This window comes from Musca domestica, unplaced genomic scaffold (assembly GCF_030504385.1).
Source record: "Musca domestica strain aabys unplaced genomic scaffold, Musca_domestica.polishedcontigs.V.1.1 37, whole genome shotgun sequence".
Classification (NCBI taxonomy): Eukaryota; Metazoa; Arthropoda; class Insecta; order Diptera; family Muscidae; genus Musca; species Musca domestica.
The window spans coordinates 5,913,004-5,985,092 of NW_026712321.1; the positions used below are offsets into that span (position 1 = coordinate 5,913,004).

Sequence of the window (72,089 nt, forward strand, 5' to 3'; positions counted from 1 at the left end):
CGGCAGCTGTGTCAATGCGTCTACCTATATTCTTCTACCATGGTCTCATCTTTATGCCCCAGCTTCTAGTTCCTGACATTATTTCTTCAAATAATCTATAAAAACGTCAAGGATCACTTAGTAAAATAATAATAATAATTTCAGATATACATTCTGGATCGCCTTTATTTAAGTTTGCAACTCTTTTTGGTCCCTTAAATAACTTTTCTGGACAGAACATTTTTTATATACGCAACAAGATTGCTAATTTTCCTACATTAGATTGAAGACTTTGTGGATTTGGTAAAATTATATTTCAAGGAGAGCATAATTTTTTATCTTTTTTTAAATTTTTGGGTTTCTATTCCTGTTACACCTGCCCTCATATTAGTGGCACTATCTCGTAATATTAGTTCTCAATAAAAGACTCCAAGGATCACTTTGTTCTACACAAAATAATAATTTCGATTATCTCTGGAACGTCTTTCTTTTTGGGTTGCAAATATCTTTTATGGATAGTCTCAAGGAAGAAGAAGAATAGTTGCAGGTTGCATCGACACAGCTGCTGGGACAATGAACTGTCAAATAAATTTTGGAATTCAAAATTTTGAATGAAAAATTATTGAGATTTGTAAAAATTGTTGAAAAATGCACATCATAACAACCCACGATTTGTGTCGTATAAGAAAACATATAAAAATCTACTCATTTTTGTCGAAATATTTTAAAATGTTTGTCATATCATATGTTTCCAAACGTTGATGCATCTACCTATATTCTTCTACCATAGATAGTCTTAAAAAATCGGGACCGATTTCGATAAAATTTAGGTGAGGTATTTTCGAGTTGTATCTGATGTCCGATATCAAATATCAATGTTGTGGAGTGCATATTACGCATGTGAGGATCTTAAACACCAAATCGGATGAAGCATATATGCATGGGAGCTATAGCATTTTAAAATGTTTGACATATCAATGTTCAATTTCGAGCGTTTTTCCACCTCAGGGGCTGGATTCTTGTTCTATGAAAATATGAAATGGAAAATATTTCCTTAATGAAATTTTTCATTTGACATTACTTCTCTCTGTATAAAAAGTTTTCATTTCACATTTTCATAGAACAAGAATTGAGGGCCAGATCTATGATTTTGATGCCGTCAGCATCAAAGAAATAAAAATTTTGTACTTGTTTTCCATTTTAAATTTTCCATCCCTGCAACCCTTGCATCTGTTGCACTTTTTTGCTTTTTCTTGTTAAAACAACACAATACCACCTCCATTGAAACCACACGAAGAGTAAGAGAGAGGAAGAGTCTCTGAGGTGTGATAAAATCTAATTAGACTCTTCATTAAATTGGCAGCTGGGTATTTATTAAATTAATTAAAATTGTTTTTTCGGTAAAATGGGTAATTTTTATATCTTTTAAAGCGGAGTTGATTCATCTTGCCAAAGCCAAAACATGCATTCAAGCATCACTTACACATTCACCATAACAGCACAACAACAATAACAACACACACACACAAAATACTTCCAAAATAAAAACAACAGCAATAAATTGAAAGCAAGAAGAAAAACTTCAAAACAAACTAAAGAGTTCATTAAACAGTAATTAAAAAAAAAAATTTAGAAAATAGTTTCAAAATTACTTTCATACTTTATTTTGGAATAGTTTTTCTTTTATTTTCATTTAAATATATTTTCAAACATCACTTATTTTTGGGATATTTTTCTTATTCATCAATATTCTTTTTCTTGTTTTGTTTTTATTTTCATGGGATCTCCCACTCACTCATTTCACTCACTTTTTTGCTGCTTGTAATTTTTCATCACACAAAACTTTTATTTATTCCATTTGTATTCAATTTTTTTTCTAAATTTTTAATTTAGTTTTCTCAATTTTCTTTTCAATTTTTTTATAATTTATTTCATATTTTTTTTTTATTTTTTAATCTACAACTATTATTTATGAATACCGCAACGACCGTCAACAAACAAACAAACAAAAAACTGAATAAATTCACCGCGCATCGAACATCGAAACATTCATCCGTATCACCGAACTTCACGAAATGAATCAACATCAGCAACTCGAAACTTGAGCGTATGCTGCTGTCTAGCAGGCTGGTTGGCAGTCGTTGTTCTCTGATGTTTCTCCTTCTGTTTCTGAAACACAACAGTGTTGGGAAACATTGTTTGGTTGGGTACAATTTGTACGAAAATGTACCACTGACAACATTTATGGCTATTGGGATATTGAATGCGAGGAACAATGAGTTTTTGTCTCTAAACTCCGCAGAAGCAGTGAAAAGCATTAGATATCTTTGGGAAATTCACAATTTCGCTCCGGTCTTCAGTGGTATAGAGCATGATTCAAGTATAAAGTCCCCTATCAGGGGCAGCTGATTATCAGGTGATCTGATTAATTTGATATTATGACTCAAATATCAATTTTGATTAAATTATATTTTTTTTTGAATAGGTTTGTAATTTGTTTCGATGTCATAAAGAAAAGATCGGTTATCGTAGTAAAAACTTTAGCATTCCTGGAGTAATGGAAGAGAGCATATATATTTACGATGTATATAGGGCACGCGTGATCGAAAAATAGCAAATGTACACACACATATGATGGGACAATGAACTGTCAAACCAATTTTGGAATTGAAAATTATGAATGAAAAATTATTTAAATTTGTAAAAATTGTTCAAAAACGCATATAATAATAACCTCCGATTAACGTTGTATAAGAAAACATGTAAAAATCTATTTATATGAAAAAAAAACATTTACAAAATTTTGACATATCAATGTTCTCCAGCATTGATGCATCTACCTATATTCTTCTACCATGATATGTACCGTGGTAGAAAAATACAGATAGATGCATCGACACAGTTGCTGCTGACAATGAACTGTCAAACCAATTTTGAATGAGAAATTATTCAAAAATTATGCAGATGTATTTTCGAGCTATATCTGATATCCGGTATCAAATATCATTAATCTGGACTGCATATTACGCATGTGAGGGACTTTAGCACCAAAAGCGGATGAAATAATATGGGAGCTATAGCTACAGGGTGAGATAAAAAACTGCAACAAAGTCAAACCCCATAATTTTTACATTTTTTTTTAATTTTATTGAATGAAAGCCTAAAATGTCGGAAATAGCAACAAATTTTAGAATAAGTTTAGATTTTTTCCAATTGGTTACCTTTGGCACGAATTATGGCCTTTAAACGGCCAATGAAATAGTCACACACTGCCCGAATTATGCTCTGTGGTATTTTGGCCCATTCCCGGCGAAGCGCTTGCTGAGGCGATTGACACTTTGGTATTTTTTTAGTGCCAACCTTGCTTTTCAAAATACTCCAGACACAATAGTCCAAGGCATTGGTATCCGGAGATTTTGGTGGCCATTTTGCGCTAGAAATGAAGCGAGGAACCTCATTTTGTAACCATTCTTGGGAGGCGCATGCTGAGTGCGATGGTCCTGTTGGAATGTTCAAGCTGTGCGGGCAAAATGTTTGCATGCCCAAGGCTTTAATACACACTCCAGAATATTTTCGCGATAATATTCGGCATTTATTCTCACGCCACGGTCGATTAATACGAGCGGAGAGCGACCATCGGCTCTTATGGCGGTCCACACCATTACCATGACCGGCGCTTGAGTTCTGGTAACCAAGCGAAGGTGCACATTTTCAGCTGATCTCTTTGGCAAGTAAACACGATAATTTTGTTTGTTTACAAACTGATGGAAAACGAATATTTTCTCATCGGAGAAAATCAATTTCGGCAGTTCACCACTTTCGGCCAAGCAAAGCAACTCCTTAGCTCATTTAAGTCCATTTTCTTTCTTTTGCGGTGTAAGTTCTTGCACTTTTTGGAATTTTAATGGCTCTACCCCCAGAAAAACCAAGTCAAGTATGACATTAAAAAGGTCCAGTCCTTTGGCAGGACGAGGACGACTACAGTTATGAACACATAGAAGCCTTTTTTGACTGCGTTGTTCGAAATCTAACTAAAGCGATAATAGGAGCTTTACTTTCTGTTTATATTTAGCAGACCCACCGTGCATCCAATTCAAGCGGTAGTGGCGCCCAATTCCACAAAAACACAAACAAATTTACATTGACCCGGGCACAGAAAATTCAACGGAGAGTAAAAAGCTCGTTCCCCTACCACTTTGCCCATAAAATTATATTTTTTTCTTTTGTGCAATGACTTTGTAATTTGGAGAATACTCATGTTGACAAAAATTGCCAAGTGGCAAAGCAGTGATGGTATCATCATTTTAAACTGTACCATATTTCGAGTACCCATCACTTGTAGCAGCACTCACACATTTGGTCGCCACTCAACCAACCTTATGTTTACTAGCAACAACAAAACGAACCCAACATAAGAGCCGCAACAAAAGGTTTGTATACGAAGATGAAGTAAAAAAGAACAACAACACGAATATTTTCAAACTACTGACGTTCGTGCAAAAGAACACCAATAAAGTTGGCTGTGGTGGAGTAAGGGGGTTAGGAGTTAGTTTTTATACATTAACTACAGGATGACCTAGGTTAAGCGATTTGGAATTTTGGAAACCGGTAAAATTATTAATTTCAATATAGAAGTAGCTTGATAAATTTTTATAGCAAATTTAAGATTTTTACAATTTTTTTTTTTTTTTTTTTGGAAAACTTCTGTTTTTTATACAATAATGATTTAAAAAAATATGTCTCGATTCATATTTCAGTATTTACCCAAAGGATTTAATTTTTACACGATGATTTTATAAATTTGTTTGAAACTTCCTGTCAATGTTATCATTTAATTTTGAACAGCGATTAGAACTTTTTTCACTTGACCTTCCTGAAAAAAAGGTCTCTGTTATAAACGTTACTTTTTGTTTATAACCTAAATTTAAATCAAAACTTAACCCATTTTCATTTGGATCCAGAAGCCAGTCTTTGCATACGATGCTTGATTTTTGTCAGTCACTAATACCGAGTTATTGCTAAATATATACTAATACACCAAACATTCTGTGCCAATAACAAATAGATTTATTTCTCAACTGCAAGGTAATTATATTCATTGTGTTACTTCATCCACTAACTAAGCCCTTAATGATAAAACATAATGGTTACCCATTTCTGCATTAGACAAGCAGCTGTTTATTCTAGAAGCCTTTCGAACTACTAGATCCCTAAAGACGTAGTTTTTCGATTTTCTAGAAACCTAATAATCGTTGTTTTGATTTTAATTCGCCGCCGTCGGCCATAAAATCATTCCACTTCGTTCTCTGCTACGCACGTGTTTACCTTTTCACAGTGTAAAGAAGAAAACTACTTTTAATTAAAGAAAACTCAAATTTTCCACGAAACCATGGAAGAAGAGGGACCAGCAGAGGCAACCATCGACTTTGTGCCAGCCCTGTGCTTTGTGCCACGCGGCATTGCCAAAGATAAACCTGACAAAATTGTCTTGACCCAAGAGGAGTTGGCTCGTGTCATTAAGGAGACCAAAGATCGTTTGGACAGCGATGGGGAACATGAAGATGATGACGAAGACGACAATGAAAATGGTATGGATGTAGACGATGAAAATGAAGACGAAGAGGATGATGACCAAAATGAAGCGGACGAAGATGTACGCTCCGATACACGTAGCATTAATGACGAATTCGGTTTCGAACAATACGATGCGGAGGGCAATATTCGCGTGGCTGATATTGGTAACATTGTTGATCCGGATCATCAATTGCCCGATGAAGATGACGATTCCGAGGCGGAAGATGAAATTATTAAGCCCACAGATAACCTGTTGCTGGTGGGTCATGTGCAAGACGATGCTGCCAATATGGAGGTGTGGGTCTTCAATGAGGAGGAAGAAAGTCTGTACACCCATCATGACTTTTTGTTACCCAGCTTCCCCTTGTGCATTGAATGGATGAACCATGATCCGGGCAGTGATAAGCCAGGCAATATGTGTGCCATTGGTTGTATGGATCCAGTGATTACTGTTTGGGATTTGGATATACAAGATTCCATTGAGCCCACGTTTAAATTGGGTTCCAAGGGCAGCCGCAAGAAACAAAAGGAGGCCTATGGCCATAAAGATGCTGTTTTAGACTTGTCCTGGAATCGCCACTATGAACACATTCTGGCCTCGGGCTCGGTTGATCAAACTCTAATACTTTGGGATATGGATGAGGGTCAACCCCATACCACAATAACAGCTTTTGAGGAAAAAGTCCATTCCATTGAATTCCATCCCACTGAGGCCCAAACCATACTGACAGGCAGTGCTGATGGTGTGGTACGTCTCTTCGATTGCCGTGATCCAGAATTTGTTAATGCTTCATATGTTAAATGGACCACACCGGGAGAAGTTGAAAAGGTACTGTGGAATTGTACAGATCCTAATTACTTCATTGTTGGGTCCAATGATGGTTCGCTGCACTATGCTGATAAACGTCAGGCCAACAAACTGTTATGGTCCCACAAGGCCCACGATGAGGAAATCTCAGGCATATGCTTTAACTCGGAAGTTAACAATCTCCTAACTACCACCTCCACAGAGGGTTATTTGAAGATTTGGAATTTCAATGGAACAGAAATCAAACCAGTTTACTCACATGACTTTAAAATGGGCCGTCTGCAGTGCATGAAACAATGTCCCGAAGATCCCTTCACCCTGGCGTTTGGTGGAGAGAAGCCTCCTCGCTGCCGGGTATACAATATTAAGAATTTCGAAGCTGTGCGCCAAGTGTTTGGTGTCGGTGGTGAAGCTCAAGAATAGTAAAAACGCAGGCGTTTCTCTTCCATTATCCTTTCTCCTTTTTTACAAAGCTTTTATATTTGTATACAACACGTATTAAAAATGTTTTTATTTCGATATAGAAAATAAATGTAAACTTAACTAAATGACAAGTTGTTAGCTTTTTTCTTTTACGGAATGGACTAAAACTACTTGTTCTCCCCTGAGTAAAAGTTGTGGCAGGAATCTCCTTATTTCCACAGTTTTGCGATTCAGACTCTTAACTATTTGCTTGGGTAATTTTATTCCCAATTCTCGTAGTCTTTGGGAACAATCTTCACGGTTATCCTCTGAGGTAGGTAAAACAATATTGTCTTCGCAAAATTTATGTTTACGATGGGTATAACATTCCTCAACTTCGGTCAGCAAAAGGTTCCAATGACGATCGTATAACTTGAGAACACCTTCAACATAACCCTTAATTCCCTTTTCCTTTCTCACAACCACATGTATTCGTTCGCCGGAAGCTATGTAACCATTCAAGGCCTTAAGTGGTCCCACCGCATTTAGCATTTGCGTTATGATATTCCTTGTATGTTTGTTTTTAATTTTAGCCTTTGTCTTTATGGCCATTTGATGTTCCTGGAAACGTCGTTGACTCTTCTCCTCTTCCACCACGGTTTTTGTTGCCTCCTTAGAGCCACTGTCTTGTAGTTTATGACTCTTGGGTCTTTTGCCAACATCCCAGATGCCAACCTTTTTCAGGGCCGTTTCAAACGCTGCCATATTTTGATAGATCACCTTTGGTTGTTTTTCAGTTACCCGGAAGTCGGTGGCATAGAGGCAGCGTAGAGGATTGAATCGTTCGCTGGTTATGTCCAATTCATCCAACTGGCTTTCTAATGATGTTGATGGTGGGTTTTCTTCGCTTTTCGTTTTTTGTAGTTCTTTCTCAGGGGGAATAGGTTCAGGTGGTTCAATTGATTCGACATTATCTTTCTTTTCCGATTCAATTTTGTAAAGTTAGATGCAATTTAAAAGTGAGAAATCGCAAATTTTTAGATTTAATCTGCAGTAACCCGCTCTCAATGTTTTCCGTATTACCTCTTCTTCTTCTTGTAATAAGGTACATTCACATGCTATTCACATTTAAATGATGGCATAGTCCTTGATTTTTCTTAACACTGCTGTTTTAGAGAAACAAGACCCTCAATTCCAGATCTAGACTTTAAAAATAAATTTAATCAATGAAAATATTCTATTTATTTTATTTAAAACACAATTAGCTGACGAATTTAATTAATGTTTCTTCATAAAAATTGATATTCCCCCCGGAATGATAACAATGACAGCTATTCGAAAGGCCGGCAATGTTTTCAAGATTGCAAGGTAAAAATGCGTTATAATTGAATTAAATGGCTTAAATCGAACAAAATCTGATTGATTATATTTTTATTTAAAATAAAGTGCTTCCAATTGCAAAATAATTCAAGCTAGCCATTTTCGAGAAATTCCCTTCTTATTGTTATAGAAAATGTTATTCACATTGCAATGATAACACAGTATAAATACCAAACGGTGTAAGATCGGCTTTAATATAATGCTAGCTCTGTTCCCTTACGTGCATGAGTCTGCAATTTACTACATAATATGTGTTGCATAACACAAAATAACAGCACAATTCAATAGAGAGTCGCGTTTTTTATTTCCAAAAATAAAAAAGCAATTGTCCGCACAGAAACGGAATAGCATATGTTAATCGAAAGGGAGTAATTGCATTTCAAGGCGCAAATTAACAAAAGGCAGGTGTAATGTCGGCTTTCACTTAAAGCGTCATGGCGATAGATCAATTTTTGAAACCCATTTGTATACACATGCGGTAAAACAACCAGGAAATCCGTAATGTTTATAAACATAAGCTATTTAACCAATTTACAACAAGTAAAATAAAGGTGCTTGTAAAAATTATTTAATTTTAAAAGCAAAAGCAGAAAAGATTCCATAATTTGTAGATCAGAATAAGAACAAAATTTTCTTTTTTGTAACTTATACAAATGTATTTATTGAATTAAAACACACACAAAATTACAATAAGTAGTATATCAACAAGATAACATCCCCCAAACAACCTTTATAAACAGGGATATATAGATATTTTTTTTTTAAATTTCACCGACCGCAATTTAGCAATCAGTCATGGTGCAACGACGCTTTTTAACGGTACGTTTAGGACATGGCTGGCCTCCATTTTTAGGCTCCGAAATTACATAACGATAACGTTCCGAATAGCCAAGACCACAGCGAACACTACATTCGGACCAATTAGACCATTCCGACATGATGCAACCCTCCGGAATTGAGTCGTCGTTATTGGCAGTGATAATACCAGTATTGTAAGGGCGATATGAGGGAATATTTAAAAGAGGTGCTGGCCGGGAAGTGGTAATTTGTGTTGGCTGATTGTTTGCCAAACGACCGCAGGTATTCATACAATCATTTTCAGTCAAGAAGTTGTTGCGATTGCCACGACAGCCACCATAGGTGAAGGTTTCACAGCGACCAGTATCCTTGTTATAGCCATAGCGCATATAGCTGCCACGACAGGGACCGCTATCAAAACGGCTGGCACAGATTTCTAAAAAATATATATATATATTTTATTTTCTAAAATCATATATTGGCCTCTTTTACATACCCTTGGCCATTTCAAAGTTAATGTTACAATCTTGAGCCAACGTACATTCCTTCTGTTGATTCAGGTCCATGCGTTTGGTGCACTCTTCCTTCACGCTGCCTTCCTCCAGCAACAACACACGTGTACGAATTGTAACACCCTTACCACAGGTGGCAGAGCAAGGACTCCAATCACTCCACTGAGTTGTGGGGCACATGGGATCGGGTAATTCAACTTCCTCGAAGGTACATTCAGGACGCATGCACTTTTGTTTCTCCACCACAGTTATGTGCGGGCAACGTTTACGACCCAAATGATTTAGGAAAGTGCGGGTTCTCATTGTTATACCAATACCACATGAAGCTGAACAATCCGACCAACCACTCCAGGGTGTTGTTTGACAAATACCGGTTCCCTCACCATTTTCATTGACCAAAGAAGAGGAATTTGCCAAATTTTCTCCCTCATCATCATCGTCTTGTTGGGCGCTATAATTGAATCAGTGTTAGAAAGCCATGGAGGTGAGATTTATTTTTAACTACATCTTACCCGCATTCTGGTATGGCGGCAGCACACATTTCCTTGGACACCAATTGTCTGGCACATTTGGCCATTTCAGCCTTTTCGGGATTTACATATTGTCTGGTGCGCATGCGTATACCCTTACCACAGGTAACCGAACAAGGAGCCCAGGGTGAATAATCTGTAACTTGGCACTCGGCTGCAAAGAAAAAATTGAGCCATTAAACATAAAGTTCTAAAGAGTTCCATACTCCAAATCTCACCTCTAGTATCCTGATCCTCGGTATCATCAGACACTTCCAATTGCAAGGCCTGCAAAAAGTCATCATCACAGTTTCTGGAAATAATCTTCTCTCTTCTGAGATACAATTTGGCCAAGGGAACCATTGTCTTTGTCTGGGGATTGTAGAATGGGGCACGTGGATCTTCAGGATACATGGGTGTAATGCGATACATACGCTCACGTGGTTGTGTCTCTAAATTCGGCGACATATATGTTATGCCACTATCGGTACCAGCATCCCAGGGATACAAATCGAAATCCATTGATTCTTTCCACGAACAATCAGCAGTACACAAATCCACGCCGCTAATACCCACAACCCAATCGGGGGAAGGACCAAACATTGAAACCATTGAGACTTTATTGTGTTTGCGATCGACACGGAATGTTGAGGAGGTGTTGGCATTTACATTGGGATACCAAAGACCGGCAGCCTTAATGAGGGTACGCAATCTGGGGCCTTTGGAGCGTAATTCGGCCTCCAAGGCGCTGGGCGAGCCAAATTCAGCCAAAGACTTAAAACCATCGGTGGCAATGTGATTCTCACCCCAGAACGAGAAGTTTGTTTCGTGGGAAGCTCCAATAATATCAGAGAAATGGGTTAGCCATACGGCAAATGGATAGTCTTTGGGATGGGTTTCATTAGACCAAATGCCCTCAAAAACAAACTGGAAAATTTAAGGTAAAATAATTCACAATTGTTATTCCAAAAAATCCATTATTTTTACTTACACTATATTTGGCCTCATCACAGGCACAACACTCCTTTTGTACGGTGGTATGATCCACTTTTCTTTCACAAATAACCTGTGTCAACTGACCATCATCGGAGAACCATGATCGTGGTCCTTCATATACCATTGCGGATAGTGATACACATCCCGAACCAGCTTCGGGCGCCACCCACATTACTTGAATTTCGGTTTTGGGTAAATCATCAGCCTCGGCCACTGTATTGACGCAACGATCACTGAATTTGGTCAACGAATCACTGAACAATTGGAAACGACCGACACGTTGTGGATTAGCGGGAATGGGACGTCTGCCACCGATATGCGCCTCAGCCGTAATGGAAAAATGTGTGAAATGTTGTACTTTCATATGGGTGCGGGAGCCAAGCAGAAGTACTGGAAAAGAAGAAAATAGAAAAATTTTCAGTGTGCAAGGTAAAAGTTGAGACATTTTAAATTAGGAATAAGCTAAGTAAAATAAAATAATAACCATAGAAATTGTTTTTTTTTTCGTTAACCACGTTACCACGTTACCACGCCACATAATATTGTACATAAAAATACATTTTTCCTTCTCTTTTCCATAAACTCAACGTTTTATTTTATCTCAAACATCAAAGTACCGCTAAAATAACTTTTTGGTGAAAAATTGATGTGTTGCCTGGCCACATACAAGAATATGGCAACTCCTTAAACAAATGAGCCATCAAAGCCGTTTTTACACAATTTTTCTTGTTTTTGCATTACTGTAAGCAAACATCTGGCAACACCTAAACAAATAGACGCCTTTTGTTTTTCTTCCTCATTCCTCTACATCTAAAAGCCGCCAAATTTGTCAGAGAAAATATTTAATCAAAAACAATTTTATTGTTAAAACAAAAAAAAATAATTAAGTAATTGTTGTTCTAAAGCGATAACGAGTGGATATTTATATTATCAGACAAAAATTCTGAAGAAGTTACCCACGCGTCAAGGAACAAACAGCAGGTAGGCGCCAAAATTTATTATACTTTCATTTATTTCGAATATTAACATTTCAATCCTTTAACTAAGGATTTTCCTCGATTTTCAGCCAAAAAATGCCTTCGCTGAATCAAACTATTGTCGATGAATCCGAATTCCGGAGTTGTGGAGAAATTATGGTGGCAACAAATGGAAAATTTGCAATGAAATGCCAGTACTGCAATTGCAAGGTCTTCACCAGACTCCAGTCTTTTATGAGGCATATATATCAATCCCATAATGATAGAATTAACTTCCAAGCGAATGCTGATTTTATGGTATATGCAGTAGAAGAGTTAGTCAATCGCACAATGCGTGAAGCGGACGAAAGTGAAGAATCTGGAGTGGCAGAAGACGATTTTAAGTGGTCAGATGATGATGCCGATGATGAGGAAGAAATTGTGGAAAGAAAATCTTCGGCCCTTAAAGCTTTGCTTCAAAAGAACAATAGAGGTGGAAAAAGGGAAGGAGATAAAACTAAGAAAAGTGGACCTTCCTTGGCCAACACTTCAATTTTAAATGCATTGAAAGAATGTGATGTCACATTAAATTTTGAAGACAATCTCGATGAGACATTGAATACAAATAACGGGGAAAGTGCAAAGGGTGCAGCATTGGCAAACATGTCAATATTAAATGCCCTGGAGGATTGCGATGTATCTTTGAATTTCGTTGACAATTTGGATGAGACAATCGTTGAAAAGGACAAAGAGTTGGAGGAGGTAAATAAAAACCATACAAGTGGAAATTCTTCCGATATGACCTCGAACTCTAATACGGATAATGAAGATGACTGCGATATGATGGATAGTACATTGTTGAAATGTATACAAATGGATTTGGAATTGGAAGCAGACAGTCTCGGTGGATCGAAATCGAAGAAAAATAATAAAAAATCTAAAATGGAAACAGTTTCAGAAAAGGAAGAAGACGACAATGAAAAAATGTCCTTTGGAGAAGATGAACTAAATACAACGCTTACAGAAGATAATACCAACGATGAGACGACAAAGAAAAAAGATGGCCTCAAGAACCTTTTGAGTGGTTTAGAAGGCCTGGAAGATGTTGATGATCTATTGGACAATATTGAGGATAGTATATGCCATAGACCAGATAGTGAAACAGATCATGCTGTAACAGAATCGAGAGAAGAGGATGATGGAAACGTGGAAAAAGATGTGGATGTGAAATCTCAAAAACCAAGAAAGTCCATATTGGAGTTAAAATTAATGGCCGATTTGGATATGGATGAAGAAGATTTAGAAGATTGTTTAAACAGCAGCTGTTTGCCTAAGGAGAAAGAAGAAGATGGAACCAATGAGGATATGGCAAAAGAGGAAGCGACTCCCAAAACCGAAAATAAATCCAATGACCAAGAATTGGCATCTGCTAATAATGAGCAGAAACTAACAAAGAAAGTAAAAACCACTCCCACATCTACAAAGAACAAGAGAACCCCATCCACTAGGGAGGGTAATCTCAATAAGGTGGTACATATCACGCCAAAATCTGAAAAGTTGTCAACAACAATTCGACACTCACCACAGCGTAAAAAGTCTCCAGAAACTATTAGAGATGCGCAAGTAACACCAAAATCGAAAAAGGTTAATCTTAAATCACGAAAAATTTCCGTAAGTGACAGGCAATCCCCGTCAAAATTAGACAACTTGGAGACCAAGGATTTATTGGAAACCAAAAAATTTGAAGAAGGTCTAAGTGAAGAGAATTCCTCAACATTGGTTTATACTGAGCGTGACTTACAAACCGTAGGAGAAGGAGGAGAAGATAAAGATTCTGGCGAAGAAGGGCCAACCATAGTAAATGATCTGAAATCTTTGCTTTGCAAAAATTTGGATAATGAAGAAGACTTGGATATGCTCATAAATCAACTGGAGACTTCAGGGACATCAAAAGACTTAGAAACGAGCCCCGACGAGGTGGAGAAAAGCGGGGAAAATGAAGGAGAAAACCCCGTTGAAAAAGCATCTGATAATGTTTATTCCGAAGATATAGAAAAAGAAACTCATGTTGAAGACGATAATGATAAGGAAGAGGAAATGCATGACTATACCATGTCTGACTTAGAAGAAATGGAAGAGAATCAAGAGGCAGAGCAAGATGGGAAACATATTGACAAGGATCCACAGGATAATTCAAAACGAGATTCAGAATCAAAAATTGAAAACAATGTAGATAATGGCAAGGAAAGTCTTGATAAAGAAGTGGTAGAGGAAAGTAAAGATGAAGAACAGAATGATTCAATGTCTGATATGGAGAATGATGAAGAAAAGGACGACTTAGAAGATGATATGGCAATTTATAATAAATTTCTGGGACTTACAAAGGAGAATATTGAAACGGAAGAAACAAAGAATGACACCTCCTCGGAAACAAATGGTGTAGATATGGAGAAGCTTGAAATGGAAAATAAAATGGAGAAGGAAGAGGATAAGAAAATGGAAGAAGACACAGAGGAAAAGTCTGATGACAACAAGGAAAAACCAGAAAAGACGAACGAAGAAATGGAGTTGGAGGATGGAATTGAAAAGAACGACGAAAAGAATGAAAGTCAGGAAAATGTAGGGTCCAACAATGACCCAGAAGATAAAAAAGAACATTCAGAGTCTGCCGGCCAATCTATGGAAAATGATGACTTACGTTTGCATGTAGATGAAACGTTACGAAGCAATAAATCGGAAACTAATGGCATGGAGGATCAGGAACAAAATCAAGAAAATGATAAGGAGGTTGAAAATTGCAAAAAAGTCGAAAACAATGAGCTGAACCCAATGTTAGCTGGTGATAAAGAAGATGGCAAAATACAGGAAAGTGAGGAAAAAGATAAAGATATTGAAAATGATGCAGATTTGGACGATTTTGAAAATCTTTTAAATGAAGATTTATCCAAGGCCTTAGAAAAAGCTTTGGGAGATGAAAATGATATTTTAAAAATGGACGATGAAGAAACAGAAACCCCTTCTAAAACAGATGAAATGCTAAAGGATGACAAACAAATAAACAATAGGGAAAATGAACCTCCAAAAGAAATGCCCAAAGAAACAGTAACACCCACAAAATACTTGGCAAGTCCAAAGATAACAAAACAAATTACACCTCAGACGAACAAATCCAATTCTACAACAAAAAACAAGAAAATAGTTATAGAAAAGAAGGAAAATCAGGAAAACTATCAGGGAAAATTCAGTAAAACAAATCTAAAAGCCCGTCACAAACAAGGCAAACCAGTCATTAACCAAGAAAATATTAAAACTACAATTAATCAAGTCTTAATAAAAGAATCTACTAATATCGAAACTTTAGCTTCAGCATTAACTAAAAGTCCCCTCAAATCCTTACAAAATCTTCCATCTAAAGTTCACTTCTCCCCCACTGTAAACAGAATGGAACAGCGAACGCCTTTAGTCAGTATTGCACAGATTAAAAAGGAAAAAATTACACCAGCTCGTTGCTTTATCAACATGAATAGAGGTGAAAGAACTCCAATGAAGGCTGAAGATATATTCCTAAAACAAAGTCCTAAATCTAAAGAGAAAACCAATGAAAAGTTGAACAAATCCGTTACACCCAAGACTCCTGATTTTAAAACCTCCAGGAAATCACCATCACAGTGCAAAGTAAATTTGGTTGAGAAAGATCTTATCAAAACTCCAACAGCTACAAATCGGGTTACGAGAGCAATGTCCAAATCTCCAACTAACACAAAAACCCATTCCACATTTACTACCCCACAAAAAACACGAAATTTGTCGGTGAAAATCTTACGTTGTACCTCGGCACAAAAGAAAGATGGAAATGAAAACCATTTTAAGACACCTTCCGGCCAGAAAATACTCCAGAAAAGCCCCTCAATCAGCCCGAAAAACATAAAACCCTCTCCAATTGAGGAAAAAAGTTTATTGGAAAATCAAATAAATACAGAACAAATATCCAATACATTTAAGCTACCCAAGGGTATAACTATTACAAAACTTGCAGGTCATAATAGCAACGCAACTCCCACTGGTATAGAAATAACACCCAGTCGTTCAAATTATTGCAAACAAAATTTTACCGAACAGAGTCTACAACAATTGGAAAATCCTATAACACAATATAAGGATTCGGCCACAGAATCTCTAATTAGAAGTATACCTTCGTCTATAACAATAACAAAATCCGACATTGAGCCTTCAACTTCGTTGGCTTCAAGGTTAAGAGCACGTCAGGCCTCTATTGATATTGTTAGCGGTAGCCATCGTACCTCTCCCTCGAATTCCAAACATAGTCTTGATTATAAGAGTTATGCTGTCCAGCGATCAGCTCGCAAAAAAGAGGTCTTGCAAAGAATGCGTAACATTAAGAAGCAAATTTTCAAATCAATTGGTAACGAAATTGTGGGACAACATTTGAGAGCAAAATCGCCACTGGTTAAAAAGGCCAAACGTTCCAAGATACAAATAGAAAATGTGGAAATATTACCCAACATCAAAGATGAGGTTCTAACACCACTGTTAAATCAACAAAATATATCACCGCAAATATTGAAAGAAATTGACACACAGCCATCTCCAAAAACATCTATGGTTGATAATGCGAAATCCACATTAACACCATCGGCAACGGACAAGACACCAAAAGCATCCCCCAGCGAAAAGGAGACAAAAACAAGAAGCTCATTGTCGCCCAAAAATGAAAAAGCTGACGCCACAAAAACTAATTGTCCAGTATCGCCCTCCTCTCCAACCAATACAAAAGATGCGGCGACCAACATTACCAATCGTGGCGCAAAAACACCCTCTTTAAGAAAGGCTCCCAAAACACCAAAGGCACCCAAGACTCCATCCACCAGGAAACGACGTGCAGCATCGCCACTTTCGGATGCTGATATGCAAATAAAACGAGCTCAAAAATCACCCCATTTGGAAGAGAAAATGGCTATGGAATCAACACAATTGGGCCTATCCGATAGTGTAGTTGATTTTCTACAGGTATTTTGGTAGTTTTGATATTTCAAATCGAATACTAATTCCTCTTTTTGTTTTGTATTTATTTCAGCGTGATTTGAAAGCAAATCGCATTAATGTGGAAAGCATATTAGAAGAGATGCCAATTGATGATGTTACTCCAGATGAAACCCCTGAGAGTACAATGGCATCGACTACTGATGCCAAGGTATTAGAAGCCAAGGTGGAAGAAAAGGAATGTCTTGAGAAGGAAAAGGGAGTCTTGAATCAAGAGACCAAAAATAAACAAAGTCAGGAAGCTAAAAAGGCAGACACGTCGGAAAATGTTAAGGAAAATGATTCCGAGAAAAGCGATGGATCTGAAATACTTGATGATCTAATGGAGCAAGTGGTAAGATAAAAATACAAAATAGTAAATTGGAAAATTTCATAAAGTATTTGTTTAATTTCTTTTAGGAGGAAGAAATAAAACCCGTTCAAAGTACGCAGGAAACTAAACCTATAACAAAGGTAGGTGGATATACATATTTGTTTTAATGTACTTATTCTCACATTAATCCAAATTCTTACAGGCATCAAAAGAGCATGTTGAAGATTACAATGAGGAAAAGGATATAGCACTCCTGGACAAAGTTGGGGTAAGCATGAATAATGAAAGTGAAATGAAATTTTGCTGATGTTTACTTCTTCTCTGCCTTTCAGTTGAGAATAATCAAAACTCCCGACATCGAAAATTTCTATGTTATTGAAGAAATTGAATCAATGCAAAAAATTGCACAACAATTTGCCACCGCCTGCAAGCCATTTTCGAATGTATTCAGCATCAAACAAGCCGAAACGGATAACACATTCGAACTGCTCTTGAGAAATGTCAATGATTCGTTGAAATTAGACTTACAACTAAGCGACATGAAACGTTTGATTAATCTCATTGTAATGTGGTATGCCAATTGGTATAACAACAAATTGATTGAAAAGAAAACAATACCCGAAGCAATTAATAAGTATCTATTAATGTTCTTCTATGTTCCAAAAACAGTTAAACGTTTCTATTATTGTGAATTTTGTACGGATCATTTTACTACCGAACATCGTTACTACACACATCGCATTAAACATACGGGTGCCACATTTCCCTACCAATGTGGTAAGTGTGTCATGGGTTTCACGCGAGCAAATTCTTTGAAGTTGCATGAAGCAAGTTGTAAAAAAACACCGGGCGGCGAGGTACCAACAAAATTTCAAAATTCCAAAGCCTATGGCAACAAGGATAATACAAAGACAATTGTTCACAGAGCCGTTAAAACTGCATATGTATGTGCAAAGTGCGGTGGATCCTTTGGCAATGAAAGCGAAATGAATGCCCATTTGGCGGCATGTTTTCGTACATTAAAACGACAACCTAAATTGTGTACACCTAGGCCGAAGCAAAAAGTTGAGCCGTATGCAAAGAAGTAGATTAGATAAATATTGTACTATTTGTTATTTATTTTCATGGCCTGAAAAAACTCAGCAATCTCTTTGGAATTTTAGTAAAATTAAGATTTAAATGTTTTATTGTTAGTTTTCTTTTTTTAATTTTATAAAATGTAAGAAATTGCCATAACTAGTAATAAGTAACGTCATGTTTAAATATGTTTTACATTCATTTTTTTTGTAACCTCATCGCATATGTTTTAAACAACAGTAATGTCTACTGCAGTAATAATGCAGTAATGTCTACTACCGTCATGTCTACTTTTTTCAATTAATTACACTTACAGTGTAACAAGTTTTTTTTTGCATTTTTTTATTTTTATTTTATTTTTATAACACTAATAAATGTGTGTATGTGCTACATTTGTAATGTACTTTTAAGAGCAATTTCTTTTTATATTAGAAAACTCGAAAAAGAAAAGATATCACCAACATGAACTCAAGATCAATTTTCAAAATATAGTTTTCAAAAAAGGTAAGTAAGTAGTCGTCTACTAAACTCTTCCCGTGGTAGTTCAAGTCCTCAAAAAAATATATTCAAATTAGGTTCACTTCTTGGTACAATCACACAAGCCTTAATTCGATATTTCGGGTTATTTTTGATAGACTAACAACAAATATTCAATATAGTTATAGTTGTCATTTTACAGAACCTCCAAATTGTAGCAACTTTGAGGATAACCGATTGGGTCATAAGTCAAGTTTTCAAATGGTCCGGCTGGTCCTGTCAAAGAAGAATTATAAATAAATTACATTTTTCAAAATTGGAAATTTTGACCAGGAATAAAGCATTTTCAACCGGTTGGATCTAGCGGCTCCCAAACGACCCGAATTTCATATAATCAAGGAATTTCACTTCCGCTCCCCTTGCTCATATAAACGATAGCCATTATTTACTGCAAGAAAGCCCTTTTTGAAATAGGGGACACATAACAATATTGTTGGGAATGATATGACTGGCGAACTAGCTCAAGGTGGTTCTCAGTCGGTTGATTTACGGATTGAAGAAACTGTCAAATCACCTATAATCTATTATGTCAGCCAACTCTCTCATCGAAGAAGCATGCAGAAGATATCCCGGGCCACCTGGGCGATAATCTTGATGCAAATAACCATATATAATCTATTATGCCAGCCAACTCTAAATGGCTCTTGTCGAAGAAGCAGGCAGAAGATATCCAGGCCACCTGGGCGACAATCCTGATAAAAATAACCAGTTCCTTTCTTTCAATTAGTAAGTCCGATTTAAAAATCGTGGTGGGCATATTAACTAGACACTGCAGTATCACACTGATCACTGTAGTATACTATGTACTACTGTAGGCTATGCTGTAAAGCGAAAAACATAGGCTGCTCGATAGTTCTATTTAGACGTAGATCCCATCATCATCCACAGGTTTGCTAAAAACATATCATGGCTAGGTAAGCCTTTATATGACTATATATCCCTATCCCTTTTTTCTTTTCCAATTTATATATTTCCTACATAGCTAATTCTTGCTATGGTCTCTGAGTAAAGAAGCTATCCACTCTATGGCGGTTGTGTATCCTGTAACCCTACCTAACCTTAAACTACTTCAGCCAGATATTTAACAAGGGAGGAATTACTATAATAAGAACTAAAAGTAATCAGAAAATATTCTATTTCACATCTAAAACAAAGGTCGTATTTTTGGTCCTTCTAAGTATTTATGGAAATGGAAAAGGATTTTAGAAAGCAATAAAAAATTAATAGTAACAATGACTGGGATCCAAAAATAACCAGATTATTCAACGAGTTGAAAATCTTGCATCAAAAATATATTTAATTATCGGATGCAACATCTCTTGACAAATACTTCAAACACTGTTGCAGTCTGCATTTTTTTCATTTTTAATAATTTTAATTATTTCTCTCTTCTATTCCTTTGTTTTTTTGAATTGCTGGCAATAAACTTGAGACATAAATGCAATCTTTAGTATTAATTAATATACATAGTCAGTTTTATGATGTGCCATGTAATAATATTGCATTCAACATACATACATATATTAACTCCCACACATTCTGTCACGAGTGTGTGTGTGTGGGGGCACATACATTTCCATTTTCATCATAAACATGAAACGGTCATAAACATGCACATACTTACTGTTATAGGTTTTTCCGGGCACATAACCATTGGGGCCATCAGCCACAATTAGTCTATAGCCATTGTCGCCGCGTGTGCGCCTTCCATGTGGCAAATGTGTTGGAGCACGAGTGCAAGCATTGACACATGTCACACAAATCACTGCGATTAGGCAGAAATAGAATAGTCCGGCTGAGCGTTTAGCCAGCAACATTTTAATTAAAAACTAAAAAAAAAATAAATAACAAAAGAAAGAAAGAAAAAACAAATTCAAAGCATTGGTGATTGATTGTATGTGTATGGTGGGGGTAATTTTCCTATTTTTTATTCTAGAACACAGAATATTGAATATTTTTCTGATTGAATAATTTAATGATAACACTAGACACAATTCCATTTCAATATTATTATTTTTTTCTTATTGACACTTGTTCCACCAGTTATCACTATTCAGTTAGTTGTGCTACTATCACTTAAAACAACAAGGAATTATGGCTTCTGGAATATGTAGTTTTTTCTTTCCGTTTTCAAATAGACTTCATATAGATTTTTTGTCAAGGCATCAACCTTTTAAGAGCAATCGTTTTCAATTGTGTGATAATTGTTTGCTTGCGATATTATTTTCACTTCGCTTATATTTTTTTTTATTTCTTGCTCCGCTCTTGCCTTTATTTGAAAATCCGTACCGCCAAAGACCAGAGAAGTTGATTGAAGAACGCACACGAGATGACTGATTCGAAATTTTGGTTTTTTGTGTTTTGCATCTCCAACTGCGAAGACAAGAATTTTTTTCTTTTTTTTTGAGATGGAAAACAATATAAAATACTATCTCTGGCGAACAGAGGCGCCACAATTATGGGAGATGTAAGATTCATGTGCATATGTGCATATGTAGGTGTAGAATTGACTTAAAATAATATTTTTTGGAAAGAAAATTACTTTTAAAAATTAATTTAAATTTAATTTAAAATTACTAAAAAATAATAATGTTTTAGTGTTGTCTTGCTAAAAATAATTACAGATATAGTAATAACTAAAATAATATGCTAATAATATTATAATGATGGTAACAATAATAATAACAAGAATAATAATAGTAATAATAATAATAATAATAATAATAATAATAATAATAATAATAATAATAATAATAATAATAATAATAATAATAATAATAATAATAATAATAATAATAATAATAATAATAATGATAATAATAATAATAATAATAATAATAATAATAATAATAATAATAATAATAATAATGATAATGATAATAATAAGAATAACAATAACAATGATAATAATAATAATAATAATAATAATAATAATAATAATAATAATAAAAATAATAATAATAATAATAATAATAATAATAATAATAATAATAATAATAATAATAATAATAATAATAATAATAAAATAATAATAATAATAATAATAATAATAATAATAATAATAATAATAATAATAATAATAATAATAATTTTGTAACTACAATCTTGTCCTTAAACCATAGTAACAAAATATATTTTTATGAATTGCTTTGAAAATATAGTTTCGAAGGTTTTTAAAAATTATATGATTATGGAACCACTGAACTTCCGACATTTACAGGTTATTCGTTACGAGTGATATATGTGGGATCTATATCCAAATATGAACAGATCTCGATAAAATTTAGCAAAGGTATTTCTCAGCTGTATTTGATATATCTCCCAGAACATCGTTGTTACGGATTGCATATTACGGCTGTGGAGAACAAATATAACAAATCGGATGAAAATATATATGGGAGCTATAGCTATATCTGAACCGATCTTCACGAAATTTGAAGTACTAGCTTCTAGACTAAATTCGGCCGTAAGTGCGAAATTCCATCCCATTTGGTCTAATATTACACGTTTGGAGAACAGTAAAAGGCAAATCGGACGGAGATATATATGGGAGCTATATCTAATTTTTGTCCGATTATTTCCAATTTCAATAGGGTTCAACAAATGATTTGTGCAAAATTTCATCTCGATCAGGCAATAAATGCGACCTCTACTTTGTTTACAAAAAATACATGGACAGACGGACGGACGGACATGCATAAATCGACCCCAACATATGATTCGATGTAGATCATCCAAAGGAACTATGGGCCTATCTCGTTTCCTTTTGCCTGTTACAAACAAATGCACAAAGACATAATGCCCTGACCACTTACTGGTATAGGGTACAAACAGGATAGTGGATATTGGGATAGCATGACATGCCGCCCAATATTTCCTATAACGAATAACTATAACGAATTTACCAAAAACAAACACCCGAATTCCAGGACACACTACGCGACAACAGAATACTGAGTGCAAGGAGAAAACCCACTTCTTGGGCTCTATAATTGAAATCCTCGACGGGAATGAATGTGTTGCCAATGACAACCCAAACAGACAGATCCATCAGATTTCTGTTCGTCTTTCTGTCGGATGACAAAATGAATATGTCGATTACCCCAGTGTCTCGAACAAAAATGCTCAGATGCCTGGACTAAGAAAAGCTGAGTAACCAGACTATTTTGAAGTCAAGAAACCCATTCCTCAGGGACTTAGTCAAGACAGTGCTTCCTCTGATGTCTGGGATTCGCCATAACTGCTTGACGAATGGGAAAAAGGTAACAACATGCTGTAAATATGGATGTGGACATTGTATGGTATTAGGAGAAAACCGCAATGTTTTTTAACCCATAGAATCTCAGAATACGATGTGGTGTCAAGTGTCAGCGAACGACACTCTCCCAGATTTCTAATAAATTCATTCATCAAATACAGCTTAGGAAACCAAGAAGACATAAGATAATTTTGATATTATGGATAAGGAGCAAATTTTCAACATTAAACTGTTAACTTTTCTCCACCTCCACCCTTTTATCTTTATTCTAAGCTTTTGTAAGAAATTCTACGCCACTGGAATGAATCCAGATTATACTATAAAGAAGGCAGTATGATTCGGATTTCAAATCAATAAAATCACACAAAAAGGTTTAAAATTGATAAGAAAATAGCAAAGAGGGAGAGAAAGGGAGAGAAAGGGAGAGAAAGAGAGAACTACCAAATAATTTTAGAGAAGAAACCGTTTATTTGAAAGTTGTTGATGAAGGTCAAAACGTGGAAATGAAATAGGAGTGAAATACATTTAACAAATCAATTATAAACATATTACAATCTTCTAAAAATTCAGCAACTTCTAGTTTGGAGGATATGAAGTTATCACCGAGAAAGAGATTATTTGTAGAGAGCTGGTATTTTTATGAAATAGGCTATGCTTCGCATAGTATTGAAAGTAATAATTCTAGAGCTTCCCAACTGTAATCGCATTGACGTTTCAAAATTTCTAGTTTGGGAGATATGAACCACTAAAATCATCCTCGAGAATTAAAATTATTTATAAGTGGTTATTTTACCACATTCTCATCCCCGAGAATTAAAATCGTTCCAAGTGATTATTTCACCACAGGGGATATTTTTATGAAATATACTCTATGTTTTACTTTTTATCAACGCTTTTGAAACATTTGTACGCTTGAATTTATATAAATTCGATCAATATCCAGGGCTGGATCCTTGTTCTGCAAACAAATAAATAGAGAAAAAAATCCTTTATAAAATGTTTAATTTGACATTTCGTTTTCATTTCACATTTTTATAAAGTAGAATTGAGCGCCTACTTTACCCTGTGAGATCTTTTTAATTTTAGAGACATGTGATTTCACATTTTTTTTTTTCATTAAAAAAAAATTCTATAGAAAAAATCTCACAAATATATAACCTAACAAATACTACGCCAATTTGTAACTATCAAAATGTATCAAAGATTTTTATGGCTTTTTTGCAACATATTCAATTGAATTATTGTTTTCAATTGTTTTGTTGATGATTTCTGTAATTGAAATAAGCAGAGAATTCAATTTGCCTTCGATTTCTACTGCCATGGAAGACATGTTATTAGTCAGTCGGCGAACAGAATTTTGACCTTAGGGTTCAATTTATGAGCACAGCACCGAGAAGACAATCAACTGATAAAGAAATAATCAAAGTATTTGAACAGAAATATAAATATTTTAAAGAAATCTGGGTTATAATTTTTTGAAATGGATTCTCTCACATTTTGTGTACTTGGAAACATTGAAAAATTATTGTTTGACTTATTAAAATAAATAATTTAATGAATAAAAGAATTTTAAAAAATGATTATCATAAGAAAACATGGCGAAATTCTCTTTTAATGAGATGGAGTAATTATCTAATTTAGAATATAAAGGCCGGGAATGGACAAAAATACCGCAGGGCAACAATTGGGCAGCGTGTGACGTTTTCATTGGCCGTTTGAAAGCCATAATTCGTGTCAAAAGTGATCAATTCGAACAAATCTAAACTTATTCTAATATTTGATGTTATTTCCGACATTTTTTGCTTTCATTCAATAAAATTAAAAAAATTATGGCGTTTGACTTTGTTGCAGTTTTTTTTCTATCTCATCCTGTATTCTATATTTTAATAAAAACACTTAGATTTTTTATTACGCTGTTTTTATTATTAAAACATTTACATTTTATTTAAAATATTTCTTTGTTTCCTTTTTCAATTGTTTGTTTTTTTTCTTTGAATGTATAATTTATTTTTAATAAATTTGTGTGTGTGTGTATGTTTCTTCTTCAACTACCTCGGGTTTCCGTAATGGTTTTAGCCTAAATAATAATATTATTATATAAATATGTATACTGAAGAGCTATATGAGTTGGGTGTTTTTTGTTTTTGTATTGAATTTTCAACAATGTTTGTTTTTGTTTTGTATTGACGACCACAATTAATTCCTCGTTTATCTTCTTTAAGAGCTGAGGCTGGATTCTTGTTCTATGAAAATATATAAGGAAAAATATTTCGTTTATAAAATTTTTCATTTCATATTTCATAGAACAGGAATTGAGGCCCCGGTGATGTATTTTTGTTAATTTAAAATAAAATTTTAAAGTCAAGTTCCAAAAAGGCAAATCCAAACATTTTTGTCTTTAGTTTTGGTGTTTGCCTTTCCGAAACCAATCCTTAATTTAAATATTCTATCAAAAATGTTGGGTCTTTTTGTTTTCGGGGTTTTCCTTTTTTCAATGAATTTGGCTTCTATTTGAGTTCCGTTATTCGAATGTAAGACTATCAAGTGTTTGATTCTTTGTTTTTGCTTAAAAAAGCTGTAATGATGATTATACATTTTGTTTGACTTAGTGTTTAATAATAATAATAGAATATTGTATGCATGCTAAATATCTTTTATTTAGGAATCATAGTTATAATTGTGAAATTAAGAATATTTCCTTTATTAATAATAATAACTTAAGAGTTTTAATATTAAGTACAATAAATAATAATTATAAAAAAGTAATTTATTTATAATAATCTTTTTTGTAGAAAATATCACTTTTTTCTTAAATGAAAAACAAAAATCACAATATGAAATTAAAATGTAATAACATAGAAAAATAAAAAGAAACAAAATTATTAAAAAATGTGTAGATAATTAAATAATACAAATTTTTATTTATCTTTACAAATTAAAATTAGATATAAAGCAAAAGTATATGAAAAAATAAGTGGTGATAATATTTTTTTCATACACAAGGCGCAAAAGTAATCCTCCTATCAGAAAATGCTATGCATTTTACGAATGGCCCCTAATGTCTTAATTACAGCCAAAAAACAACGGAAGTTTACTTTCGCGTCTAGGTGAAAAGACCTTTTGGTATCTTCTATGAGAAGAAGACCATTTGGTCTTCTATGAGAAGAAGACCTCTTGGTTTTCTATGAGAAGAAGACCTCTTGGTCTTCTATGAGGAAAAGACCTCTTGAGGTCTTCTCCTCATAGAAGACCTTTGGCAGACATTCTGATGTTTTTTTTGGCTGTAATTAAGACATTAAGGGCCAATCGTGTAATTATTATAGTATATTCTGTTAGGAGGATTACTTTTACGCCACCTTGTACTTTTATTTTATAATTTTACAATAATAAACATTTCCACCAACTTTTTATAATAAATTCAGACACGTTTAAAACAAAGAAGAAAATTGATAGAAAAAATAAAAGAAAAAAGTTTATTAGAATATATAAAACTGCTAATTTGTATATTTAAAATATGAAACAAAAAAGTGAGAAAAAACATGAGAATAAAATACAAAATCCGCAGAGACAGCGTTCGAAAAAAAATATATTAAAAACCACAATATAAATATAAATTTGAACACGAGCTAGATTACAGCCTTTATATTAATTAATTAAAAATTAATTTTAAAATAAAATATATATAATAAATGTTACAATAATAGACACTACACAAGCCTTTGTGATAATAAAAAATATATACTTGATATAGATAAACAATTGTGTATAAACTTGAACTTAAACAAAGAAAAAAAAAAGAAAAAAATGTTTATAAAATATACCAAAACATTAATTATATATTTAAAATATAAAGCAAAAAAATGAGAACAAATAAAATAATACACAATTAAAATAGATATTCCTCAGACGCACCATTTGAAAAGAGATTTATATATTAAAAATACAAATATATGTTAATGAAAAATTTTCATTTTAATACTTAAAAATATGTAATTATAATATAAAAATAAGGATACTTTCAAATAAAAAAGACTTGGTAAATATTTCCTGGAATCATAATAAAATATTGCCTAAGCTGCAACCAAGCATGACTATAGCAGATTTTGGCATTTTTCCTTCCATTCGGAGATTTTTTAAAGAAAATATATTTTCTTAAATTTTTTTAATTAAAAAGTTAATGAGAACTGAAAAAATCATTTAATACTAAAAGGTTAATATAGGCGTTTCACGGTGATCCAATAGATCTGCAAGAGAAATGAATTAAGAAAAAATATTATTTAAAAGAAGTAAAAATGGAAAATTTTTAAAGAAGATAAAATGGGGTGACTTTTTATACAAATTACGATTATATTATTTTAAGAGAGCTACGATTATATTATACTAGAACAGGTCTAAAAGGTTATTTCGTGACATATAAATTTCTCGCCGTATATATATTTTTTTTTTGGCTAAAACAATACTCTACCCATTGTGATTTTCAAATTTCAAATTACAGTCACAGCGGCTCATTATGTTGGAGGAGCTCTTGTCCACTGAGAAAACTGGAAAGTTTCATATTACCGAACATTCGGTTAAAAATCTAGGCTGAGAATTTTAAAAGAACATAGGTGACATTATATGGGTCTTACACCAAATTATGGATCTATATTGGATGTTTTCTAGATCTGGACTCTAGGAAAGCTACATGGAAGTATTACAAAGATAAATTCTACAGATTTAAGATTTAAAAGGCAATTCTAGGTTAGAGTTTATTGCTGAATCGATTAAAATATACTAGATTCAGAGGTATCATTATATGGAGATTTATATTGGAAATTGTCGAATAACTGCCAAATTACAGCAAAATCGGTTGACAAATGCATCTGCTGCGAAAACGACATATGGACAACTTCGATCCACAGTGAACGATATTTGCTGATATGTTTTAGGTTCAGTTAAGTCTTTTGCCGGGATCGAGATTTCCCGGTTTCTTCTAGTTTGTATTGGGGTAAAGGTTGCCGGTTTGAGCCTAAATTTTTTGCACTTTTCTGAGAAAGTAGGTAGCTTGAAAACCTGACTCAAGGAGTGCTTTTGGGCTATGGTCGTATTTCATTGGTGAGCTCCTTCTACACTTTGCTGCTTAATTAAAGGGCTTGGGTATTTTTGGTTTCCACGTGTTTGGATGTTGCTCTGAATCAATTTTCCAAACATCTTTCTCCTTCATTTTTATACCCTCCACTATAGTATGGAGGGTATATTTAGTTTGTTATTCCGTTTGTAACACCTCGAAATATACACTTTAGACCCCACAAAGTATATATATTCTTGATCGATTTAGCGATGTCCGTCCGTCTGTGGAAATATCTCTAGCTTCCGAACGAAATGAAGTAATTTAAGCGACATTATTCACCGGAATTCTTTCAAATTCGGTTTTTGAAGTTCGTAATGGATACTACAGCGTATGACAAAAAATTGTCTGAGCAGGTCCACGTCTCGCCCCAATATAACATTACATTCGGTATTTTTAAAATTTTAAAAGAATTTTTAACGGATTTTATTTTTTTGAAAATTGCTAGATTCGTTCCAAATGGTGGAGGGTATTCAAAGTTCGGTCCGTGTGAACTTACAGCTTTTTTACTTGTTTTTTCTAAATTTCAGTTGAAAATAATAAAAGTTTCATTTTTATCCAAAAAATCTCACCTTTAGCAATGCTCCACCAGGGCAGTGTAACATATGTGAGGAATGCATTTAATGGAGTGGATTGTTGGCGGCGATTTTCCTTCCAAAAGTGGAAAGATTGTGCAAAGCCACGACTGGCCCACAGGGGATTATAAGCACCATCGTCGAGTTCTGAAAACAAAAGAATATAAAACCAAATTAATAAGAGAATCTAATAATAAAAAACAAATTTAAAAAAATAAAATTTTATAATCTGTCCCTTAAAAATACCAAATTTAATCTGATTTCTTTCACCTTGTAAAGCCTTTTTGGACAAATCACACCAGTAATAGATGTTGGTGCCATCTGGTGTACGCCGCTTGGGCACAAGTGTTAGGGCACGATTGTAGAACGCTTGCATCGCAGCGGTACGTTTGGTGCGCGGCAAGGTGGCCGACATTTGTCCCATATCGACAATATTGGCACTATTTAACATGGGTGGCGATAACGGCGAGGTGTTGCACGATGCTGAGGCTGAATTCAAATTACCATTGCAATCATTTAACGAGGAGGGACGTTTGGAGGGGCTGTCATTGTGTAGAGTACTCGATGAGTTGGATGAATTATTATCCAATGACTGATCGATAATATTCACATTGATTTCCTGGTCTTTTTGTTCATCCGCCGCCAGCGATTGCTGGCTATCGGACTCGTCCACCTGCTGGGTGGCTTGTAATGGATGGCTGTCTGTGGTTACAGGTACACGAACACATTTTTCAAATTTATACGGTTTTGCATCACCACTGTCCGTTGCCGTGTTTATTGGCTGGGGCGAGTTGGATAGAGGTGAGGGTTCTTCAACCACGGGCAATTCTTCTTTGCCACGTACTGTAATCAAAGAATCGGTTTCGGTTAGAATAATTATTTTGCCACCACCATCGGAGATCTGGGAGATATCACCGCCATTTAATGAAATAGCATCATCGGCAATTTCATATTCCTGGCAAGAATCTGTGGCGGCATCTGTTTTGAGATCACTGGGTTTGTTGGGCTCCCCCTTATTGCCATTCGAGACGGGTTCCTTTTTCTTCGTTTGCGAAGATGGTGTGGGGATCTTTGTTTTGTCATTTGATGATAAGCTGGTGGATGATGATGTGGATGAACGATTTGCTCTTAGCTTTTTGGGTGAGACCTTGGAGAGGAGACTGCTTGTTTTGGAGACCTTTTCTTTGTTGCGTTCCTTGGGTGATTCCTTTTCTTTTTCCTTCTCCTTGTCTTTGCTTTTGTTTTTGTCTTTTTTATTGCTTGTTGTAATTTCTGGTTTTTTAATTTTGCGATCTGCAGCCGATAGCGATGACGAACGCGTGACATTGGTCACAGTTGGCTTGCGTTCGGTAAATTTCAAGCTGCCCCTCTTGGTGACCACCAATTCACTTTCCACACTCAATATGGTTTTGGGTTTGGCCTTGAATTTCTTGTCGGGCATTTTATTCAAACAGGCTGGAGTTTCATTGGCATCATCACAGGTTGGACAATAGACCTGCGACATTTGGGGTGTATTTTTATCGGAATTTCCCCAACGTTTTTTACATTTCTTGCCCGATTTGAAACAATTGCCACCACATCCGGTGGTCTTGCCATTGTTGGAGCCTGGCGAGGGTAGGGTAATATCCACAGCTTCGACAGCATCTTGTATGGGATCATTGTTGGGCGGTGAAATAATACTTAGAGCCATGACACCACTACCCCCACCAACATTGTCTTCCGGGCCTTCGGAGGACACCTTTGATTTTAACAATGGTTCTGATTCGTTTGGTTCTGTATCAGCCTTAGTTGTTTCCGTTGTCGTCGTCGTTGTTGTTGTCTCTCTATTCTGTTCTAATTCTTTATTTTGTTTTTGAAATTCTTCACAATTCGGATTTGTATGGAGTTTTGCCTCAGATGCCGAGAAAGCAGGACGTTCATCTACAAAGATATTTTATATCGAATCATTTGTAGTTTTATTCAGTACTATTTTTTTTTTTTTTTTTGATATTGCACACATTCATCTTTCAGTTTTTTTTTTCAAATTTCTAAATTAAATAATTTTCAATAAACAATAAATAAATTTAAAAATATTTAAAAAACATATTAAAAAATATAAATTGCAACTAATAATTACAAAAAAAATATGTGAAATAATATTTTGCAAAATAATGTTATTTATATTCAATTTATGTATGGAAAAATGTTCGATTTCTGCTTGGTGTTGTAAGAGTGTAATTAGCTTGTAGCATGATGGGCGAAACAATGTAAGGACAGAAAAAGGGAGTGGTAGGAGGAAGAGGAGCAAATGGAATGGAAAATTTGTGATGCTAACAACTTTTATACTTGATTTTAAATTTAAATTCTAGTGTTAGGAGGATTTTCTTACGAGAAGGCGGATATTACATGCATTGGATACTTGAAAACTTATTGGAGGGGAGAGGTTTGTTATTGTTTTTCTAAATATTTCTGAGTTTCTTCTTTAATAACAGCAGGGAAGATATCATTTACTCTACTTTTCTCTATCTGCCCTACTAACACCCAGACCCAAAAGGCTGAAATGTAAAGAGGCTGCTAAAGGAGTTGAAAGGAAAAGGTCTGGCAACATTTCCATGAGGGCAGCACATATAAATACAATGTTAGAGGTGAGGTACTACACTCGACTTTATATTTGAGATTAATTTTACAATCGAGAGTATTTAACTCACCCGAACGAATCGAAATGAACCCTTTACATAATGTATGTAACGAGTGTTTCTTTTCGATTCCTGTAGCATATCCTTCAATCTCATCTCTGAGTGCAAGCGTATAGAAAACCAAAGTAGAATGGCTGAAATAAGCTAGCAGACTCAGACACCCCTAGATAAGATATCCGCCCTCCGCCTTCTTGCACTTGAGAATCCTGCCTACTAACATACCAAGACAATGCCACCGACTTAGGTGGATAAAAGACCTAATTAGCCTAGGATAGGTGAGCAAAGATCTTTTCAATAGGGACTACAATACTTACGGACCGTGTAGTTGCGAATAAAATTAGTGGCGCGGGAAGTTGGGTTCTTTATAGATTAGACAGTCTTCCAACTTTGAGACCCCATATCCCTGGAGTGTAATGAGACTGGCTATATAAATTCTCAGATTTTGAAATCAGGTCAAAGACCGTATGTCAAAGACTTAGGTGGGTCAAAGTCTTTTCAATACTGTCTACAAGACTAAGCAACTTACGAGTCGGGTAGGTGTGAAAAAACAGACGCGTTCTTGTCGTTTGGTATCGAAGAAATTGACCGAATGATGTCCAATTGAGCCAGGCTTCCAGCTTTGAGAATTTTCCGTGTTTCCAGTCAAGGCAAAGACTGTATGCAAACAGAGCATCGTTCATATATGGACGCATCAACGTATAAAGATTTAGTCACTGATTTCTTTCCATGATAAATGCCATAACTGACCTTAGTTCTTCCGAAATAACACAATACAAAGAAGATGGAAATTAAGTCGCAAATCTTGGATGGAGATCTTCCCTTTTCTGATAAGTGCCATTGATACCACCGAAAACGTTACGTCAAAATGTGGGTATAAGACTGATGGAGAACATCTCCTTGTCTGATAATTAACATGGTTGTCATGGTAATCCCACCCGAAACGTATGTGGCCTTCGGGTCATCAAGAACGCAACTCTCTGGAGGTCAAAACCGATAATCAACATTTCTCAAGGAAGGGTTCTATAGTTGAAAAATGAGAAGAGGAGATTAAATCTCTCTCTCCCACGCCTTAACCTCAAAAGCCCAATAAGGAAGAATATTCTGTGAATACTGGTAATGAATATCAGGGATGGAATGCTCCATGAAGTCATCAATGCCGAATGATAAACTTTTTTGTAAGAAGGACACGTATTAAATGTGTATTTTTTAAAAAGGACCTATTTTCGGCATGGATTTGTTTTGTGAGTTTTTAAAGGACCCGCCTTAATTTTGATTTTTTTAAATAACCTGTCTGTAATGTTTTTTGTTTTTTTTAAAGACCGTTCCTTTGAGTCATCGAAGCTGAATGATGTGGATTTTTTAAACTGTCTTGAATGCGAATTTGGTAAAGAGGTCCTGCCTGTGGCATATATATTTATTTTTAAACGACCTGCCTGTTATGTGGATTTTTTCAAAAATAATCTATAATTTAAAAGGTTCTGTCTACGAATAGATATTTTTTAGAAAGAACCTTCCTAGCGCGTGGATTAAAAAAACATCCCCAAAGCCTGTTTTTGTCCTTAAAGCGGACATTTTTAAATAACTTTCTATGACGTGCCTAAAACGTCCTTAACGTAGTTTTCATGACTATTTTCTGTCATAGGATGTGGTATACATTACGAACTTTATATACCAAATTTGAAACAATTCCGGTGAATAATGTCGCTAAAGTCATCCAAATACCGAATATCGGGAGGTACCGTTATATGGGGGCTATACCAAAACGCAGACCTACATGGCCCATTTTCAATACAAAAGTCCAGCAGACATAATATACATTTGAGTAAAATTTTGTCAACCGACTTCATTTCGTTCGGAAGCTAGGGTGATTTCCACAGACGGATAGACGGACATCGCTACATAGAATTTTATGCTGATCAAAAATATATATACTTTGTGGGCTCTAAAGTTTATATTCCGAGACTTCCAAACGGAATGACAAACTTAATATGCCCTCCATACTGTGGTGGAGCGTATAAAAATAGGGAATCAATAAGAACAACGTCAATGTTTTAAATGTATTTTGAAGGATGTATTAAAAATTGATTTAAAAAAATAACTCCTAGGGAGAATATCCAAGACAAAGAACAAGGAAACTGAGAGAATTGGTGGCTCTTTCCGAAACCTAGGTATTCCCTGCCTTACCCCCTGGTAAACATTACCATCTTTCTGCACTAATAAACAAACGCTGTTTTTATAAAAACAACAATAATGGGATAACGCCGGACAATTTTGCAACAAAAAAAATATTTTTGAAGGACACATATAAACGTAGATTTTTTAATTTTTTTCAAGGACATTTAAAATCGTATATTTTTGGAAAATATTTCGAGGAGCTATAAAAAAGCGATTTTTTAGAAATATTTTTCAAAGACCTTATAAATAATAACGTGTTTTTTTAATATTTTTTCAAATTCTCATGAAACGTGGATTTTAAAATTTTTTAAAAATATTTTTTTTTATTTTTTCCCTACACTTTCTGTATGGGCTAATGTGGCATAAGATGTATGACTAGGGTTTAACAATGAATACTGCAGTCATTGCAATGATGAGGAAGATATAATAATAAATATAGCATGTGCTGCACCTGAAGAAAGAAGGGGGAAATGTTGAAAGATAACGTTTTGAAAACAGGTTCATTTACCCAAAAATAATATGATTGGATTGAATCGAATGTACGTCTTTAAGAGATTGATTAGTACTTGTCCGGAATATAAGACTTAGTTTCACAATTTCCTTTAGCTTACATTGCTCTAATAGTAAAACAGCAAACGATTTTGTGTCTCGGTGTATAAAACTGTGTTTTTTTTTCTTTTTGGTGGGTGGAATGCATTCTAAATCACACCAACAATTACGTACACATCGAAAAGAAAACTTGTAATTCTTACATAACTTTTCAAATAATAGCAGCTTTTTATATATATGTATGTATAAACAATATTGTTATTTTCTTTTAAAGATATACTTTCCATAATTGTAATATCTTTCGAAAAAAAAAAACAACTTAGACTACCAAGTAAAGAAATATACAAAATAAAGTATTCAAAAAAGAAGGAGAATAAATTAAAAAAGTCATTTGCATTTCAGCTAAAGAAAAAAATGAAAATATTCAAAATAAACGAAAAGAAAGAAATGTTCGTTTATATATATAAATGTAGATTGGGTGTAAAGGAAATCATGAAAATAAAAAAAGGAAAAGAAAACAAGAAGTAGTACAGAAGTTCATATGCAATACAATATGCAATCTCTAGTTACTTTTTTTCGTTAGAGATTTTTTTACTTAGTTTTTGTTTTTTCAATACAGATAAAGATGAATCCTGCTTTCTCGGCACAAAAATCTATAGAATAGATTGGTTGGTTTTTTGAGGTATGTTTTTGGTTTTTGTTTTGTCTTCTGAGGGGGTTTAGTTGCATTTACAAAAAATTTAAGTTTTTTAGTTTTTAGTTTTTTTTTTAAGTTTGCATTACGAAATTGTTGAGAGAGAAAAAATATCAAAGTCTACGGGGTTTTGAATATTTACTTAAGTTTGTTCATTTTTTTTTTAAATATACAAGTTGTGTTGGTTGTTTTTTTCTGGTGTGTGGTTGGTTTGTTATTTTCCATTTTAGGACAGGAATAAATTTAAAAACAAATAGTTTTCGTTTTTCTTTTTCGTTTAAATAATTACAAAACAAATATAAGAAATTTACAAAATCAAAGGGGAAAATTGTACAACAACAAACTTTACAAAAGCAGCAACAGCAAATGGAAAAGAAAAAATAATCACTTTTTTTATTGAATTAAAAATTATACAAGCATAATTTTTTTTAGATTATGGAGATTAGGAAGTATGACAAAGATTTAAAAAAAAAACATTTAATTTAAAGTGAAACTGTATGATGAATGTGATGTTTTTTTGAATGTAATTAAGTAGTATTGATTTTATTGATACTTATTTAAGTATTTTACAATATGATTAAGGCGTGCAAAATCTAGGGATAGTGTGATAGAATTGTGTGTATTATATTTGGTATAAAATGTGCTCCGAATTAAAATCTTTACAGCTCCATTTTGATTGGTGATTAAATGACCGGCCTTCCGCCATGAGAAAATATGGACCTAAGAAAATTTAAATTTAATTCTATTGCCTCCTAAAGGACTTCCTTCACAATCTAGTTAAAAAGTTATGTTGGTGTTTAATATGACCTTCTGCAGATTTATACCATTGACGCTCAACTACCAAGGAGACAGTATAACTATATTTTAATGAAGAAAATACATAAATACATTTCATGTCCCTATGTTTATATAAAAGAGGCTCTTACCTACTTTTTCAAAACGAATCTAAATAGGATATCCTTTTTTCCCTCCGCTCTCTTCTGCCTTTGAGGGAAGTTTTGATTAAAATCGTAGCCTTACACTTTTAAGAACTGCATTTGAAGAGGCATTTCTAGCCTTTAAAGACAGCACTATGAGCCTCTGATTTATACAGTACCTATATTTAGGTTGTTTTTAGCCAAACTTTCCTAATGGGGAGAAGCTATAACAAACCAAATTTATAGCAGTCTCTGAAAACATCAATGGAATTGATTGAAATGTGCTACCAATTACACTATTTACAGTTTCATTTTGATGTGAAGATTTTGGTTGGTGATTTATAGTTACCACCTTCAGATTGGTTTTTTATACCCTCAGCCATATGGCTAGAGGTATATATTATTTACCCTAGGTCTCTTCGGACCAAATCCGAGTTAAAATTTTGAATAACAAAAATGGTTGAAAATACCAAAATAAACATCCGGTTCTCTTCATATTTCACTCATCCCATTACCGCGAAATTAAGATCCGATTCCATTCAGATTTGCGCATCTCAATATTTCCATAAACACAAGATCTGTTATAAAGATGGTAAAAATCGGACCATTCTTTATGGTACCTCCCCCATATAGGGTTCAAGATTTTTGAAAAACAAAACGCTAAAAGAAATCGGAACAAGTATCCAAATCTCTTTAAATTTCACACATCCAAGTATTTTTGCTAATATCTGTTATAAATACCTTCTGGTACCTCACCCACAAAGGGACACGAAAAATCGCAATTTATGACTTCGCAAAGAATTGGATATAAATGTTCGATTTCCTTAAAATTTTGCACAAACCAATATTTATATCTGTATTAGATGAAGAATGAAAATGGAATACCTCGTTCTGCTATATCTCATATCACGCATATTTCCACATTTTCTGATTAAAATCTAATCTAAATACCGAATTGCCGGCCAAAATGTCATAATGCCAAACTTACCAAATCGGAAAAGCTATAATAAGTCATATTTATTTCAGACACTGAACACTTCAATGAATTTGATTTCTTCGAAATTAAATATCTTGAAAAGGTCCAATCCTCGACCTATGAATTCTCATCCTCAGATAATTGAATTAAGTATTTCTCTCTACGCTATTATGGAGATTTCTGAAGCCTCTGACACGTTTCTCTTCATTTTCCTATGAACGGATTTAGCTGAAGCCTACCTAGGAAAAAGACCCTTATAAAACCCCTCTTAATTATGTTTATATATCATATAATAATTATGTTAAGGTGATGCATGTATATGGTGATAATTTAAATAAGTAATTTTTATGAAAAAAGCTTTTATTATTTTACAAAAAATTTAATTTTTTTGAATATAAAAAAATAAAACATGTGCAAAATATCAGTATCAATAAGAATAGTAATACAAAAATAAAAATAGAATATATAAAGCATATCGAGATTTGAAAAAAATATTAAAAGAAATTGGTTGCAATATTTACCATCTCTTAAATCGCCTGCCTCAATTTCGGACACCTCATTGGCCAGCGAATCGAGGCCTTCATTCTCTGAACGAGCCTTGGAACCAGCTGTACCAGCAGCCGATTCGGAAGATGTCTTTGTGCGCCATGCATAACGTGAGAAATTATTTAAATTAGCACTGGGATCGCTGAGGCGTCGCTGATGACGATATGTGCAGTAATCGTCGTTTTCTTCTTCCCATTCGTCCCACATGTCGGTGGCACAGAAACTAAAATAAACACATTACCATTAAAAATAATTAAAATAATGAGAGCAAATAACTAACCCTGGTTCACTGGTTGGCGTCTCCACACCCGAACCTTTGGGCTTTGTAACCGCCATCTCGGCATGACCCTTTCCCTGCGGCCCCTTCATGCGCACAAATTCGCAACGTGTTTGTACACCGGCACCACTGCTGAATAGGCCAAAGGACATGCGTTGGGCTACTTTGGAACTTAGGCTGGATTGCTGTAGAAAAAGGGGGAAATGTTAGTTTAATATTTTTAATGGCATAATTAAAATTCCATTCCTACCCTTGAATCATAGACTTTTTTCAAGGCATCATAACGTATGGAACCCAAAAATATTACACCCTGAACTGCACCATCTTTATCATTGGCCACCAGTTCCACGCAGACCATTTCACCATCTCGTACCAAGATGTCGCTGAAAACCTGGAAAGGAAAGAGGAGAGAAAAATCGATATTAAAAGGTAGCAAATATCAAATGGTGGTCCATATGGATTAAGAAAATTGTTCATATTATCCAAATGTCAAATATTCGGAAGACCAAACGTTACGCATATGAATTCCTATTATATTTCTAATTTTATTTTAAAAGGGTAACCTTTGAAAACATAACTTCTCTCAGGGATAAATTCTTTTATTCGTAGAAAATAATCTTCTGCTGCTTGTGACAAAATATTCAGATCATAAAACTGTTGTCCTCTTCTGTCCTGTAGGACCGCTTTTCACATTCTAAACTTCTAAGAACTGGGTATGAAATATAAAACCCTTATTCTTAAGGACTCAATTCAAAAGAATAAATCTTCACGTTTTGAAGAATCTTTCCCCAGCGTCCTTGTATTTAATCCCCGTACTCGTCTCTGAAGACTTTAATTGTTTCTTTTTTGTTTGGGATTTATTCAGTCTCCGAAGATATTTGTTTCTATTTTAAGGGGCCTATTGTATAGTCTTGTTTGTAAGAATCTTTGCTTTTAAACCTGATCTTTAAAGGAAGACTCTAAAGACGGCAATATAAGACTATTTCTTCTGCTTTTCAAACTCTATTCCGAAATGTCTAGCAGCAACGAATCAAATTAACAGAGAGCAAACTTCTGCTATTTCAGTCTATCTATTTCTCTATTTTTTTTTCATCTTTCAAAAATATGTGGTCAGTGTCTGCGGATTTAATCCCCGTTCTCTTTCGCTGAAGACTTTAATTAAACCACCTTTGGTGAGGACATATTCAATCCCCGAATGCTGATTTTTTTTCATTTTAAGGGATCTATTAAAGCATTGTTTGTTAGACTTGAACCTTTGCTTTTTCAGCAGATTTTTATGTTAAGCCTCTAAAGGTAGAATATGTCATATTAAAGGACGGACATTTTAGCCTTTAAGGACGGTTTTTAGTCTTCTTTGAAAGTCGAAAACCTTTGCTTTTAAGGAAGACCTTTAAAGGGATTTAATTCCATTGAATCTAAGTTAAGGTTTCTCGTTACAAATTCTCGGTATTTGTTGGCTGTATAGTCTTTCGAGATATTTTCCTGAACTCAGAATCCGAAATCTAACGTAGGAACAAATCAAGCTCTCTGATAAATAATTCCTGATTTATTATCATATGAGTGTTGCTGTCCCGAATGCTGTTTTTTTAATTTTAAGGAACCTATTTTAAAGCCTTGTTTCTTAGACTTCAACTTTGCTCATTAAGAAGATATTTCAATTAAGCCTCTAAAGGCAGAATAAGTCATATTAAATGATTGATATTTTAGACTTTAAGGATATTTAGCCTTTGTTTTTTTTTTTTTAAGGAAGACCTTTAAATGGATTCAAATCCATTGAATCTAGGTTCAGGTTTCTCGTTACAAATTCTCAGTATTTGTTGGCTGTATAGTCTTTCCAGATTTATTCATGAACTCCGAAATCTAAACCAGCAAGAAATCAAGGTCTCAGATAAATAATTTAGAATTTATTATCATATGAGCATTGGATGCCATAGCCTCGTAAAATCGTATCCTAGCCAATTTCGGTCCTTCACGGTTATTGCCACATAATTGCCTCTAGTCTTCTAGTCTTCACAGATAATTTTTTCCATCGAGTTCCATAGTTAGAGACATTTGAAACTTTAGCCCCTAATGAATCAGAACATCTGCATAAGAGAGTATTACTTCGGAAATTGATTTTTCGACTTTTGACCTTTAAATATTTTGCTCTTGACTTGAATTTTTTTATCTCTCTCCAGGAATATTGGTTTTAACCCTTGATTACTCTTCTAAGGTTTGGCTTAACCCACTATATCTAAGGTTTGAATCTCAAATCTGATGTTTGGGCTAAGATCTCAGTTTCAAAGCAGTCATGATTTAACCTTCAGATTTTCTGGGTAAATTTTCGAAATATTTAGGTTGTTTCCTCTGGATTTCCCTGGTCTGTTTTCTTGAACTGTAAAGATTAATTTTTAAGTCCTTTAGTTTCAATTCAATTGCGAATTCCGCCTTTAGTTGAATACAAATATTGCCTCTTTGAAAGGGATGCATGTTAAATCTTTAAAAAACTGATCTCTTCTTTTTTAAGGGCTAATTTTAAGAACATTTTTCCTACATCTTCGCCGCAGATTACTCCATGTCTAATAAGGCTAATAAATGAATATTTCCTCAGCCTTTGAAAATCTTTTTCCTAACTAAACTCCTCCCGGTATTGATTATTCACAACGTCAGGAGTCGGCGTTTTTCGTTTTCTCACCTCATCGAAATTATCCACCATAAAACATATATGAGGATAAGTTATTTCTTCACCCTCGCCTTTTGTGTCCATTTTTCGACGGCTCGGTGAGGCATAGACGCGTTGAGAATGTCTTCGCAGTACTTGCAATTCCTTGGGTGATGTTCGTGTACAAATCGCCAGTGTGAGTGTGTAATCGAATTGATGTATTATCATGTTTAGGTAGACCGTTTCCTCCCAATCAACATCGGGATCACCAATGGGTAATTTACGTGAATCCTTACGGAAAACATCGACCTCAGTCTGAAATTGAAATGTTAATAATTAAAAAAAATGGAAAATTGAAATGAAATAAACGTTTTACTTACCTCATATTTTGGCATATGTCGGGAAGAGCTCTTTACATGTTTCTTACGTACAAAAAATAATAGATCATCCGAATCGATACTGTGCACCGGTTCCGATTGGAATAGGAAATGACGTACAAATAAATCCGTCCAATAGGTGGTACCTTGTAGAACAACAAAACCGCTGTCTGTAAATGGAAGGTGAGAAGATGGATTAGAATAATTTGGAATAAAATTGATTTATAGAAATTTAATAAAAAGTAAATAAAAAATTTCTATGAATCGCGTTAAAATTAGTCTGTTTTCTAATAAGGGAGAACCTTAAAGTCATTAAACTATGGAACATCTATATAGAAACCCCTAACATTCCTTTTTTATATAGAAGACCCTAAACCGGCCCCCAAAAATCTTCTATTTTTTTAAGTCTTTTATTATCAGACCTTAAAGACTTTAGTAGAATAAATCAAAAGTCTTTTAACTATGTAACCTCAAGAACTGTCCTTGGTAACCGGCTGTTAAATTCAAACATATTCACATCATTGTGAAATTCCATATTGGCAGTGATTTGCATTACTATTGTTTATAAACTAATTCACTCCATATTGGAATGAGTCATAAACAATCACTTGAATCATGACTCTCAGCTATTGCAAAATTTTCAATTTATAAATAGACTTGAAAGGGCCACTTTAAAATAACAATCTTTAAGAGGTACAACCCTCCCTTTCCCAGCCCGTGTGAAAGTTTACGAATTCGTTTATAACAACAAAAACCAAGAGATACATCATAATCAAAACAAAAACCACGATTAAAAGCCGCTGCATAAAGTAACAACCCTTGAAAATTTATGGGAAAGTAAGAAACCAAAATATGATAGTAAAAACACTTGGGGTAAACCTTGAAAGAGGGTTGATTGGAACATAAATAGAAATAAGAAAAGGAAATTTTCAAAGGAAGCAAAAAAGTGGGTGGATATTTATAGAAAAAGAACAAGAATTGCAAATAATCGATAATGTAAAACAATTGAAAAAAAATCTTTGAAATTATTTTTTTCTGCAAGAAAATATAAATTAATGAATCATAGATAATATTTTGTTATAACAACCATACATACCATCCTTGAGCAATTGTCTCATTTCTTTGTTCCTTTGAAAATTAATATCTTCCAGCAATTGTTGTAAGGGTGTCTGGGGCCGGAGCAAAGCTCCAGCTGCACTGGCCAAAGACATGGTATTGAAAACGTTGATTTTTGCAAAATTATTTCAAAAAGGCTACCAAATTGAAATTCAATGCAGGCTGGTGTTCCAAGGTACAATATTTATGTCGACCTTAGAACCCAAGAGTAGTGGGAGAATAAAAAGCTGGGATATGCTGCAAATTTGTATAATTTTCTCCAACTTAATGGGGTCACCACATTTTTGCTAGCTCTGCTGTGGTTTTTCTTTGCTTTTTATAATATATTTATAAACATTTTGAGGAATATTTTTTAATTAATTTTCCACCAACTTTTGTTATTTGTTAAAAATGAAGACCCATCCGTTAACTTCGTTGCACTTTTCTTTGTTTAACCAGACTCTGCTGCCACTGACTGGCCTGTGTATTCTTTGCAAATGAAAAAGTTCTCTACATTATGTTGTACTTTTGTGAGGGTTATTCGTTGTTTCTTTTCCTTCCTCTTTTTTTGTAGAAAATGTAAATAGCTGTAAGTTTTTAAGGGTTGATTGTGCTTCACTTCCTTTTAGCATTTATCACCATCTTTTGTTGTTGTCAAAATTCTTGCTTTTTGAATGCAATCTGATCAGAAAAAAAATATTTCCAATTGGAAGAATTGACGATATTAAGGGAGTTATTATTTATGGATTTTTTAGTGAACTTATTTATTTATTTTTAATTAACAAAAAAGGGAAAATGAATTTCACGCCAAAAAATATCAACAAGCGCCACTATTGGGCCTCAATATATGAATATTTGCGAATTTTGGAGCACAGAAGTTATGACAAGTGATGCCAGATTATTAAATACAAATAGAATAGGGAGAAGAAAAACAAAAGTAGCGATAAACTTTGCGAATCAAAACAAACTGACAAACAAAAGAGTTTTTAGGTTTCAACAGATCGATAAACGACTTTTAAGGGTTACAAAAATTGACTTCAACTTAGGTGAACAGCTGCTAATGGCAATGCTAAGAGCGTTAATTTAAATTGTTTTATTTTTTATTTGCGACAACAACACATCGAAGAAAAATGTGATAAAATGACTAAATACTGTTAAGAGCAATCAGATTGTGGAGTGTAATACATGAATTTGCCTTAAATAACTGTGAGTAAATTAAAAGATTCATTAAGGCAACGCACAAGTTTTAACAACACATTACATCTTCAACTCATTTCTTAATTTATCGACAAAAAGTATATAGAAAGAAGTATAAATTAGAAATTTTAAAGTAATTAAACATTCAAATTACAACAAATTTATAGCATGTTTCCATTGAAAATCGAACAACGTTGTTCGCTCTCAGAATAAGGTACACGAATTGACCCGTTCATACGGCACGATTCGTAATTCATAGTAAAATGATTCCTTTTTTCAAAAATTTTGTTCGTTGATTTTAATGACAATTTATACGAAAATATATGAAATTCTCACTAATATGAATATAATAGAATGTTGTTTTTCTCCCAAAGACTTATTATATCATTAATTTTACTATTTTCATTGATGTTTTCAACTTTTTGTGTAAATGTTGACATTTTGAACATATTTTTGTATTTTTCTTTTTTTAATTCTGCTGGAGAGACACTTGTCAAACATTTTTCGGCCGACACAAAGATTTTGAAAATATTGATCCATTAGTTTGCAGTTTTCTGTGGAAATTTCAACTCGTGGACAAAATGCATACCTCGAATGAGAGAGAAAACCAAATGTACTTTCGTTTGAATGTACATATGCCATTCAAGATTACAGTTATCATTCATAATTTACAGTCTTCCCAAAAATTTTTAAAATTTCATCAAATTTTTCCAGTTTTAATTTTTAAATGTCATAATTTATTTTTTCGATAAATGCTCTCATTTGTTAGGGGTGGCACATATTTTTTCGTTGTTCTGAAAGTGATTTGATTTGAACAATGTACAAATATGAGTGTTCGCTCAGAAAATTTTGTGTGAAGAATTATGTGGCGTTTCCACTGCACTTGATTCGCTCTCTATTCGTTGTTTGACCCTTAACTATGAAAAAACTACTTAATTCTTCACACAAAATTTCCTGAGCGAACACTCATATTTGTACATAGTTCAAATCAAATCACTCTCAGAACAACGAAAAAGTATGTCCCATCCCTAAAAAATGAGAGCATTTATCGAAAAAATAAATTATGACATTTAAAAATTAAAACTAAAAAACTTTAATGAAATTTTAAAAATTTTTGGGAAGACTGAAAATTATGAATGAAAACTACAATGTTGAATGGCGTATGTACATTCAAACGAAAGTACATTTTGTTTTCTCTTTCATTAGAGGTACGCATTTTGTCCACGAGTTGAAATTTCCATAGAAAACTGCAAACAAAAGAGGCAATATTTTCAAAATGTTTGTATCTGCAGAAAAAAATGTTGACAAGTGTCTCTCCAGCAAAATTTAAAAATAGAAAAATACAAAAATATGTTCAAAATGTCAAAATTAATACAAAAAGTTGAAAACATGAATGAAAACTGTAAAATTAATGATATAATTATTCTTTGGAAGAAAAACAATAATTTCTTCTATTCATATCAGTGAGAATTTCATGTATTTTTGTATAAATTCCCATTCAAATCAACAAACAAAATTTTTGAAAAAATGAATTATTTTTCTATGAATTACGAATCGTGCCGTATGAACGGGTTAATTCGTGTACCTAATTCTGAGAGCGAACAACGTTGTTCGGTTTTCAATGGAAACATGCTATTACGTAGTTTTTCATAGTTAAGGGTCAAACAACGAATAGAGAGCGAATCAAGTGCAGTGGAAACGCCACATTACATAAAGTAAAAAATTACAAGAGAAAATCAAATTAGGGTTCTCTAGATCGATAATTGTCAGTGAGGGCTATGAAAATCGACTTTGTTGATACATTTGTCGCTAGTTGGCGCCAAAAAACAAACGAGAAACGGAAGAAGACAAATAAAGTAAAGAACTTATTTTAAAAGTATTCCTTTGAAGAAGTGTTTTGTTTAATCTACTTGAAGTGAACAGAAGCTGTTTCCAAGGTTAAAGAGTTATATATTCACAGTGAAGCGAAAGCAGTAAAAATAAGTAACAAAGAAGCGAATATCCTCTTTCAATGAAGTTAAATTTAAATTTAACTAAAGTGCTGATTTAAAAGGCAATGCTTTGACAAAATAATTTGTTTTATATTTTTCGTGTGAAAGAGATGAGGCTTTAACGGCAAATTGTAAAAGAATTAATAATTCACTGCAAAGTGATAACAGGGAGTAAGAGGCAACGAATTCCTTTTTTTACAGTAAATTAATGGCTATTTAATTTTAAATATTATTAACTTTTTATACAAAGTTAATCAAAGAGGAAACAATGGAGCCAGAACTGTATCTATGATCTTTCTTCCAACTGTTGCTTGTATATAAACCTAGATGGAATCCCATTGTAGAGTCGAGTGAGGTTGGTACAGCTCCGGTAGCTCTGAAAATGAGTTTGAACGGAAGTATAGTGTAATGTATCCTGGTCTAATCCTGGTAATTTGTATAGCTTAAAATAATGCAAATAAACATTATTAACCCTCAAAAAATATCTTTGGCAAATCATGATAATTATAACATTTCCTTACCCCTCTCTTTACAGACCCAACAAAAACGACGACTACATGGCATAATATGGGTGTACGTGCGACACTTTTAGATGCCAACTTGATTTAAATACTTCCACAAAGTTTCTAAGAACACTTTTATGTTTATCTTTGTTTTGTGTTTCTAACTTCTGTTTTTTTGCAGCTAGACAAGATTTGTTGAGATGTAACATGGAGAAATGAAAACGTCTATGTAGCAAATGAAGGACAAACGATGAACGGTCCCAATAAAAGAGAACTTGAACAAAGTTTTGTGCTAACAAATGAAATTAACGGAAGTGAAATAGAATAGAAGAGGCTTGCTTTGGTACATATGTATGAGATGTATATGTAGATACAGTGGGGTGGAGTGAATTTTGAGATAATATTTAAATATCAATTTATTTATTTAAAGTCAAATGGTTCTCTTTAAAATAAAAGTCCAAATGGATTTGCATTTTATATAGAAATCCAAATGGTCTTCTATATGAGATAGGAGATTTAAAGGTCTCTTATATTAAATAGAGGTTTACAATAGATATAAAATACCAAAGGGGTTTCTAGGGTTACTGGAAGATAAAAAATTTGTTATTCTCTATACAAGAGGAAATGATCATTAGAAGACCAATTCGACATAAAATGACCTACTTGATTTCATAGAAAATAAATTGAGTTTTTTATATTCTGCTTCACCCCATTACAAAAGTTTCCCATTTGTGACATTCATTACACACACAAGTACATGAATATAAATAACATAACAGGCGGCCATAAAATAACGGGCACAAAAAACAAGCGACAACGAATTATAACATCCAGTTAGAAGATGTATGTAAGAAGCGGAGAAAAAGAAATGAAAAAAAACATTTAGCAAAACACGTAGATATGTACAAGAGCAATCAATTTCGAAAGATTTATTTCTTGGTTTCTTCGTTTGTTTGTTTCTTTTTTTCCAAGAAGAATATGCTGCACAAATGGAGGACAAAGGAGACAGCTGGAAAAACAATGTTTGTATACAAGGCTCAAGATCTAAACTAATTTAAATATAAGGATGTATTTTTCAGGCATGCATGAATATTGAAATTGTGAAAGGTAACAAAGACGGAATTGAAGTTAATTCTAGTCTGTCTGTCTGGCGGAAATAATGTTATGAACATTGCGAACACACCGTACACACCAAATATAAGCGGATATAATTTTGGGTAATTAACCACGGGTTATTGTGAAATTTTGTTGTTTTCAGAAGTGAGAACTAAATTTTCGGATATCCGCAGGAGCTGGAATTTAAATGAAAAATCTAAGACAATTGTATTTTATGTAACCTCCATACGAAATCTTAACAGGACTCTATGTTTATTTTTATTAAGGACCTGATGAATTACCGAAGATTTGAAGTACTCGAACAGTTGTTATAGATCCCCATAGAAGATCATTTGCTAGGCTTTTATTCCATAAATACCTTTTAAAGAGACTCTATTTTAGGGAAGAGCTTTTGAAGGCTAGATTTACCATAAATTTTAAATTCTTTTTGGCGCCATCCTTTCAATGGCCTTCTACTATAAAAGACCCTTGGAAACATTGCAATATATAATATTGGTTAAAGAACTGTTTATTATATTTAAAATATCCACCCATAAGGCTTTTGAAGAACCTTCAAAAATACTTGAAAAATACCACGTTGTGAGGTCTTTGGAAAATCTGCAAAAATACTTTAAAGAATCTGCGTGGCCATCTTAAAAAAAAAAAAAAAAAACTTTAAAAAAATACACTGAAAACTACCAAAAAATTTTTTATGAACTTCACGTTGGGAATCTCTGAAAATTCTTTTCAAAATTCATGTTTGGGACAGCAACAATTGAAGTCACAGAAAACATTTTTCGCTTGTAGAGCATTCACCGTAAACTGATAACATATGAGTATATTAAGTTCATATGGCACGTGAGTCGCTCTCATAGTTGTTTGATCGCTAATTATTAAATATCTTCTTAATTTCCCCACACAACACAGGAGCTAATACACATTTTTATAAAATTCTTCAAAAAATACATGTTCATGATAAAAAAGGAAATGACAATATTCTAAATTTTAGAAAAAAAAAATGTATGAAATTTGTGATGTTAAACGACAGATGTACATTCAAACGAAAGTAAATCCAAATTTTGGAGTTTTGCCGAAGGTTTTTTATTTTCTCTGCCATCTGAGGTGCGCTTCTTAACCACGAGTTGGAATTTCCACAGATATTAGGAAACAAAACAGCATTAATTTGTAAATTTGTGTGTATCGACATAAAATAATTTTGAAAAGTGTCTCTCGCTTTAATATTTAAAATAGAAAAATACATATGCCTCACCTTTAAAAAAATAAATAAATTTAAAGTAAAACGTTATTTATATTTTCGTTCAAATACCCACAAAAATCAATTAACAAAAGGTATGAAAAATGAAATTATTTTATTATATTTTATTCTGTGCAATTTCTAAAAAAAATAAAGTATTTAAGCTTGCGATTTCCATAGAAAATTTTTCACAGGAAGAAGAATAGAAAATTTTTCGACAAAGTTTGCACATTTTCGGTAAAAGGACTACCAACTTTTCCTCTCGAGTCTAAAGATGGCTTCCAGTACAATTTACAGTGGATGTCAACTGCCACTTCTTTTGCGTATACGTCAAATGAATTCGACTCTCAAATCCAGTAGATTTCTTTTTCCATGTTGCCATTGACAGTTGAAGTCCTCTAGATTTTTTTAGGTGTACGACGTCGAACTCATTTTGATAACCTGAAAGATTTATTTACTGTGAAGTGATACCAGTGAGTAGATATTTTTCTAAATTGGTTTATATTATATCTTTAGTGTGGCCCCGCTGATGTTTCCAAAGGCAAAAAGTATTCATTGCGAAGTAATATCATTGCATAAATGCTTCTCTTCTTTCGAGGATCTTCTAGCTCAATAAAGAACTTTTACGGGACATCCAACTCTAAGTTTTTTTTTTTATTTCCAAAAGATTTTTGGAAGCCTATTTTTAAGACATTTTTACTGGTTTTAAATCTCTTTAAGAAATTAAGTTGATCATTTAATGGCAAAATGTATTCACTGTGAATTGATGCCAGTGGTCTTTTAACTATAAATTATTTTTTGAAGGACTTCTTTTTTCATTCCATAAAAGATGAAAGGCTTCATTTTTTTAATGACATGTTTGTTGGCTTTTGATCTCTATAAGACTTAAATCTTATCAAGTTTTATGAAGATCCATGTTACATATCTGTTTAAACAGCTGCAGCTTACAACTGCAATATGTATTCACTCTAAATTGATACCAATAAATAAAGGCTTCCCTTCTTTTGAAGAAATTCATTCGAAGCTTTATCACAAAAAAAGCTGATGCAATGTGTATTCACTATGAAATGACACAAATAATATATATTTCATGGTAGAAGAATATAGGTAGACCCATCGACACAGCTGCTGTGACAATGAACTGTCAAACCAATTTTGGAATTGAAAATGTTGAATGAAAAAGTATTTGAATTTGTAGAAAAACGCGAATTATAATAATCTCCGAATGACGTCGCATAAGAAAACATATAAAAATTTACTTATATTTGCAAAAAACATTTAAAAATTTTTGACATATCAATGCTCCCAAGCGTTGATGCATCTACCTGTATTCTTCTGTCATGAGGCTTCCCTTTATTTGAAGAAATTCGAAGCTTTATCACAAAAAAGCTGCTGCAATGAGTATTTACTATGAAATGATACCAATGTATATATTTCATGGTAGAAGAATATAGGTAGACGCATCGACACAGCTGGAAGTCCACTTGAAGGTCTTCCTTCCTTTGAGGTGGTAGTGGTTTTTATTTCATGGAAGATTTTTTTAAAGACATTATACTTTTTAGAGTGGCAATAAGTATTCACTGTGAAGTGATGCAAATGATTAGATATTTACCTCGTTTTGAAGAGATGGTCTTTTAACTCTAAAATAATCTATTACTTCCAAAGGACATCTATAAGTATGTGTTTTTTTCTATTTCATGGACGATCTCTGGAGATCGAAGTTGGATAATTATTTAAAATTATAACTTTAGTTTGATACAGCTGCAGTTTTTAACAGCAATAATCATTCACTATAAAGTGATACCAGTAAGTAAAGGCTTCTCTTCTTTTGAAAAAAAAGTAAATACCATTTAAGGAACTTCTTTTAATGTAGAACTTTCTAAGGACTTCTATTGGTGTGTGGTAAAAGATCTTTGGAAGCTTTTTACATAAAATTCCATCTTTAAAAGGCCATTTTAATATTAGCCCTTCGAGGTCAATCTTTAAAAAATATTAAATTTTTCGAAGAACTCCATTGGTCTTCTATTACATTTTATAAACTATTTTAATTACTTATAAAATAATTTGAAGGCCTTTATTTCCATAAAACAAAAATAAATCTCTAAAAAATCTTTGTAAATAAAATCCAAGAAATCTCCAAAAACCACATGCTACCATTTATCCTACGGCCATTATCAACATTCGCCTGGTAATGGATCCTGTACAGGTGTAACTTTGTTTCCACAACAAATTTCCTCACAAATCATAATGCATATGTTGAGGCTTGAGGTGTTCTTTTTCTCTCGATTTCGTCCTGCCTCCTCCTTTTCTTCTTGGAATATCTCTTCAACCATCTGGTATTACAGTATCTCTTCATTACTTAACTTGATTCAGTCTTTCTGGGTATTGCAATTTAATTTCTTTTTAAAATGTTTTGAAGCTATGTATTTTGTTACCAATTCTTTGCCAGAGAACTTTTGCATTTAGAGGAGAAAAAGAGAGATAGGGAAGAGGAGTTGGAGGCAAAGATATGCTGAGTTAGAAATAAAACAACCAACAGCAGCAGCATCTGAATAAAACTTATCAAAATGATAGCCCGTCCGACCAGCTTCTTTAGCTTTTGTCTAATGTCACATGGAAATAATGGCAGCAAGGATGAGCAGAACAGATAGACCGACAGACACCCAGCCCTGCATTGCAATTCTATTATGCATAACATTCATCCGGCACTTATCGGCAATGTTAGTCTCTTTTACAAAATACCAGTCCAGCTGTTTGGCTCTTCCATATGGGGGGCGAGGCGATGTTGTTTGGGAAGAGATTTTGTCTAGATCTTTATACTCTATTTCTCCTGTCACTCACCCACTTCATTTGCGTCTTTCCCATCCAGGATAAACTTTATTTTACAAACTGCATTAAGGTACGAGAGCTGAATAAGAAAAAATACAGGAAAAGAAATCGACGTCGCTGCGAAAAGAAAACTTTGTTTAGCAAAAATCCATCCATCCATCCACCCGTCTGTCTGTCTGCTCGTCCGTCCGTTCCATTTTCTTCTACTTCTAGTTCTTGGCGTATTTTACTGCTCCAGTTTCATTTCATCTTTGGGGGATATTTTTGATGTCTTTGTCTTAATTTTTATTATCGTCGGCGATGGCCTTTCGTCTAGGAGGGTTGGGAGGGGAAGTTATATTCTTTGAAAAAATATTTTTTAAAAATCCAAGTGGTATTTGAAAAAAATATTTTTTTAAAAATCCACGTTATGAAAAAAATATTTTTTTAAAAATCCACGTTATGAAAAAAATATTTTTTTAAAAATCCACGTTATGAAAAAAATATTTTTTTAAAAATCCACGTTATGAAAAAAATATTTTTTTAAAAATCCACGTTATGAAAAAAATATTTTTTTAAAAATCCACGTTATGAAAAAAATATTTTTTTAAAAATCCACGTTATGAAAAAAATATTTTTTTAAAAATCCACGTTATGAAAAAAATATTTTTTTAAAAATCCACGTTATGAAAAAAATATTTTTTTAAAAATCCACGTTATGAAAAAAATATTTTTTTAAAAATCCACGTTATGAAAAAAATATTTTTTTAAAAATCCACGTTATGAAAAAAATATTTTTTTAAAAATCCACGTTATGAAAAAATTTTTTTTTAAAAATCCACGTTATGAAAAAAATATTTTTTTAAAAATCCACGTTATGAAAAAAATATTTTTTTAAAAATCCACGTTATGAAAAAAATATTTTTTTAAAAATCCACGTTATGAAAAAAATTTTTTTTTAAAAATCCACGTTATGAAAAAAATATTTTTTTAAAAATCCACGTTATGAAAAAAATATTTTTTTAAAAATCCACGTTATGAAAAAAATATTTTTTTTTAAAAAACCCCGTTATGAAAAAAATATTTTTTTAAAAATCCACGTTATGAAAAAAATATTTTTTTAAAAATCCACGTTATGAAAAAAATATTTTTTTTAAAAAACCCCGTTATGAAAAAAATATTTTTCTTAAAATCAAAGTTTTGAAAAAAAAAATAGTTTTTTAAAAATCCACGTTTTGAAGAAAAAAAAAATATTTTTTTAAATCCACGTTTTGAAGAAAAAAAATATTTTTTTAAATCCACGTTTTGAAAACAAACATATTTTTTTAAATCCATGTTATGAAAAAAAAATATTTTTTTTTAAAGATCCACGTTTTGAAAAAAAAAAAAGTTTTTTAAAAATCCACGTTTTGACTTCTGTGCCATTTTCATGGTAGAAAAATACAGGTAGACGCATCAAGGCTTGGAAACATTGATATGTCAAAAAATGTTAAATGTTTTTCAAATATAAGTAAATTTTTATATGTTTTCTTTTACGGCGTCATTCGCAGGTTATTATAATTCGCGTTTTTAAACATTTTTTACAAATTTAAAAAAATTTTCATTCAACATTTTCAATTCCAAAATTGGTTTGACAGCTCATTGTCCCAGCAGCTGTGCCGATGCGACTACCTGTTTTCTTCTACCATGTGCCATTTCTAAGAAACAAAATAGTAAATAGACAAATTTTCACGATAAGAAGAAGAATTGCAAAAATTAAATTATCCGACAAAAATTGTAAATTTGTGATAAAAAAAAAACTACCTCTAGAGTCGTTCACATCTGCAAAACTTTTATCTAACAGATGATATCCAGTACAATTTGCAACATTTATTAAAGTACGTTTACACTTACGCTTACGTCAACTGCCAATTACTTTGCGTATACGTCAAATTAATCCAACTCTCAAATGCAGTAGATTTAATTTGCCATGTTGCCATTCACAGATGAAGTTCACAGGATTTGTTTTGTGAACACATTTTTGAACAACCAGAGACACATATTCACTGTGAAGTGATAACAATGAGTAAATGATTCCTTTTTTTGAAGAAAATTCTGAAAGTTCTCGCACAAAAAATAAAGCAACGGATAATTGAGTGTCCCAGGAAGAAGAAGAAGAAGAGTTGCAAGTGATTACAAAAAGAAATTTGTCCGACATGAATTTGTAAACTCTCAATAAAAAAAAAAATGCCAAATTTTTTCTCCCGAGAAATCCACTTTTGCAGAACATCAAGTAATCATTTAAAACAATTGTTACACCATTTTGGGTAAACTGGCAGAGCTATTCACTGTAAAGTGTTAGCAGTGAATAAGGATTTGTCTTATTTTAAAGAAGTTTCGAGGTTCTTCTATTTATTAAACATTGAAGGGCTTCTTTCGAAAAAGAACTATTAAAAAAGGTTTTGTTTTATTCCACGGAAAATCTTTGGAAGTCTTCTATTCTGAAAGAATTTTTTGATGGTCTTTGAACTTTTTCAGACTTTCCAAGTTAAATATTTATCTTAAACGCAATAATTTTCTAAATTGGTTTATTTTATTTCTTTAAGGTGGGAATACATAAAGCTGGCTCGGCTGGAAGAACAAAGGAGTTTTAGGTTGACTTATTACGATTTTGGCCGTAGGCTCCTTTGTTAATTTCCGAAGAAGCCAGCCGATTACTTAAGCCAGCCAAATAAGTGAATTTTGAATACCTACCTTTAGTGTGGCAAAGCTGCCTTTTTCAAAGGCAAAAAGTATTCATTGTGAAGTAATATCATTACATAAAGGCTTCCTTTCGAGGATCTTCTAGTTCAATAAAGAACTTTTAAAGGCAAATATTATTATTTGAAAAAAAATATTTTTAAAAAAACCCACGTTTATTGGTCCTTGAAAAAAAAATATGTTTTTTAGAATCCACGTTTATTGTTGCTTGAAAAAATATTCTTTTAAAAAACCCACGTTTATTGGTCCTTGAAAAAAATATTTTTTTTAGAATCCACGTTTATTGTTGCTTGAAAAAATATTCTTTTAAAAAACCCACGTTTATTGGTCCTTGAAAAAAATATTTTTTTTAGAATCCACGTTTATTGTTGCTTGAAAAAATATTCTTTTAAAAAATCCACGACTTTATGGATCCTTGAAAAAATATTCTTTCAAAAAATCCACGTTTATTGGTCCTTGAAAAAATATTCTTTTAAAAAGTCCACGACTTTTGGATCCTTGAAAAAATATTCTTTCAAAAAATCCACGTTTATTGGTCCTTGAAAAATATTCTTCTAAAAAATCCACGTTTATGGGTCGTTAAAAAATATATTTTTTATAAAATCCACGTTTATTGATCCTTGAAAAAATATACCGTGACACTGGTAGCGTAGCCCAACGTCAAGGAAGTGGGCGGAGAAAACAGTAACATCCGCAGAAATGGTTCGAAAGGTAAGAACTGGCGTCGCAGTGGCCGAAAAATGGCTTGTGAGCTGAACATATCCCAATATTCAATTCGGCAAATATTAAAAAATGAGCTGGGGTTGAGCTTGGTTTTCTCCGATGAGAAAACATTCGTTGTCCGCCAGTTTGTAAACACACAAAATGATCGTGTTTACTTTCCAAAGAGGTCAGGTGAAAATGTGCACGGCCATGGAGATGGTGTGGGCCGCCAAAACAGTCGCTCTCCGGTCGCATTAAACGGCATCAGAATAAATGCCGAATATTATCGCGAAAATATGCTGGAGGGTGTATTAGAGCCTTGGACACACAAACATTTTGGCCGCAGACCTTGGACATTCCAACAGGACAGGACAGCACGCTCCACCCAAGAATGGTTACAAAATGTGGTTCCTCGATTCATTTCCAGCTCACAAAGGCCATAATTCGTGTCAATGGTTTCAATTCGAACAAATCTAAACTTATTCTAAAATTTGATGCTATTTCCGACATTTTTTGCTTTCATTTAATAAAATTTACAAAAAAAGTAAAAATTATGGCATTTGACTTTGTTGCAATTTTTTTATCTCAACCAAAAATTCAGGGTCTTTTGGGTGCTTGAAAAAATATTCTTTTAAAAAATCCAAGTTTCTTGGTCCTTGAAAGGGAAGTCTTTGGAACATTATCCTTTTTCAAAAACTTTCAGAACTAGCCTCTTTTTAAAACTTAGAGCTCGTGGCTCTCACTCCCTAAAAGGTTTGAAACGAACAAAAAACTCCACTACAACACAAAAACATCATAAACTTTTTCCCTCGGACATTAATGTTATTGTTGTCATAGTTAGTTTTTTTTGCTGTTGCTATTGTTGTTGCTGTTGTTATTCTTATTGCTTTGGATATTCGTTACCTAGAAAAGTTCCTCTCCAAAAAGTTAGCTAGCTACATTGGGGAGAAAAACGAAGAAGAAAAAAAAACACAATTTTTCTTAGCAGCCAAGTATCAAAGCGAAGATGTAAAGCATCTGATGGTGCTGCAAGAAATGCAGGGAGAAAAAGAAGACTAAGAAAAAACAAAAACAACGCCAAAGAAAAATAACCTCATGAAGTAAATGCAGATATCCACTGCTTGGGCAAAGTTTCTTTTCGTTGAAGTATGAAATGTTGTGTAGCTATCGTTTACGTTTTTTTTTTCGATTTCTTTGTGGGTTGGCGAAACTAAAATTAAGACGAATCAAAGAACATTGTAAGTAACGTTTAAATAAAATTTACATATTCCATTGCAACATGCATAAAACGGTGCGGCCAAGTACTTTTTAAGTTCTTGGGTTTTGGATTTCTTCGACGTCCTCGTCGTCATCGTTTCCTTGTTCCTTGAGTGTTTTGGTTGTATTTTTATTCCGTTTTCAAACATTTTGGCTCTTTAGCATAATTTTGGTAAAATGCAAAAATTGTTCGTTTTTATTAAATTTAATAGTTTTCTCAAGGATGCAGAAAAATTGAAAATACGAAAGGTAATGAATATTATTTTAAAGGTAAATTGCTGAAATAATTGAAGGTGACGTATACATTACAGCAAAACGTATACGCAACAGGGGCCACACAATAAAATGTGTGACGTATACAGCACGACAACAATTATACGCACTGGAGTACATTTTTCCCTAAAATTATGATTATTTTCCCTATTTTCAAATAATTGTTTATATCTTCTGAATTTAGCTCTGCTTTCTAGGATATCACACGGCAAACGTGTCTTCAGAACTTTGGCAATAAATTGAAACATAAATCAGTGAGCTGTAACAAATGGACAACAAATGGCAAAATATTAAAGGCAGTTATAACAGATCTACTTAACGCAATATTAGGTTGGATTGAAGAAAAACCAAAAATTCCACACAATGATTATTCACGTTTTATTGAAAAAATTATTAAAAAAAAACAAATAAGATAAAATAAGATAAAATACATAAATAAAAAAATCGTTGGGGACCCACATCCAAAAATCAATCTATGTAACCACCGAAAATACCTTTTAAAACCTCTAAAAATTAAAAAAAATCCACTTTGGGAAACCCGGGAAATTCTTAAAAAAACTCCAACAATTCTTTTAAAAATCCTTCAAAAAATAAGTTTAAAATAATTCCATTTTTTTTTTAATTTACGTTGCAAAAAACTTTAAATATATAAAAAATAATCCAAAAATCTTAAAAAAAACCAAAAAAAAGTCGATGGGGACTTTCCATCTCCGTAAAAATCCATCTCTGGGATCACTGATTATAGCTTTCAAAACCTCTAAAAATTCAGAAAAGAAATTCACTTTGGGAAACCCTGGAAATTCTTAAAAAACGGCAACATTTTTTAAAGAATCCTCCAAAAATTAATTAACAATTTTTCTATTTTTTTTAATTCATGTTGGAAAAATCTTTAAATACTTCTAAATAATACCTCGAAAAAATTTTAAAAAATCCTACAAAAATTCTTGCTCCAACTATATTAATAATTATTAAAAAAAATCATTGGGACTTCCCATCTCCGAAAATCCGTACAAACTCCTTTTTTAGGGAAACCGAAAATACTTTACAGCACCTCTAAAAATTCAGAAAACAACCCATCTTGAGGTGATAGAAATTCTTAAAAAACAATCTTTTCAATCCTCCAAAAATTAGCTTAAAATTATACCGATATTTAAAAAAAAATAATAAATTGGGAAAATAATCCGCCGTGGGGACATCCTATTTAAAAGTTATTAAAAGTAGATCTTTTAAAATTCAAAAATTCTTAAAAAACATCCAAAAAATTGTCCCCCAATATTTTGAAAATAATTTAAAAAGTAAACCAAAAATTACAAAAAAAAAAAAAAAAAAAAAAAAAACTCTAAAAACCTCTGAAATTCAGAGAAGATCCACCTTGAGAAACTCTAGAAATTCTTAAAAAAATTCAACTTTTTTGAATGATTTAAAAAAGTTGAATTTTTTTTATTATTAGTTAATTTTTTTATAGTTAATTAAAAATTATCTATTTTTTTAATTCAAGTTGGCAAAATCTTTAAGTATCTAAAAAACTTCGCCGCTCCTCCTAAATCCTTTAAAAACATGCCAGAAATTTTTAAAAATTATCTACCTTTAGGACTGCTGAAATCCTTAAAAAAAACCCAACATTTCTTTAAAAAATGCTTCAAAAATTCTATTTAAGGCTATCCAAATCCTGCCAATTTTTTTAAAAATACCTCTTTATTATTGGTTATTCCAGAATAGAATTCCAAAATAATTTTAAAAATCCATGCAGAAGATTATTGGTTGTTCTTTATTAAAAAATTTTGGAAGTCCCAAATTAAAAAAAAAAATGTTTGAATTTGGAACCTCTAAAAATTCTTAAAAATAATCAAAAAATTCCCCCAGAGATCCCCGAAAACTCTTTAAAAAATTCACTTTGAAGATCCCCAAAAATCTTTTAAATAAATTCACGTTGGAGATCCCCAAAAATTCTTAAGAAAATCCACGTTGGAGACCCAAAAAAATGCTTAAGAAAATCCACGTTGGAGATCCCCAAAAATGCTTAAGAAAATCCACGTTGGAGATCCCAAAAAAAAATCATGAAAAACTACACTTTGAGATCCCAAAAAACTCTTAAAAAAATCCACGTTGGTGATTCTTAATAAAATACATGTTGGAGATTCTTTTTGCTTTTATAAAAGGCAATTTGAGTGGTCCTCTTTAATCTGCAGAAGTTATCAGTGTCTTTTAATATAAGAATGCAGTTTGAATGAAATTCTTTTTGGGAAAAGTCCATCTGAATGGAGAACCGCTTAATATTCTTTAACAATTCAAGATTAAAAGGACTTTAAAGAGCCTCCATCCCACTAAAAAGTATAGAATTGCAGGGTGGCGTATGATTGCTGTCAGAACGTATACGATCCATATTAAAAATATCATTACATTTCACTTTTTTCTAAAGAAGAAGAACTTTTCAGTGGATTTCTATTCAAAGAAGGTCGGCCATAAAAATAATGTTTTTTTTTCGTAGAATGCCCTTTGGCATTCTATTCATAGAAGGCGATGGTATTTGAATGGTCGTTTGTATTTCTAGACCTATTTAAATAGACATCTACAGGTGCGTATGAGTAATAACAACATGTATACGCCACATATTTCTTTTGATCTCTGTGGAGGACCACTTAAGGAGAATTTTCTCTTCGAATGAAAGAAAATTTGAATACTTTTCTGTACATTTCAATTTACATTTTCAATTTACATTTAAATTTACCGCTTATCGCAATGTAAGTCCTAAAAAAATAATCTGAAAAAATTCTTGTTTCTTTGTCAAATTACCCTTTAAAAATCTACTTTTATTGGTCGTATGGTCCCTGGAAAATATCCTTTAAAAATTCCCCTTTTTTTGATAGGCAGTCCTTGAAAATATATTTTTTAAAAACCCTCAGAAGGTCCTTGAAAAAATATTTTTTTAAGTCCCCGTTTATTGATCAGATGCTCATTGAGAAAATATATTTAAAATATCCACTACTATTGGTTGGTTGGTTCTAGGAAACATATATTTGAAAACTTTACAATTATTAGTAATTTAGTCCTTGAAAAATAGCTTCTAAATCTCCATGATTTTTGAAGTATTGGTCCTTAAAAATATTCTTTTAAAATCTACGATTATTGGTCTGTTAGTCCTCCAGAAAAATATTTTTTTTTAAACCCACGATTATTGGTCATTTGATCCTTGGAAAAATATATATATTTTTAAATTTTGTATTATTTTCTTGCACATCCTCGAACCACCTCACTACAATCACATGCCGAACATGCATGGACGTGCTTCGAACCCTGGCACACATGTGCAAAAAATATTTGTATCTTCAAATTATCCAAATCATATTAACAACAGAACACAGGTGCTTTTAAATATTCCGTGGTTCGTTCGGCAAGAATGCCCGGCATGAATGCTGGGAATGTTTTTGTTTTTTCCTCGTTTTTTTTTGTGTTTCCATTTCGAAGGAATAATTCATTTTGGGTTTCGATTCCAAGCTGCTTCTTATGATTTCATTAAAAATATCAAAGAATGTCTGTGTTTATGTGTTTGTGGGTGAGGGAGTTGGAATTTTTGTAATTCTAACACACTGCTCAGAGAGAAACAATTTGTGGAGGTATGGGTGTGAGAGTATGTGTGTGTGGTTGGATGAGCAAAAGTGTTTCTCTTTGGTTGGGAGAATATGTGCACGATTGGGTGTTGCAATATTTCTTCAAATACGTGAGATAATTTAAAGGTTAAGTGGCATAGTGATTGGTCAGAGGATTGGGAAGGATTTCAGAAATAAGTATTTTTTCAAGGAACATTTGATCAAGGACCCAGAGACCAATAAACGTGGATTTTTAAAGAATATTTTTCCAAGGACCAAAGGAAAAATAAACATGGATTTTTAAAGAATATTTTTTCAAGGACAAATAAACATGGATTTTTAAAGAATATTTTTTCAAGGACCAAACGACAATTAAACGTGAATTTTTAAAGAATATTTTTTCAAGGACCAAAGGACAAATAAACGTGGATTTTTAAAGAATATTTTTTCAAGAACCAAAGGACAAATAAACGTGGATTTTTAAAGAATATTTTTTCAAGGACCAAAGGACAAATAAACGTGGATTTTTAAAGAATATTTTTTCAAGGACCAAAGGACAAATAAACGTGGATTTTTAAAGAATATTTTTTCAAGGACCAAAGGACAAATAAACGTGGATTTTTAAAGAATATTTTTTCAAGGACCAAAGGGCAAATAAACGTGGATTTTTAAAGAATATTTTTTCAAGGACCAAAGGACAAATAAACGTGGATTTTTAAAGAATATTTTTTCAAGGACCAAAGGACAAATAAACGTGGATTTTTAAAGAATATTTTTTCAAGGACCAAAGGACAAATAAACGTGGATTTTTAAAGAATATTTTTTCAAGGACCAAAGGACAAATAAACGTGGATTTTTAAAGAATATTTTTTCAAGGACCAAAGGACAAATAAACGTGGATTTTTAAAGAATATTTTTTCAAGGACCAAAGGACAAATAAACGTGGATTTTTAAAGAATATTTTTTCAAGGACCAAAGGACAAATAAACGTGGATTTTTAAAGAATATTTTTTCAAGTAACAAAGGAGCAATAAACGTGGATTTTTAAAGAATATTTTTTCAAGTAACAAAGGACAAATAAACGTGGATTTTTAAAGAATATTTTTTCAAGTAACAAAGGAGCAATAAACGTGGATTTTTAAAGAATATTTTTTCAAGTAACAAAGGACAAATAAACGTGGATTTTTAAAGAATATTTTTTCAAGTAACAAAGGAGCAATAAACGTGGATTTTTAAAGAATATTTTTTCAAGGACCAAAGGACAAATAAACGTGGATTTTTAAAGAATATTTTTTCAGGACCAAAGGACAAATAAACGTGGACTTTTAAAAAAGATTTTTGCAAGGACCAAAAGACAAATAAACGTGGATTTTTAAAGAATATTTTTTCAAGGACCAAAGGACAAAAAAACTTGGATTTTTAAATAATATTTTTTCAAGGACCAAAGGACAAATAAACGTGGATTTTTAAAGAATATTTTTTCAAGGACCAAAGGACAAAAAAACTTGGATTTTTAAATAATATTTTTTCAAGGACCAAAGGACAAATAAACGTGGATTTTTAAAGAATATTTTTTCAAGGACCAAAGGACAAAAAAACTTGGATTTTTAAATAATATTTTTTCAAGGACCAAAGGACAAATAAACGTGGATTTTTAAAGAATATTTTTTCAAGGACCAGCTTTCCTTCCAAACGTGGATTTTTGAAGAATGTTATTTTTATTTTTGAGGTTCTTTAACGACCTCGAAAATATGTTTTAGAGATTTTTGGAGATTCTTCAAAGGATTATAATGCATATTTATTAAAAGAAATTTCGGAGGTTCTTCAAAGCCCTTATAACGAGGATTTTTAGAGGTTCTTCCAAGGGTTGTAACGTGGAAAGAATTTTGGAGGTTATTCAAAGCCCCCATAAAGTAGATTTTTACAAAATTTTTTGAATTTTTACAAATTCAAAGGATTTTTTAAAGAATTTTTAGAGGTTCTTCAAAGACCTCATAAAGTAGATTTTTACAGAATTTTTGGAGGTTCTTCAAAGGCCTAGTGACACGCAATTTTTTAAAGAATTTTTGGAGGTTCTGCAAAGGCATAATAAAAAAGTGGATTTTTACAGAATTTTTGGATGTTCTTCAAAGGCCTCATAAAGGGGATTTTTACAGAATTTTTGGAGGTTCTTAAAAGACCCTCTAACCTGGATTTTTTAAAGAATTTTTGGAGGTTCTTAAAAGGCATTATAACGTGGATATTTTATCCAATTCCTCAAAGTGAATTTTTAAGGAATTCTAGGAGATTTTTTTTTCAAAAATTGCTGGAAGTTCATCGAAGACCTTTCTGATTGGATTTTTATTGGTTCCTTTAAGGCCTTTTAACTTGTATTTTTTTAAGAATTTTTGGAGATTTTTTTGAGGCCTTATAACGTGGAGTTTTTAAAGATACATCAAATGCCTAGTGAAGTGGATTTTTAAATAATTTTTGGAGGTTCTACAAAGCTCTTATAACTTGGATTTTTTGAAGAATTTTTGGAGATTCTTCAAAGGCCTTATAACATAGATTTTTAAAGATTTTTTGGAGTTCCTCAAAGGCCTCATAACGTGAATTTTTAAAAAATGTTGTAGATTATATAAAGGCTTTGCAACGCTGATTTTTAAACAATATTTTTTCAACGACCTCCGACTTCAAATTGCTTATTTATCAAATCATATCCCCTGGCGCATATGTATGTGGCTGAGATAATATATGTGTGTGTGGGTGTGAAGGAAATTTTTCTCACGTAAAGATTCCATCATTTGAACATATTCGTATTTTTTGTTTTGTTTTAATATTGACATTTGTAAAGATGTATCAGGGCTTAAGTGTTCCACGAAGCGTTTGTGTGAGTGGAAACAGAACGACTCTGGATGACAGAAGGCGGCAAAGATGGCGAAACATCATATTTCGAGAATGGGAGTTCCATATTAGGAGGTGTCTGCTTGCTCGCGCCTCTATGTGTGTCATTTTAATTTTCCCCTCTTTCAGAGATATTTGGTGGCATATTTTGGCCCTTGGTATTTTGGTATTTGTTTTAAGTTCGAAAAAAAAAAAACAAAAGAACAAATTGTACGTGCCCCAAAAAAGTTTTCGGCAGGCATGGTGTGAAGAGCCTTCAGTTGTTTTTTTTTTTGCTCCAACAATGTGTTCCGGTGTTAAATGCTGCCTTATATGTGTTTGCTTGGGCTATGGGTCTTTCTCAATGTGAGAGTATGTCCTGGAATTTTCTCGAGTTGTTGTTTCATTTCTGCTTTCAAAAATTACAAATTAATGTCCTTACAATGTGATTTAATGGATTAACTTTTGATTTTATTGTTGTTCTTCCTCTTCTTGAATAAATACAAGACACACATACACATGTATGTGTGTTTGTAGATATCAGCCTGCACGCCTTATCTCGTATTCGACACGTATGCCATGAACGACTTCCCATCCTACCACACACACACACTCAGTATTTGAACATTAATTTTTATAATATTGTCTTTTAGGGCCGTGCCGATATTGAAAAGTCACTTATCTTTAAATTCGAACGCACAATGAAAACATAAAAGTCGAAATTATTAAAAATTCATTAATATTTCCTTTCTTCACGAAAATATTGAGGGATGGGTAAGTGGGGGATGAAGAATGTTGAAGGTAAATAAATATTTAATTTTCTCGAGAAATTTAAAGAGAATAAATATACGATATTAAGCTAAATAAAAGGAAAAAGTCATAACAATGAGATTTTATGAAGAATAGAATAGAATATAATAAACTGGGGGCGTATAATTGGTGTCAGAACGCATACGACTCTTCCTAAGAGACCAAACAATTTATCTTCCACGTTGATTATCTCCAAAAAAATCTATGAAAATCCTCGTTGATGATCTATCTATAATAAATCTACGTTACGAACCCCTTGAAGAGCCTCTAGAAATTCTATAATAAATCCACGTTACGAAGCTTTTAAAGAGCCTCCACAAATTCTATAATAAATCTACTTTTCGAAGTATTTGAACACCCTCTATAAATTCTGTAAAAAATCCACTTTTTGAGGAACCTTAAAAACCTCTTTAAAAAATCCACCACATAAGACCCCTCAGGAACATCCAAAAATTCGTTAAAAAAATACACGTTATAAGGCATTTGAAGTACCTCCAAAAATTAAAAAATCCACGTCATAAGTACTTTCAAGAACTTTCAAAAATTCTTTACAAAATCCACGCCTCACGCCTAAGGCCTCAAAAGAAACTCCAAAAACTCTTCAAAAAATCCACGTTATAAGGATTTTGAAGAATGCTGTTAAACTCCCCGTTATAAACCCTTTCAATAAGGTCCCAAATTTCTTCAAAAAGTCCTCATTATAAGAACCTCCAAAAATTCTTAAAAAAACACGTTTTAAGGCCATTTAAGGACCTCCAAAAATTCTGTGAAAAATTAACATGACGAATCTCCTAAAATCCTCAAAAACCCTAAGTTATAACCCATTTGAAGGACTACCAAAAATTCTTTAAAAATTTTTAACTTATAAAAAGTCCTGAAAAAATCCAACTCATAAAGCCTTTAAAAATCTTTAAAAAATCGGAGTTATAACCCCTTTGAAGAACAATGAACAATTCTGTAAAAAATGTACTTTATAAGACGTTTGAAAACCTCTCAAATCCATTTTATATGATTATTGTCAGGACGTATACTATCAATTATATGAAGGATATTTTATTGGTCTATCCGCAGAAGATCACTAGAATGGTCTTCTAATCTAAGAATGCCGTTTGAATGCAATTCTCTTTGGGGAAGACAATATGCATGATATTCTAACCAGAGAAGGTACATTAAATTACCTCTAGAATGGTTGTTTGTCTTTAGAAGAATATGGACTTCAATCGAGGTAAGGGGTATTCAGGGGCGTATGAGTATTGACAACATGTATACGCCTTTATTTTCTTTTGCTATCTATGGAATATCCTTTGATTTCCCTTTCTCTCTTTGTAGTAGACCACTTTGGAATGTGCTCATGTGGCAATTTAAATGGTAAATGGTTGTCTTCCATTCAGAAGAGATCACTAGAATTGTCTCCGAATCTAATTAGTTCAAACGGAATTTTCCAAATGGTATTCTATGCATAGAGGGTGAATTAAATTGTCTTTCACCTTTAGAGAGACTCTAGATTTTTTGTAATTAGTAAACTATTTATATGACCATATATCGATGTAGGAGTGTACAAGGGCGTATGAATATTGACAACATGTATACGCCACCCATTTACCTAGCTATCTATGGTAAACCATTTGAGTGGTCTTTTTCTTTTTACTGAAGACCATTTGAAAGTTTTTTTTTCATAGAAATTAATTTGAAGACTTTGGTGCTTGAAGAAATAATTAAAAAAAATCATGTTAATTGCTCCTTGAAAAAATATTCTTTAAAAATTAATTAATTAATTAAATTTTTTGCTCCTTTGATCCTCGAAAAAATATTCTTTAAAAATTAATTAACTGATTAATTAAATTTTTTATTATAAAATATTTTTTAAAAATCCACGTTTATTGCTCCTTTGTTACTTGAAAAAATATTCTTTAAAAATCCACGTTTATTGCTCCTTTGTTACTTGAAAAAATATTCTTTAAAAATCCACGTTTATTGCTCCTTTGTTACTTGAAAAAATATTCTTTAAAAATCCACGTTTATTGCTCCTTTGTTACTTGAAAAAATATTCTTTAAAAATCCACGTTTATTGCTCCTTTGTTACTTGAAAAAATATTCTTTAAAAATCCACGTTTATTTGTCCTTCGTTACTTGAAAAAATATTCTTTAAAAATCCACGTTTATTGCTCCTTTGTTACTTGAAAAAATATTCTTTAAAAATCCACGTTTATTTGTCCTTTGTTACTTGAAAAAATATTCTTTAAAAATCCACGTTTATTGCTCCTTTGTTACTTGAAAAAATATTCTTTAAAAATCCACGTTTATTTGTCCTTTGTTACTTGAAAAAATATTCTTTAAAAATCCACGTTTATTGCTCCTTTGTTACTTGAAAAAATATTCTTTAAAAATCCACGTTTATTGCTCCTTTGTTACTTGAAAAAATATTCTTTAAAAATCCACGTTTATTGCTCCTTTGTTACTTGAAAAAATATTCTTTAAAAATCCACGTTTATTGCTCCTTTGTTACTTGAAAAAATATTCTTTAAAAATCCACGTTTATTTGTCCTTTGTTACTTGAAAAAATATTCTTTAAAAATCCACGTTTATTGCTCCTTTGTTACTTGAAAAAATATTCTTTAAAAATCCACGTTTATTGCTCCTTTGTTACTTGAAAAAATATTCTTTAAAAATCCACGTTTATTTGTCCTTTGTTACTTGAAAAAATATTCTTTAAAAATCCACGTTTATTGCTCCTTTGTTACTTGAAAAAATATTCTTTAAAAATCCACGTTTATTGCTCCTTTGTTACTTGAAAAAATATTCTTTAAAAATCCACGTTTATTTGTCCTTTGTTACTTGAAAAAATATTCTTTAAAAATCCACGTTTATTGCTCCTTTGTTACTTGAAAAAATATTCTTTAAAAATCCACGTTTATTTGTCCTTTGTTACTTGAAAAAATATTCTTTAAAAATCCACGTTTATTGCTCCTTTGTTACTTGAAAAAATATTCTTTAAAAATCCACGTTTATTGCTCCTTTGTTACTTGAAAAAATATTCTTTAAAAATCCACGTTTATTTGTCCTTTGTTACTTGAAAAAATATTCTTTAAAAATCCACGTTTATTGCTCCTTTGTTACTTGAAAAAATATTCTTTAAAAATCCACGTTTATTGCTCCTTTGTTACTTGAAAAAATATTCTTTAAAAATCCACGTTTATTGCTCCTTTGTTACTTGAAAAAATATTCTTTAAAAATCCACGTTTATTGATCCTTGAAAAAATATTCTTTAAAAAATCCACGTTTATTGATCCTTGAAAAAATATTCTTTAAAAAATCCACGTTTATTGATCCTTTGATCCTTGAAAAAATATTCTTTAAAAATTTAAGTTTATTGTTCCTTTGTTCCTTGAAAAAATATTTTTTAAAAACCCACGTTTATTGCTTCTATTGCTCCTTTGTTCCTTGAAAAAATATTCTTTAAAAAATCCACGTTTATTGCCCCTTTGATCCTTTAAAAAAATATTCTTTAAAAAATCCACGTTTATTGCTCCTTTGATCCTTGAAAAAATATTCTTTAAAAAATCCACGTTTATTGCTCCTTTGATCCTTGAAAAAATATTCTTTAAAAAATCCACGTTTATTGCCCCTTTGATCCTTTAAAAAAATATTCTTTAAAAAATCCACGTTTATTGCTCCTTTGATCCTTGAAAAAATATTCTTTAAAAAATCCACGTTTATTGCTCCTTTGATCCTTGAAAAAAATATTCTTTAAAAATCCACGTTTATTGCTCCTTTGATCCTTGAAAAAAATATTTTTTAAAAAATCCACGTTTATTGCTCCTTTGATCCTTGAAAAAAATATTCTTTAAAAAATCCACGTTTATTGCTCCTTTGATCCTTGAAAAAATATTCTTTAAAAAATCCACGTTTATTGCTCCTTTGATCCTTGAAAAAATATTCTTTAAAAAATCCACGTTTATTGCTCCTTTGATCCTTGAAAAAATATTCTTTAAAAAATCCACATTTATTGCTCCTTTGATCCTTGAAAAAATATTCTTTAAAAAATCCACGTTTATTGCTCCTTTGATCCTTGAAAAAATATTCTTTAAAAAATCCACATTTATTGCTCCTTTGATCCTTGAAAAAATATTCTTTAAGAAATCCACGTTTATTTGTCATTGGTCCTTGAACAAATATTCGTTAAAAAATCCAGGTTTATTTGTCCTTTGGTCCTTGAAAAAATATTCTTTAAAAAAATCCACGTTTATTGATCCTTGAAAAAAATTCTTTAACAAATTCACGTTAATTGCTCCTTGAAAAGATATTCTTAAAAAATCCATGTTTAATGGTCCTTGAAAAAATATTCTTAAAAAATCCACGTTTATTGCTCCTTTAAAAAATATTCTTTAAAAATCCACGATTATTGATCCTTGAAAAAATATTCTTTAATAAACCCACGTTTATTGCTCCTTGAAAAAATATTCTTTAAAAAATTCACGTTTATTGATCCTTGAAAAAATATTCTTTAAAAATCCACGTTTATTGCTCCTTGAAACAATATTCTTTAAAAAATCCACGTTTATTGATCCTTGAAAAAATATTCTTAAAAAAATTCACGTTTATTGATCCTTAAAAAAATATTCTTAAAAAAATCCACGTTTATTGATCCTTTAAAAAAATATTCTTTAAAAATCCACGTTTATTGATCCTAGAAAAATATTCTTTAAAGATCTACGTTTGTTGATCCTTGACAAAATATTCTTTAAAAATTCACGTTTATTGCTCATTTTGTTTCAAAATCCTTCCAAATTGTCCCCATTCGTTTTGAGCAAATTTCGTAATTGAAGAAATTTGTTAAAAATCACGATGTCAAATAATTTATCTATTTCACTGAAGATTCACAAAAATAGATCCATATACATGTATATGGCAAACGCCTTCATGTATGCCATGTTAAAAATAATATCAAATACGAGTATGTATGATGTGGTCCCCTTGAAGGTATGCAATAAAAAGTCATTTGCCAAAAGAATTATGAAATATTGCACACATGTATTTCTTTATAACGAAATCAATTTGTTTTTCAATTTTCGGGAAAAAGTGAGGAGTGGATGGGGGGAGGGGATGAAGAGCGAAGTGCCAAGGGCCACTGGGTGGGGAGGGATGTTGAGAGTGCCTGCAAACACCAATATGCAAATATTATTGTCAAAAACACACATTCTCCCACACTCACGCACTCAAATGTGCTAGCGTTGTAAGATGAAACAAACATACACACATGTACAGCATATGTATGTGTTTGTATATCAAATATTGTAAAAATGTGTGCCCGACATGCTGCACTACCTTTGGCAAACGTGCAAAAAATGAAAATTCACAAATAGCTGCGAATATTTTTTAACAGCATTTCCTTTGCAATTTGCCAGGGAACACCAATAGGGTTGTGTGTCGGAAGACCTACTACATGGCCCTTGATAGCAAAAAGGCTTTGGAAAAAGGTCTTCTCAAGGTGGAAGAACTTTCAAAAGGTCTACGATGGACCAAAGGTCTCTTAGAAGGTCTTCGCTACAAGGCTCACTTCTCTGAATGGAAAACCTCTCATTAGGTGATTTTTTCGAAATGAGGCCAGGAAATATTTTCCAATTGTCCTTCTTAAAAATATATTCCTCTTCTTTAATAACCCTATAACTTACACAGGTGCTGCTGGAGGTGGGTGGCTTCCCATGAATATCAGCTTCCATGGAAATTATTACAAATAACATTTATATTGTAATGCAACAATATTGGCGACAGCAATGCAAATATGTGAGAATACACACACACACACACACATATACACCAAAACACACACAAACACTCACCCATCCACACACCCATCCACAACCACCTACACACGCACCTCATCGCTCTTTCACTTAGAAGGGAAATCACTTATTTCTTTTGATAAACGCCAAAAGGTATGCAACATTTTTCATGCAAATATCTGAGTTTTTTTCAATTGCCAGTTTTCAGAATAAAAACGAAGGAAAAAACATAAAATTGAAATTGTGAAATGAAATCATCATTGGAATATAGTTTACTGTCCGCTCCCCCCTCCCCCCCGCGTCTATCCCCTTCGCAGAAAAAATATTGGAACATTTACCAATTTTAATTGAAATTTCACATTTGAATTGAAAATAACATAAGACAAATTTTTGGGCGATATGCTGATGGGAAAACAAAGAAGCGATGCAAAGCGATAAGTGTTTTTTTTTATGATAGTTGTTTGATTGATTTCGTGAGGATTGAATTTGTGTAATTATTTTGGATAGATATTGAAACGATGAAGAGATGAGAAGTTTTAAAGTACTAAGGATAGGTGGGAAATCTCCATGCATAGAGGTTCGAAGGTGGGAAGCTGTTCATAGAGGTTAGTCTAGATGTAGATTAGAAGCTTCATATAGAGATTTGAGTCGATGGTGGTGAGAGGCTCTATGTATAGGTTCGTAAAACTGATGTAGAGGTTCATATAGGTGGTAAGAAGTTCTGTTAAGGTACGTATAGGTGGTGAGAAACTAAGTTCGCCTATGATCTCTGTAAAGGTCATGATCTCTGTGAAGGTACTAGCATGTGGTTAGGAGTTCTATAGGGGTCTTTGTTGTTTGTTAGGATCTCAGTAGAGTCCTTGTTGGTGATCAGGGTACCTCTGAAAGTTTTTGTTGTTAATCAGAAGCTCATTAGAAGTCTATGTTGATGTCCAAGCCTGTAAAGTTACTCGTGTGTGTTCAGGAGTTCTACAGGCGTCCTTTCGATTGGTCAAGTGTTCTTTAGAAGTCCTTTTTGCAGATCAGGAGTTTTATAGACGTCTTTTTTGGTGGTCTAAAGTACTTGCATGTGGTATGGACTTCTGCAATTGTCTTTTCGGGTGGTTGAGGTATTTATTGATGGCCATTAGCTCCACAGAGATTCTTGTTAATATTCGAGCTCTATAGAGGTCCTTGCTTGGGGTGAAAGGTCCTTATTGGTGCTAAGAAGTTCTGTTAAGGTACGTATAGGTGGTGAGAAACTAAGTTCGCCTAGATGGGCAGCTCTATATTGTGGTTCGTATCAATGCTGGTGGAAACTCTGCATAGGAGTTTGTATAGGTGGAGGTGAGAAGGTCCAAATAGAGGATCGTATCGTATTGAAAATATAAAGACGTAAAAAGCGCTAAACAGGTTCATATAGGTGATGAGGGGTTCTGTAGAGGTGAGAAACTCAAAAAATGTGTATGTGTGTGTGTGGACTTTATAGAGCTTCTTAATTGCCCAGAGAAGACCTAAGCCTAAAAAACCTAGGTCTAGAGGTCTATATATTGAGGTCTGTATACCAGTTGGCAAGGAAATCTAGAGGTCCCAAAACGAGGTCTGTAGGTGCTAGTTGACCTAAGCCTAGAGAGCCTAAGTCTAGAGGTAGAGGTTTTTTGAGTGATGAAAAGCTCTATAGATATAAGTTCACATAGGTTATGGTAAACAGCTCTATATATGTAGAAGTTCGTATCGATGACGGTGGAAGCTCTACATAGCGGTTTGTTTAGGTGAAGGTACGAAGCTATAGAGTTTCGTATCGAATCGAAACTCTAAAGACGTAAACAACCTAAAGAGGTTCATATAGGTGGTGAGGGGTTCTGTAGAGGCGAGGAACTCAAAAATGTGTGTGTGTTGGGCTCTATAGAGCTTCCTTAAGGCTCAAGGAAGACCTAGGCCCAAAGAAGATAGCTCTAGATCATGGCATGGAAATCCAGAGGTTCTAAACCGAGATCTGTAGGTGCTAGTGGACCTAGGCATAGACAGCCTAAATCTAGAGGTCTATATATAGAGGTCCGCATACAATTTGAACAGGAAATCTAGAGAATCTAGATCTAGAAGTCTATATATGTATATAGAGGTCCGTGTAAGAGTTGGTAAGGAAATCTAGAGGTCCCTACATGAGGTCTTAGGGAAGCCAAATCTAAAGGACTTAAGTCTACAGGTCTCTGTACGAGCTCAACTTATTTGAGCAGCTAAAACCAGGGCTCAAATGTAGAGGTCTTAGCAGCATAAGTCCTTCGTCTAGAGGTTCCTGTAGGAGGCCACCAAATCCATCTCGGTAAAGATGCTACAGAGTTTCACAAACATGTTTTATGGGAGGTGGATGTCCCAATACGAAGTGAAGGGAAGATCTTTGTATTTATAGAGATCCTTGTTGGTAATAAATGGTCCTTATTGGGGATTAGGACCTTTCAGGTTCTTTATAGAGATTCCTTTTGGCTGTGATAAGCTCTAAAGAGATGAGGATCAACATAGAATTTCCTTTGGATGGTAAAAGGTCCCACGAATTGAGAAAGCCCTTTTCGTGATAGTGATAATCTCTAAACAGGTCCTTAAAAGAAACGAGAAGGTTATTTTTGTCGAGAGAAGCCCAAGAGGCAATAATGAGTTAAAGGCGTTCGTTATCGTGGCGACAAGGTCAGTACTGCTACTTATTGTTGGTCAGGAGCTGTATGGAGTTTCTTTGTAATGGCTGTAGCTCTATTTGGGTTATTTTTGGATGTGAACAAGTGGATGTCCCTGTTGACAGCCAGGTCCTTCTTGATGTTAGTATTTCCAGAAGGCATTTTTGGTGATCAGAAGCTTCATGAAGCAACTTATTAGGTGTGATAGGTCCCTATTAACATCCATGAGTCTTATGAATATTCTTGTTGGTAGCCAGGAGTTACTGATCATTGATAGTCCTTGTTGATTTTAAGGATTTCTATAGAAGACTTTTTTGGAGGACCTTGTTTGAGTGGGCTCCAAACCCTTTGTAATGGCTGTAGCTCTATCTGGGTTATTTTGGCTGTGAGCAAGCCTATGGATGTCCTTGTTGATAGCCTATCTTTGTTGGTAGTCAGTATCTCCATAGAAGTCCTTTTTTGGTGATCGGAAGCTTCATAAAGGAACTTATTAGGTGTGATAGATCCTTATTAATGTTCTGCAGCCCTATGAATATTCTTGTTGGTAGCCAGGACCTATATAGAGGTCCTTGTTGATTGTAAGGATTTCCATAGAAGAATTTTTTGGAGGTCCTTGTTGTTGAGCCGAAAGAAACACCTTAGAATTCACAATTGGTAATCAGATCCTTGTTGATAGTCAATATCTCTATATATGTCCTTTTTGGTGCTCAAAACTTTATAGAGTTCGTTGTTAATGATGATAGATCCTTCTAGGCGCCTAAAATCCTTATGGAGATCATTATTGGTGGCCAGTAGCTACATTGATTTTTTTGTTA

General features: G+C 33.0%; 5 protein-coding genes across 8 annotated transcripts; 2 read left to right on the forward strand and 3 right to left on the reverse strand.

Annotated features, from left to right (window-relative positions):
• Positions 1 to 5,231: 5,231 nt before the first annotated feature.
• On the forward strand, positions 5,232 to 6,915 carry LOC101895197 (periodic tryptophan protein 1 homolog). Its single transcript, XM_005181864.4, has one exon. It carries the CDS (start codon positions 5,369 to 5,371, stop codon positions 6,782 to 6,784), a length of 1,416 nt encoding a protein of 471 aa, XP_005181921.1. The 5' UTR covers positions 5,232 to 5,368; the 3' UTR covers positions 6,785 to 6,915.
• On the reverse strand, positions 6,836 to 8,005 carry LOC101895474 (uncharacterized). Its single transcript, XM_011293519.3, has one exon. It carries the CDS (start codon positions 7,526 to 7,528, stop codon positions 6,920 to 6,922), a length of 609 nt encoding a protein of 202 aa, XP_011291821.2. The 5' UTR covers positions 7,529 to 8,005; the 3' UTR covers positions 6,836 to 6,919.
• Positions 8,006 to 8,772: 767 nt separating this feature from the next.
• LOC101894809 (spondin-1) lies at positions 8,773 to 21,313 on the reverse strand. Of its 3 annotated transcripts, none has more exons than XM_005181863.4 (7): positions 21,192 to 21,313; positions 20,527 to 20,731; positions 10,954 to 11,348; positions 10,202 to 10,889; positions 9,966 to 10,137; positions 9,438 to 9,904; positions 8,773 to 9,377 (listed from the first exon to the last, which is right to left on the reverse strand). In XM_005181863.4, the coding sequence occupies exons 1-7, from the start codon at positions 21,267 to 21,269 to the stop codon at positions 8,926 to 8,928; spliced, it is 2,457 nt and encodes an 818-aa protein (XP_005181920.2). In that variant the 5' UTR covers positions 21,270 to 21,313; the 3' UTR covers positions 8,773 to 8,925. The 3 variants fall into 3 exon arrangements, with proteins under 3 accessions (XP_005181920.2, XP_005181918.1, XP_005181919.1); XM_005181861.4 differs by having other exon boundaries at positions 21,172 to 21,274; XM_005181862.4 differs by having other exon boundaries at positions 21,073 to 21,229.
• On the forward strand, positions 11,994 to 18,775 carry LOC105261720 (microtubule-associated protein futsch). The gene is made up of 5 exons (XM_020036172.2): positions 11,994 to 16,942; positions 17,010 to 17,309; positions 17,375 to 17,428; positions 17,491 to 17,556; positions 17,621 to 18,775. The coding sequence occupies exons 1-5, from the start codon at positions 12,032 to 12,034 to the stop codon at positions 18,374 to 18,376; spliced, it is 6,087 nt and encodes a 2,028-aa protein (XP_019891731.1). The 5' UTR covers positions 11,994 to 12,031; the 3' UTR covers positions 18,377 to 18,775.
• A 5,401-nt stretch (positions 21,314 to 26,714) lies between the features above and the next one.
• Positions 26,715 to 42,660, reverse strand: LOC101894649 (uncharacterized protein KIAA0930 homolog). 2 transcript variants are annotated; one of them, XM_011293516.3, is made up of 9 exons: positions 41,766 to 42,660; positions 40,673 to 40,839; positions 40,326 to 40,607; positions 37,902 to 38,042; positions 37,655 to 37,836; positions 37,350 to 37,597; positions 29,113 to 30,762; positions 28,840 to 28,989; positions 26,715 to 27,404 (listed from the first exon to the last, which is right to left on the reverse strand). In XM_011293516.3, the coding sequence occupies exons 1-9, from the start codon at positions 41,878 to 41,880 to the stop codon at positions 27,364 to 27,366; spliced, it is 2,976 nt and encodes a 991-aa protein (XP_011291818.1). In that variant the 5' UTR covers positions 41,881 to 42,660; the 3' UTR covers positions 26,715 to 27,363. The 2 variants fall into 2 exon arrangements, with proteins under 2 accessions (XP_011291818.1, XP_011291819.1); XM_011293517.3 differs by lacking the exon at positions 29,113 to 30,762 and having other exon boundaries at positions 41,766 to 42,647.
• Positions 42,661 to 72,089: the final 29,429 nt, after the last annotated feature.

Bases quoted from the DNA above. Each gene is read 5' to 3' on its own strand.
- LOC101895474 (XM_011293519.3), bottom strand. From the start codon at position 7,528: ATGGCAGCGTTTGAAACGGCCCTGAAAAAGGTTGGCATCTGGGATGTT.
- LOC101894809 (XM_005181863.4), bottom strand. From the start codon at position 21,269: ATGCAAAACACAAAAAACCAAAATTTCGAATCAGTCATCTCGTGTGCG. The intron at 10,890-10,953 runs GTAAGTAAAAAT...TAAATTTTCCAG, and splicing joins GTGATGAGGCCAAATATAGT to TTTGTTTTTGAGGGCATTTG. The intron at 10,138-10,201 runs GTGAGATTTGGA...TTTTCTTTGCAG, and splicing joins CGAGGATCAGGATACTAGAG to CCGAGTGCCAAGTTACAGAT.
- LOC105261720 (XM_020036172.2), top strand. From the start codon at position 12,032: ATGCCTTCGCTGAATCAAACTATTGTCGATGAATCCGAATTCCGGAGT. The intron at 17,310-17,374 runs GTAAGATAAAAA...AATTTCTTTTAG, and splicing joins ATGATCTAATGGAGCAAGTG to GAGGAAGAAATAAAACCCGT. The intron at 17,557-17,620 runs GTAAGCATGAAT...TCTGCCTTTCAG, and splicing joins CACTCCTGGACAAAGTTGGG to TTGAGAATAATCAAAACTCC.
- LOC101895197 (XM_005181864.4), top strand. From the start codon at position 5,369: ATGGAAGAAGAGGGACCAGCAGAGGCAACCATCGACTTTGTGCCAGCC.
- LOC101894649 (XM_011293516.3), bottom strand. From the start codon at position 41,880: ATGTCTTTGGCCAGTGCAGCTGGAGCTTTGCTCCGGCCCCAGACACCC. The intron at 40,840-41,765 runs GTATGTATGGTT...TTCCATTTACAG, and splicing joins GAGACAATTGCTCAAGGATG to ACAGCGGTTTTGTTGTTCTA. The intron at 37,598-37,654 runs GTTAGTTATTTG...TGTTTATTTTAG, and splicing joins ACGCCAACCAGTGAACCAGG to TTTCTGTGCCACCGACATGT.